Source organism: Haliotis rubra, unplaced genomic scaffold (genome assembly GCF_003918875.1).
Source record: "Haliotis rubra isolate DU_JTF1 unplaced genomic scaffold, ASM391887v1 Scf531, whole genome shotgun sequence".
NCBI lineage: Eukaryota > Metazoa > Mollusca > Gastropoda > Lepetellida > Haliotidae > Haliotis > Haliotis rubra.
Window position 1 is genome coordinate 736,220 of NW_025767226.1, and position 52,951 is coordinate 789,170.

Below are 52,951 nucleotides of genomic sequence, written 5' to 3' on the forward strand. Positions count from 1 at the left end.
TGCATTGTTTATTTTTCATTTCCACCAAAATAGGAGACAGTTACAAGTCTAAGGAATTTCTCTATAGAGTTCCAAAGAACACCATCAGCAAGCTAGTTCCTGAAGTTTGCAAGGCCATATACAGCACATGAAAGGAAGATTACACGAAGGTATGTTGATTACTTAAATTGGAAATGCTACAATTAGTTTCCTTTATGAAAGAGATGTCTGACAGTTTGTCAACTTTAACGAACTGTTTGATTGGCATTTAGAAGTTGGTGACTAATACCATTGCCCCAGCCGACAACGGCAAGGCCACAATCATCCTAAACACACAACATGGTCAACAAGATCCTCCAAGACCCCACCACATACCGCCAGATCAAGAAAGACCCCACCGCAAAACTCAACACGAACATAAAGCAAGTCTCAAACAACTGAAAGAGAGGTACGAAATCAGCCAGCAACTATATTACAAGCTAACTACATCCAACCCACAGCCACCGTATGCCAGAGCCACGATAAAAATCCACAAGACCCACCCAAGGCCAGACTGCTCGTGTGCTCTAGGGACACTGTGTTCTACAGCACCGCCCAACACCTAACGGAAACCCTTGCCCCACTCGGAAAAACAGCAGACTCCTTCATCTCTGACTCCATGGATTTCTGTACCAAACTCCGGAAAATAACCGAAGCAGACCAGATCCTGAGTTACGATGTTCTTGACCTCTTCAACAAGTGTCCCCGTAGATGAAACTCTCCAAATCCTCCGCCGACGCATCTCTGAATTAGAAATCCCCCTTAACACCAACCTCACCACTGACTCCATCATTGCCCTGACCTCTGCCTGCATCACCTCCACTTACTTCACCTGGGGAGACGACTACTATGAACAAATCCACGGCCTGCCCATGGGCTCCCCCCTGTCCCCAATACTCACAGAAATCTACATGACCTCCTTCGAACAGCAAGCACTTAGCACCTCAACCATCCAACCAACCTGCTGGTACAGGAAGGTCAATGACATGTTTGTCATTCTTCGTCAAGACCAAGACCCAGCAGCCCTCCTGCAACACCTCAACCAACAGCACCCCCGGGTCCAGTTCACCGTAGAAACAGAATCCAAAGGTCAACTTCCCTTCCTTGATGTCCTCGTAACCAGAACCCCAGCTAACAAAATCCTAACCAGTGTCTATAGAAAGCCAACCCACTCTGACCAATACATTCATTTTGACTCCAACCACCCCTTGAGAACCAAAACTGGCATTATCTCCACCCTCACCAGACGAGCCATCAACCTCTCCTCCTCCAGTCCCACTACAGAAATACAGCACCTCCGCCATGTCTTCACCAAGTTCAACCACTACCCGTCAAAGCTAGTCGATGAAATTATCAGCTCCACACTCCACCCAACAAGAAAACCGGCCTCCAACAAACCTGAACCAGCACCTATTCGTATCTCTCTCCCCTTCATAGGGAAGACCTCCCACCACATCTCCTGAAGCGACAAGCAGGCATCGAAACCTACTTTACCACCTCTACACCACTACATAACCCTACTGAAAGCTAATGGCAGGAACACCTCTAAACGACAACATCAACCCAAAGGTGTTGTCTACAAAATCATCTGTGACTGTGGCGAGGCCTATGTAGGCGAAACCTCCCGGCCCAAGAACACTTATCATCTACCACTAAATCAGACAGAAAATCAGCAATATCAGACCACATCATCAACTGTCCCAATCACAACATAATTTGAAACAATGTAGAGATATTATCGAAAAACCACCAGGACTTCACCAACAGAAAACTTGCAGAGGCAGTTCAAATCCGGAGACACAAGCCCTCAATCAACAGAGACCAGGGATATCTCATCCCTTCTGCATACAATGAACTGATAAAAACAACAGATTAGAGCACTACAGCTATCATTGCTAATTAATCTCATCAGCCATGTATATTTTGTTTCTGCCTCTAGGACCATTAGCTTCCTCCTATTGTCAGACATTATTACCACCGTGCCTTGTTGTTGTAAATCCCCTTGATTCATACCTACATGTTGTTATTACTTAATCCCTGTTGATGTATATAAGTCTGTTCTGTGCTGTAGTACTTCACTCTTGCTTGACAACGGTATAAGAATCCATACCGAAACGTCGCATCATATATAATAAAAGAAGTTGTTATCTTTAAAGAATCTTACTTTCTAACTTTAACAAAAAAATTATAGTGGAGAAGAAAGACATTGGGTAATGAAATTTTTATTAGTTAAAGATATGTAGACAAAACAATGATACATCAATGATTATGAACAATAATTAAAAGAAGGAAATATGATAACAAATAAAAAGTATTGTCCTTGCCTCATTTATTTGTAAAAATATATTATAATTATAAACAACTGTAATATATTTCAACATGATAATAATATGAATTAAAACATAAGTCATTCAAATACAGGTAAAAAATAATATTGGGGAACAGAACTTTATTACTCTCGGACCGATACCATCGGCATATGAGGTACAAAGGACAATAAATATTGTAGCGGAATAGTAGTTTGCCGGAAGTTTAAACAATTTGCATGATATATTTACAGAATTTACTGAGATTGGGTTTTTTCATAACAGATACATTTTCATATGTAAATGACAATGGAATTTTCCACCTCTGAGCCTCTGAGTATGAAGATCACATACAATAGAATAAAAGATTGAAGGTAACTTAGATGAATTGTTTGTAAACAATTTAGACGAAAAAACATACGAGTTTTAACATCAACAGAAAGTTGGACTCTACCTAATTCACCATAGAGCATATACAGTGGTGTACATTTCTTTACAGGTAATAATTTTCTCATAAAACATATATGTACATTTTCAATTTGTTTTAAATTAACATATCCCCACATTTCAAGACCGTACAGCAAGATTGGTTTCACCATCGAATCAAAGAGATATAGTTGACATTGTAGTGATCGACTTCTGCGTAAAACAAAATACATGACTTTAGTAGCTTATTGACCGAGATTTGATGAAGACAATTTGAAAACACATTTTCTATCAAAAACAACTCCAAGATATTTATACACAATAACAGTTTTCCTTAGGTTCAACTAACTTGTTGAAATATCCAATTGGGAGATTCCCATTTATATATGGTTGTTGCCCTAATTAATGCCTAGTCCAGTGTCTGACAATTGGGATGTCTAACTAATCATATAAAATCTTATTACTTTTCCTGGGTTCAATACAGGATTTACTTTGGTATTCAGTCAATGATAATCAGAGTTCGTCATTATTCTTCATTTTGATATTCAAATATCAATTGTTGAAGTTTGAATTTTAATTCATGCCTTTTGCGGACATCACTGATGTTGGAAACCTCACTGGCAATGTACTTCCCCAAAAGCAACTCATTACATGACTCTCTCTGTTCTCTCCTTCGTTCTATGCTGTTGATTGTATTAAGTAAGATGAAGATGACACAATTTTCTTTCTTTTTGGTGCACGAGTGGGGCTGATTGGTGGGGAAGCCCGTTCTACATGTTCCGCGGCAACAGCTTCAGTAGCAGCAACGGTTGTTGTCAGTGCTGCAGCCTCTTCACTTGTAACTTCAGCTTCCTGTAAAGAAATATTATATTTTATTTTTATTTTTCAGATCCAACAGACAGAAACAGAGTGGAAGATCATCATTGATGCATTGGAGGACAAGTGGCAGTTTCCTCACTGTATCGGGGCTATGGACGGGAAGCACATATCTATCAGTTTCCCCACTGTATCGGGGCTATGGACGGGAAGCACATATCTATCAGTTTCCCCACTGTATCGGGGCTATGGACGGGAAGCTCATATCTATCAGTTTCCCCACTGTATCGGGGCTATGGACGGGAAGCACATATCTATCAGTTTCCCCACTGTATCGGGGCTATGGACGGGAAGCACATATCTATCAGTTTCCCCACTGTATCGGGGCTATGGACGGGAAGCTCATATCTATCAGTTTCCCCACTGTATCGGGGCTATGGACGGGAAGCTCATATCTATCAGTTTCCCACTGTATCGGGCTATGGACGGGAAGCACATATCATATCTATCAGTTTCCATATCTATCACTGTATCGGGCTATGGACGGGAAGCTCATATCTATCAGTTTCCCCACTGTATATGGACGGAAGCTATGGGCCCGGGAAGCACATATCTATCAGTTTCCTCACTGTATCAGGGCTATGGGACGGGAAGCATCATATCTATCAGTTTCCTCACTGTATCAGGGGCTATGGGACGGGAAGCACATATCTATCAGTTTCCCACTGTATCGGGGCTATGGCCGGGGGCATATCTATCATGTATCGGGGCTATGGGAAGCACATATCTATCAGTTTCCCACTGTATCGGGCACACATATCAGTTTCCTATGTATCGGGGACGGGAAGCTCATATCTATCAGTTTCCCACTGTATCGGGCTATGGACGGGGCTTTCACTGTATCGGGGCTGTGGACCCTGTACATATCTATCAGTATCCGGGGAAGCACATATCTATCAGTTTCCTCACTGTATCGGGGCTATGGGCCGGGAAGCACATATCTATCAGTTTCCCCACTGTATCGGGGCTATGGACGGGGAAGCACATATCTATCAGTTTCACCCCACTGAAGCACATATCTATAGTTTCCCCCGAGGGGCTATGGACGGAAGCTCATATCTATCAGTTTCCCCACTGTATCGGGGCTATGGACGGGAAGCACATATCTATCAGTTTCCTCACTGTATCGGGGCTATGGATGGGAAGCACATATCTATCAGTTTCCCTCACTGTATCGGGGCTATGGACGGGAAGCACATATCTATCAGTATTTCGGAAGCACATATCATCAGTTTCCCTCTGTATCGGCTATGGGCTATGGGGGCTATGGGCGCACTGTATCATGGACGGAAGCACATATCTATCAGGGCTCCTAAAAGATCTAGATTCGCTTTCTTTAATTACAAGAACTATTTTAGCTTTGTTTTGCTTGCCCTAGTAGACGCAAATTATAAATTTACTTATGTAGATGTTGGCTCAAATGGGAGAGTTAGTGATGCAGGAACATTTGCCAATTCTACATTACACCATGCTCTTGAATCAAACACTTTAAATGTGTCCATCCCCCTTAGAGGGAAGATATGAGTCAGTTCCCTACGTCATTGTTGGGTTGATACATTCCCAATTAAACCATATATCATGAAGCCTTTCCCTTTCAGGGATCTGAGTGATGATAAAAAAATATTCAATGTCAGGTTATCACGAGCACGAAGGGTCTCTGAAAATGCCTTTGGTATTCTGACAAGTAGATTTGGTGTGTTTCAGAGAAGTCTGGTGCAGACAATAACAGGCAAACTGATTGTTCTTGCATGTGTGGAGCTCCATAACTTCCTTCACACAAGATGTGATGTGAAGTATGTTAGTACACCTGCAGAAGGTGTTAGCTCAGATTTGGGATCAAACAGGGATACACCTTTTGTTCAGCAGGTGGGAATAGAAGCACCCAGTTTGCAAAGGATATCAAGGATGAATTTGCTGACTACTTCATCACCAATGGGCAAGTTGAATGGCAGTGGGATCATGTGCTCTAGATCGTCAGTAAACATGTCAATTAATGACGAAGTCATCTTCCTATGCAAGGCAAAACCATGAAAAACAGAAATACATAGTCAGTATTTGGTGTTTTCAATAGGGCTTGATTTAAGGGATGTTTACCTACTTGCACCAAGTGCAACCTGAGGTAAAAAACAAGTTGCACCACCCACATTCCAGTTGCAATATTACATACAATGGAAAGGATTTATGCAATTTATTTTTTAGATGTTGAATTCATTTCTCAAACATTGACTAAACCAAGCCCTGTTTCTACCTTGCTATTTGCCAAGATATTTCTTTTTAATTGATCATATTAGTATTATGTAAAATAAAATTCATTTTTTAACAAATTTTGTCCATTACCAAAAAAACAAAAATTGTTAAAAATGGCTTATTTACCATGTTACTGATACTGGGTTTGGGGGTGACCTGACTTCGCAGGAATGGGTCCAGCATGGAGAACCACTCCCAGGACTGACTGACTGAGATTGGTTTTACGCCGCTTTTAGCAATATTCCAGCAACATCACGGCGGGGGACACCAGAAATGGGCTTCACACATTGTACCCATGTGGGGATTCGAACCCAGGTCTTCGGCATGATGAGCAAACGCTTTAACCACTAGGCTACCCCACCGCCCCCCACTCCCAGGAGGATTTACGGACATCATCTCTCCCTGCCCCCCTTGATTGGACCTCTTTCCTTAGCTCCTTTGAGTGGTGTCCTCTCACTTAGCCAGATTCTGCCAAAACAGGTCTCTCACATAGCCAGAGTGGGATTTGGCTGACTAGCATTAGTGTTTTGATAACGCTTCGTCAATATAAGTCGTAGTCTGTATCAACAAAATGCTCAGTTAGTGACATTAGTGAAATTTGTATTAAAGTGGGATATATTTATATGGTATTATTTGAATTGTTCATATAGGTGTTGAGCCAGTCTGTATCAACAGAATGATCATGATTAGGAAATGCTCAATTAGACTGCTAGTGAGAGTGAGAGTATAATGTTCATTAGAAAAACAAAAAACTATGTCAGACCGAGCTTACTAATGAATGCCGAAACTATTCAAGAAGTTGATAACCAGCTACGATATAATATACAGGGTAACCAATTATAGCACGCTGAAAGAAATACGATATCACTCTAAACTCATAACTTTCTATAAAATGTATCATCATCTGACTCCTTATTATGTGAACGATAACTAACTAACTAATAGTAATACCGTTATACCGATTCATAAAAAGGCTTGATGCTAAAAGAGTAAATACTAGTATATATTATTATACCAATGGTTTTTCATTAGCAACAATCTTATATGGAGCGTCTTCCATGAACCCACAAACTCAATCCGATATCTTAAAATCAGTCGATCAATTTATAATTGAAACTAGACGTTTTAACTGAGAAAAACATATACTATAGCCTATAATTCTCATAACTATACTACTACTGAACCAGACTGCAAATGCCATGAATGTATTACAACATGTCATCAGGGCTCTAGATAATTTTTCAACATCAGGAGTACTTACTCCATATTATTTCACTACAGGAGTACTGGAAAACCTTAAGAGTACATTATTGTTTCGTTTCATATACTCATGCCAATAATGGTTGTCTTCAATCGTGTCGCATTGTATATATAGACTATAGCCTTAGAACAAAGGCTCATGCTTCAGTGGCTCTTGCTAATTTCCTGACTCTCATCTCTCACCTATCCATAGTGCAATGTTGTCTTAACAAGACCTTTTTGGGTAGTGAGAGTGAACCCTTTGAGTAGCAACTTCTCAAGGCAGAATATCTTCAGTGGAGTGAGTGAGTGAATGAGTATGGTTTTACACCGCTTTTAGCAATATTCCAGCAATAACACGGCAGGGGACACCAGAAAGGGCTTAACACATTGTACCCATGTGGGGAATCAAACCCGGGTCTTCGGCATGACGAGCAAACGCTTTAACCACTAGGCTACCCCACCGGTCTATCTTCAGTGGAACTTGATCAGCTTAAACATAAAGACAATGTTTGTGCAAGTTTGACTTTGACTTGTTTCATAATTATAATTTTAATAAATTTGATGTGTGTTAATAAACATTTATTTTCAATCCAGGTATTAACCTTGTAGTCTTTAAACTGTTACACAGTCTGCAATACATAGCTTTGTCACATTTATGCACATTTCATTTCTGCCTAATTCATTACCTATTTCATTTATCATCCAATACTGTTGATTGACTGATTCTTTGAGACCTACTTTCACATCCCTGAGACAAGTTGCTAAAGTTGCTTTGCTGGTATTTTCCAATGAGTTAATGACATTATTAATAAGGACACACGCTTCAAAATATTGACAGGTTACTTTTCTCCTACTTTCCCTAATGATATGATAAATAGTTACATGTCTGCACTGCCTGATAACATTGAATTATTATATCCTCGTGTTGATATAAATGACATCTGAAAACACTCAGATGAGATTCTTTATAGCTCCATCTGAACCCATCAATTCTGAAAAATATCAATTTGTTGTTAAACAACACTGTGATAATATTCTTAACATGTCATTCAAAATATATGTGTTCAAATACCCATAATTTTATGTACATTATATCAGGGCTCCAGATAAGGGCCGGATCGGCGTATGTACGGATATAAAATATGCACGATAGTCGATACGGTTGGAAATAATTTAGAAAACGTAGCAGATACACACCGCAGAAATGGTGTACGGTCTTAGAATTATTTACAGACGTATTTATCTGAAAAGATATTGTTCTTTGGTTTTTTACCTGTTTACACAAGAGTAGCAATGTTGTGGTGCATATATGAAACGAAACACAAGCTAACTGATACTCCATTAAATTCCATTCAGTACTCTAAATGTACACTTAAGGTTTTCCAGTACTCCAATATTGAAAATATAAGGAGTACGTACTCCTGATGTTGAAAACTTATCTGGAGCCCTGTTATATGGTTTCTCTCAACAAACACTATGCAAAACAATAAATGTTTGATCAATTTTCAGATGCTGTTTTGTTGTTGGTGTATATTACATGGGATATTTCATAAAATATTTCCCTATGGTAGTTTGGTCAGTAACTTGGTCACAAATTGTACAAATGAGTAAATATTTAATATACAAACATTGTCACTTATTAACATGGCTGTTGACAAGTTTCAATTACCAAATGTCAATACACTTAAAATGCCAGCATTGACAACTATATTCAGAGTTTTCAACGAATTACAATAGCTCGTTTTTACCACTCATTGGGGATTGAGTGAGTTTAGTTTTACGCCGCACTCAGCAATATTCCAGCTATATGGCAACGGTCTGTAAATAATCGAGTCTGGACCAGACAATCCAGCGATCAACATCATGAACATCGATCTGCGTAATTGGGAACCGATGACATGTGTCAACCAAGTCAGCGAGCCTGACCACCCAATCCTGTTAGTTGCCTCTTACGACAAGCATAGTCGCCTTTTGTGGCAAGCATGGGTTGCTGAAGACCTATATACACCGGATCTTCATGGGTCACCACTCATTGGGACCCTCATTGAAATGTAGGTCACAATTTGACAGTATGTCAACAAAGGCATGTGCCCTCGCGTTTGCTGTGTAAAGTGAAAATAAAAACTATAAAGCACACAAATTCAATTTCCCAATACCTACTTTACACAGTATGTGCTATTTGAATTCTAGACTTAGAAAATGAATAAAAGATTCACTTTACAAGCTTGAGATGGCCGAAGTTTCAGTCAACAAGAGCACACGCCCTTCAGTCAGCAGTCAGATTTTAAATGTGAAATGCCGCTTGGGGTTATGCATTTTAATAATTCAGTAAATACTAAATGTGTATTATAAAGGGTATTCATTTGTCAACTGTATAAACATCACATTACATTTGGATAATTTTCTGATAAGCATATGCAAGGGAAATGCTCGTAAATGAAGTCTGCGGAAACTCACCTGTCATGCAGTCACCCATCAACTGTGCTATTGAAGTGTAGGCCGCCTGTCGGTGCTCCCTCCTGGAGTAAAATGGGCTACTCACATGCCACGAGCAATCGTGAGACTGGTAATATGAAATAAACTTTTCTGTCTCTGCCCTCGTCAACTCAATCTACTTTGACCAAACTGGCGTTGCCATTGTTTACGAATTTCGCAAAAGGCAGGGAAAACGTCACGTGATAAGGAAACGCGCTCTGATTGGCTACAAGTATCCAATTTGTCGCATGAAAATAGAGAAAGTACTAGTTCTATTGCTTGCAACTCGCTTCCCACAAGTTGGATGCAAAGAAAGTCTGTCCAACTCGGGAGTTCACATTTTGAAATTCGTTGCAATCCACAAATTTTATACAACAAATTGCAACGTGGAAACCCACCTTAACCCGCTCAACCACCGCAACTTCAACAAAAGTGGAAGTCGGACAACTGGTACTCTAGACTGCGGACTTTGTGTACCCCTCTGATAAGTGTAAATTGGCAACGCTGCCATGGCCGAAAGCTATGATTACACGGTGGCATTTAGAAAGTGGTCAAATGTGGGTGATGATGATTTTTATGGGGAAACATGTACATAGTGAATGATGCCCAATAAATTTTATGCACCAAGTAAATGACACCCCCTGCATGTCATGTATAAAGTTGCTGCCCCCCATTAGTGTACATGTGTACAAACTTGATGACACCCAACCACCACCACCCACCACCCTCCCCACCCACACACACCTCCCCAGAACAAACTGGATGAACACACACGCACGCACACACACACACCAAAATAAGGTTAGGGACCTCATCCAGTGTGGCATGTAGGTATCTTTAAGGTTAGAATTAAAAATTTAAGCAATATTTTCTCCCATAAAATATGAATAACAGACCTGCCTCTTTAAAACATAGAATTACTATACATGCATGGGCTTAGCACTCAGTACAGGCTTGGAGCAAGGCTGGTGTCCAGTGAAATGCAAGTGTATCACCCCTCAAAATAATCCTAAAAATAACAACTTGACCGTAGCTGCAACTAAAAGAATATGGCGGAAGGGGTCCAGTGTAATGCATTCCTACCGAAGTGCTTATCTCTGTTTATTTAGCCCATGTAATTACTTCCCTCCACAGTAAACTGATGTTTTCCTTCACTGAAGGCAACAATCGGCGTTATTCCCGTGGATGTATAACCACCTGTGTGTTTTGTGTCTACTGTATAGTTCTTTTCTATAGTAACACATGACTGATACAGCATCAACACAGGCTTGCAGTGTGCGAAATTTACGCTGGTCCTGTGGACCTTGGCTAGTAAAAATTCATCAGGACCAAGTGATAAGTTTGCAGTGGTCCTGGTGGCCAGTGAAGTTTGCATAATTTTTAAGTAAATCTACAAATGTTATTTTGGAAAGATTTGTGCCCATAACCCCCTTTTTATTTTTATCATTCTATGCCTAAGAACAAATAGTTTTATCAAAAAACCTTAACACTAACCCTTACCCTAACCCTAATCATAAAACCCTACACCTAACCCTAACACCTCGAAATAATCATAATAAATAGAATACATTTCAAGCGGGGGTTACGGGCGGAACTCTTATCCCACTTATTATTGTCCACCCACTGGTCTTGTGGTCTACAGGGAAATTTTGAAAGGATTCTTTCCCTGACTTGTATTGTTGTGGCCGAGAGCCGCAATGCGGTCCTATACAGTCAATACATGACCCTGCGGAGTATACCCACATCACCTAAGTTTCCTGCCTAACCTTCTCCCACAACACCTAATTAGCAGAGAGCCCAGAACACCTAATACCTGTAACCACTGAGCTGTGGCGTCTCACCGGAGCAGGCTAAGTTCCCAAGTGGGGATGTCCTTCTCCCCGTTCTCCATTAATTCTTACAACAAAATCTAACAATGATAATGATAATTCAGTTTATATAACACATGAAGTCATGTTACGGCAAAACATTTGTTGTAGTATTTCCCGGACAGGATAGTGATGAAAATATTTTGGAATGAATTTATTTCTATGATTATTACTATTATAGTAAGGACAACCCAAAATAAAATGAAGCTCATCATCCACAGCCATAGCGTCATACATATCACATATTAGGTCAGATCGGTCAATGCTTTCTTTACTTTTCCTTCTCTTAATATTTTACTGTCAGACATTTTAGTAACTGTTTTAAGTGACATGTCGGAATATTTACTGATTATACTAGATATAGGAAAAAATGCTTTCTTGACTTGCAAAGCAATAGTTTCACATGAACGTTACCATCTTAGTCTAGAAGTGAATGTCATACCAAGGTATTTACAGGGTTCCAGATAACTTTTGGGGGTGCGAGTGTACTTACACATCATATTGCAAGTGGAGGTGTACTGAGAATTTTGAAGGAGTACTGACATGTTTTTGTGTGAGCGAGTTGGTGATGTGGTTTGTCTGGACGATGCATCGATCACTATTTCCAACCATGTATTTGTATTTGAAGACGCGTGAGAAATAACTGAGTGACTGTGTGATGCCAATCGAAAAATAGTGACGCATATCGTTGCATGGCAATGCAATGCAAGTGATTCCTACTGTTCGGTTTAAGAAATAAATGTGTCAAAATCGTGTTAAATGTTAGATGATACAAAGGTATTTATGTGCGTACACGATACGTTTGAAATCTTATATTATGTCGTACTTAATTGATTTTGAGGAATACATTACGCCTGTACGCCCCTTATCTGTAGCCCTGTATTTATATTGAGTAATTACTGACATCTGCATACCTCTGTAGAACCATTTTCCAACCTTTTTAAGATAAACACCATTGCGATAAACAATGATTTTTAACTTATCTAAATTTACTTCCATGCCCTTTACACAAGCACAAACGTTTTCATACATGTTTCTGTTTACTTGAAAAATTGACCATTGTTTCGCAGAGGAAAAACAGATCATAGTTACTGACAAATTTGATTAACTCGGGATCATTCAACTTTGAAAAAAGTTTGTTAATGTTCCATGGACATAGTTTTACAATCTAGTGTGATTTTTTGTGTCTCTATACCACTGATACTATGAACCGCCAATGGACCACGGCCGAGTTAATTTATCAACTCAATATATAAAATATATATAAGATATACAAAATATATCCATTAATTCTATCACTGCGTTTTGTCATTCTTTTACTGTGACATGGTTGCTAAACCCCTAATGTTCACAATATGGACTCTCCCATATCCTCTTCACCTAATCCAGAGTAATCACCAACCAGACATGACGTACCGAAATCACCTATCGGTAATTAATTTTCCGTACCTAACAGGTAAAAATTAGGTCAAGCGGGAGGACACCGACCCCGCACTCCACATGTCTTGACTACATAGGACGGCATCGCGGCTCTCGGCTAGAATTGCTGAAAATGATACGTCCCAGGTTCAACACTCGTTCACTGATAGCCATCTACACACGTACTTATCTATTTGAGTGTTGGACCAAGGACGTATTATTTTCAGCAATACAAGCCCCCGTGACAACATCGTTGTAAGGTGGGACAAATGCCTTGGATAGAGAAGCGCATGTGAGTTATGTGATGACAACAACCACAGTGGAGATAGCGAACGGTAACATATCTGACACCGACGAATACGAACTTGTAAACGAGACACAACTCCAAGAGTAGATGATACTGAAGGCTCCACCTTCGAATTGTAATCTGTTGCATTTACTTACGTTTGAGTGCCACGTTGTATCACTGTGTACGACCTCTCCGCTTCGGGGTGAAGGTAAAACCTTTAGCGACTTTCCGTTGCGAGCGCGCCTTTAGCTATTTTTAGAAAAGACTGGGTTGTATGCCTCTCTCCTCTACGAAGCTGGTAACATGGAGCCTCCCTTATAGTAGCCTAGGTAGACTAGGCTTACTTCTCTGAATATATATAATTTTGATAGTAACAAACAAGCCCATTTAAATTGAAAAGGAGCCCCAGAGATTCAGAACCTGAGGAAATCTAGACTTGCTTTATTGAGATCTTTGGCACTGCAGAGAGGCTTTGCAGTAGGGAAAATAATGTGGTTCAGGGACTGTGAGACAGACTATAGCAAAGGCAGTGTTGCGCCATCGCAGAATAGCCAGGGAATCGGGCTGACAATTCAACAGAGGCCAGGGCCAGTCTGTTTTTACTGTGACCCTGCAGGTTGCCACACCACTGGGTTCAGAGATCACTCTTCACCAAATCAATACTATGATGTTAACTATGCACAATGTAGATTTAAAAGTTAACATATATATTTTATATATTATTACTGTTTTTGAATCTTGCAATGTTGTTTTACGTTACTTCGAGCAACAGTCGAGCTCTACACTATGGGACACTTTACACAATACGTTTTAAGGCTGTTTGGAACAGCACTATATCATCACATGACGGAGTGCGCGTGTGAACGTAATGTTGGAAGAAAGCCCTTTGTCTATTGGTCCCAGACCTTTACAGCTTTGGTCAAACCCACGAGTTTAGTTTTGGCGCTGACAAACCTAGACACCAGATCGAATCTGTGATCTGAACCTACAGGATCCGAACCCACAACTACAAGGCCTAAGGACCGCGACTCATTGGTCAACGCCCTGAACTGCCATTAAATATATGCTCACGATCACAAAATATGGTAGAAAAATAGTACCCCACCCCCTCCTCCCCGACTACTGACGTCACTAGGGAGTTTTAGGATCGGCATGTAAGTCTGTACTACAGAAGTTAGGTATATACCTACGTCAACACAAAATCACGCAAATGGCGTTCATTCATACATGCAAAGTTAGGTGCATTAGTTTAAAGAAGTAGATGTCTAAAATATATGAACACATATGTTTATCTACACAATAAGCCAGATGACATCCTCGTAGGAATGCTATTCAAGGTCACAACACTTACATATGTAAAGTATTGCTAATACCTAGTTATGCTGCCTATTTCAAAAAGTTAATTTGGTTTATATACTATTTTTTATAAAAATCCGTTGCGAAAATGTTGTATTTTCAAACATGCACAATTCGTCCAGAAATAGACTTTAGTACATGTATATTTACATCAGTTTAGAAGAAGGAAATGTCAATACAACCAAGTGGATTATTTTAGATAACGGACACGTTGAGCGCGATGGTGACGACGTGGCACGGTCCCGGCGTCGAGGCTCCTGGCTCTCAGTCTAATCTTTCTCAACCTGTTCCGTACAGTTTGACCGGATATCCTCCGAAGTCCAGGCACCCTGGCTGCAGTGCTTTCACCGGTGGCAGTACGATCACGCAAATGTAGTACCCGGATGTACCTATCTTGGGCTGCAGTGGTGCCTCAAGTCTTCCTGTACGGGGACGGTCATTTGTTATACCTGTTTGGTAGTAAGAGCTACAAATCGTGATATCATGCTCAGACTAACATTCAAACGCCTGGCAACAGAAGATTATTAATCTCCAGCGTTGATTCTTTCAACGGCGATGTTCCGTGTCGCAGCGTCAAGACGCAGCGTTGCCATTTGACCTTGAAACTCCTTCAAACGAATGCCGATTTCTGAAAGTAATCTGGATTATTATAGCCAGACAGTGCATGCTCTTTGCTGCACAATTTCAACTGGAAGGTGATTGCTGTTGCGTTGTGGCGATGCCTGTTTAATCCGTGTAAGAAATCTTCATTTTCAGGTAAAGTCCATTTTTTACTTGTGCAGTAGCCTGTTTAATCCGTGTGTAAAACCATCTTGTGCAGTTGTGTAAAACCATCTTAGCAACACTTTTGTTAAATATTTTGTCGATTGTCTGAACACAATAGGTAATTAATAGATAATTAAAAATACAAAACGCCTATGTGTTTCCTTTTTGGGATAATATATTCACAAGTACCAGCCCTGTAAAATGCACCCCAGACCTGGTTGAAACATTCACATTACAACGTCAGCAGGACGCCGTGACTCACGACAGCTCAGAGGAACCAGGCGCTAGGAAGACTTGCAGCTGGCCACACTGTACAAGCCGTTGCCAATCACTTCCAGGTCAACGTTCGGACCATCTACAGGCTGCAGCAACACTACAAATGATCGCAACTGGCAGACCAAGGGTGACCACAAGACGACAAGACCGCCATGTTGTGCGACAGCATGTACAGAATCCTTTCATGCAGACATCCGAAACAGCACGCCAGACAGTGGGAACACACGGAAGACCAATACGTACTGATACAGCACGCGATGTCTTAACAGCGGGAACCTCCATTGCCGTACACCTTACCGTGGACCTATCCTCACCCCTTGTCATCGGCGTGAACATCTACTGTTTGCCCTACAACACCAAAACTGGCGATACAGGCAATGGAGAACTGTTCTGTTCACAGATGAGAGTCGGTACTGCGTATCAACTGCAGATGGCAGAACAAGAATATGGCGACGACGTCGCCAGCGTTACTCAGACCAATGTGTTATGGAAAGAGACTCATGGGGAGATGCAAGCATCATGGTATGGGGTGGAATAGGCCTGAACCAGAGAGTGGGTCCTGTGTTGCTCCAGAACCTTGGTCCAGGGAGAGGAGGCGGCATCACATTCCCACGTCATACCACATTTCGCACGTCACCGGAACAACATTTTCCAGCTTGATAACGCCCAGGCCCATACTGCCAAGAGCTACACGGGACTTCCTACAGCAGAACGGTGTCAACATTATGCAGTGGTCAGCCTTTAGTCCTGATTTAAACCCAACTGAACATCTTTGGGATGAAAATCGGAGGAGACTGAATAATGTCATACCAAGGCCAAACACAACCGATTTATTGTGCCAGGCCTTTCTAAGAATGTGGTTCCAGGTGCCAATGGCCTCGATTGGTGCACTCCATGCATAGACGCTGTGCTGCAGTTATTGCCGCTCGCGGAGGTCACACTAGATACTGAAGTCAAGAGTCCGAATGGACTGCAAACGTTAGCGTAATGTCTTGAAATTGTGCTGAGTTATTCATTGATGTGTCAAGATATTTACACAAAAAAGGTTTTGATCCGCTTACTATGGCCATTTCTGTAATGATTTGATTACAGTGCATATCACATTTTGAATTCGTACTGACGTTTTTTTTTTTTGCTGCTGAGTATAGTTCCACTACAATGTGTTTTGTCTGGGTGTTGTGTGTGAGAGGAGGGTCGTGGGGGTGGGGGTGGTGGTGATGATCGACAGTTGGTGGAACTGTTACATGCGCTAACACTTATTTGAAGTGAGAACACGGGTAATTGAATAAGGACAATTACCGTCCTGCTTTGATTGTCTATCTATGCACATCCTGTGAGCAAACTATCAAGCTGCAATATGGAGCAAGTGTCTGGAAGCTGAATATCCAACTCCACGGACAGCAGATGATCAGGGATAGGTGGAGTAAAATGGTCACGTAGCGATTTGCTGGATGACAGGACCTCTTGCTCCAGATGCTGTTATTGAGTTCATTTCTTGCAAGTACACAACAGTGTGAAAACTCACTGGTTGCCAGTGCCTTACCAATGGACTGAAATGCACTGTGACATGTCGGAACCAGACGTGTGACAATATATGCGAGGTCCATAGCATGCCGAAGAGTGACACTGATAAAGATGATGTTTATGAAGCAGAACAGTGACTATCACTACAGAAATTAAAGAACTTGCTCTCATTCTCTAAAGATCTGTCTTCAGAATTTATAGAAATCTAAGTTCGTAAAGTTCTTTGTCTGATTTACTCTTTCAAAATCAGGAATTCATACGATTTAAAGGTATTAAGTAACACAACTTAATATACTTAAATATTTTCAATCATGTCAGCAACCACTTTTAGCTCCTTCTTTAATTTACTCCATTTGCTGACCCTCATGAAAAAGCTTGGAATTGACTTTTGGAAAAAAATTGGGGGAGAGGGGCGGCATCTTGGATTTAGTCTCGTTCTGGGTCCCTACCCGAGGCCATCATACATTTTTAGGGACCATTACCACTTCAAAAACATTGTTCAGTCCCTCCGAGTGGTACCGAAAAATTGTCTGGGTCATGGCCTAAACTGCTACATGATGACAGTGGGTGGAACATCTGGGTGATGATCGACAGTGGGGGAAACTACTGGGTGATGATTGACAGTGGCGGAAACTACTGGGTGATGATTGACATTGGGGGAAACTACTGGCTGATGATTGACAGTGGGGGAAACTACTGGGTGATGATTGACAGTGACGGAAACTACTGGGTGATGATCGACAGTTGGTGGAACATCTGGGTGATGATTGACAGTGGGGGAAACTACTGGGTGATGATTGACAGTGGGGGAAACTACTGACTGATGATCTACAGTTGGTGGAGCGTCTGGGTGATGATTTACCATGTGGGGGAACTACTGGTTGATGATCGACAGTTGGTGCAACATCTGGGTGATGATCAACAGTGGGGGAAACTACTGGGTGATGATTGACAGTGGCGGAAACTACTGGGTGATGATTGACAGTGGGGGAAACTACTGGGTGATGATTGACACTGCGGAAACTACTGGGGGTGATGATTGACAGTGGGGAAACTACTGGGTGATGATTGACACTTGCGGAAACTACTGGGTGATGATTGACACTGCGGAAACTACTGGGTGATGATTGACAGTGGGGGGGAAACTACTGGGTGATGATTGACAGTGGCGGAAACTACTGGGTGATGATTGACAGTGGGGGAAACTACTGGGTGATGATTGACACTGCGGAAACTACTGGGTGATGATTGACAGTGGGGGGGAAACTACTGGCTGATGATTGACAGTGGGGGAAACTACTGGCTGATGATCGACAGTTGGTGCAACATCTGGGTGATCAACAGTGGATGAAACTACTGGGTGATGATTGACACTGCGGAAAACTACTGGGTGATGAACGACAGTTGGTGCAACATCTGGGTGATGATCGACAGTGGTGGAAACTACTGGGTGATGATTGACAGTGGGGGAAACTTATGGGTGATGAACGACAGTTGGTGCAACATCTGGGTGATGATCGACAGTGGTGGAAACATCTGGGTGATGATCGACAGTGGTGGAAACTACTGGGTGATGATTGACAGTGGGTGAAACTACTGGGTGATGATTGACACTGCGGAAAACTACTGGGTGATGATCGACAGTGGTGGAAACATCTGGGTGATGATTGACAGTGGTGGAAACTACTGGGTGATGATTGACAGTGGGGGAAACTTATGGGTGATGATTGACACTGCGGAAAACTACTGGCTGATGATAGACAGTTGGTGCAACATCTGGGTGATGATTGACAGTGGTGGAAACTACTGGGTGATGATTGACAATGGGGAAAACTTCTGCCTGATTTTTGACAGTGGGGGAAACTACTGGCTGATGATTGACAGTGGGGGAAACTACTGGCTGATGATCGACAGTTGGTTGAACATCTGGGTGATGATTGACACTGCGGAAAACTACTGGGTGATGATCGACAGTTGGTGGAACATCTCTGTGATGATTGACAGTTTGGGGGAACTACTGGGTGATGATCGACAGTTGGTGGAACATCTGGGTGATGATTGACAGTGTGGGGGAACTACTGGGTGATGATCGACAGTTGGTGGAACATCTGGGTGATGATTGACAGTGTGGGGGAACTACTGGGTGATGATCGACAGTTGGTGGAACATCTGGGTGATGATAGACGACGAAAATAGTAATAAATAAATTTTGTGGGTAAAGATTTCAAAAGATTTATTCAATATTGACCAAGATATGTATATGGGTATTGTATATCTACCGCCCGAAGGGTCTAAATACGTCAATGACGATGCTTTTATCGAATTAGAACACTCAATTCTGCATTACTTTTCAATAAGTGACTTTATTAAAATTATCGGAGACTTTAATGCGAGAACCAAGAACTTAAGTGATTATGTCATTATTGATGAACATATTGTAGAGGAGTTTGATATAGACGTAGTCAATATGAATTGTGAAGTGAACCCAGAGATTATTTTAGATTCCCTTAATCTGCCTATTATTAGAACATCACAAGATAAAAACCGTGTAAATAAGTTTGGCTCTAGATTGATAGAAATATGCAAGAATCTGAATTTGTTTATATGTAATGGCAGATTTGGAAAAGACAAACACGTAGGCAAAACAACATGTAAAAATAAGTCCGCTGTTGATTATGTGATATCATCGCCGAAGTGTTTATCACTTTTGAAACAGTTTGAAATACTCGACTTCACCTCTATATTCAGATGTTCACTGTCCGCTTCATTTCACGCTGTCGTGTGCAGGTGGTAATCCCGTAATAGATGAACAAGCTCATTATACGAAAGATCAAACCTCATAATAACACAATGCCTACGAGACCAAAGCGTTATGATATTAGCAAATCTGGTGATTTCTGTAATAACTTGGACATAAAAAACTAGAATATCCTCAATCAACAGGATTACTCAGTTAACGCTTGCGCTGATGAAATTAACAACTTTGCCTCAGACATCGCGCACGTGCTCGCACAGGCTGCTCGTGATACATTCGGAGTTCAAAGTCGCCGTGACAAGAAACAAACACAGATAAAACCCAAGCAGAATAAACCGTGGTTCAATAATGAGTGTAAAATCATGAGAAAAATTCCAACAAGGCTAAGAAGAAATACAATAAATACAAAACATCTGCAAATCGATCAAACTTGGTAACCAATATCTCCAAATCCTACAAATGTGTCTGAATAAACATATGAAATTATATGAAGGGATATGAATAGGAAATTTAGAGACGCCAGGAGATATTCACCTAAAGAGTACTGGAAGTTATTGAATAATCGGAATAAGTCATCTGACACATCCCCCGATCTCGATACGTTTTACGAGTTTTATAAATCCATTAATGAAAATTACTGTGCTGAAGTAATAAATGAAGACCCGCAATTGAACGATGAGCTTTATGACACTGAAATTTTGAATAGGAATATAACAGAGGAAGAAACTGTCACTGCCGTCAATAACTTGAAGCGCAATAAATCCTCAGGTGTCGATCTTGTCGAGAATGACTATCTTATAGATGCCTACAATATCTTCTCCCATCGTTTCTGAAACTTTTTAATTTGATTCTTAATTCTGGCTCTGTTCCAGAAAGCTGGCTTAAGGGCATGATAAAACCGTTGTACAAAGGTAAAGGAAACACCATGGATCCGAATTCGTACCGCCCAATTACAATATTGTCATGTTTCGGAAAGTTGTTCACGTCTATTCTGAATAACAGATTAGCCAATTTTCTTAATATTAACAATATTCAAAGTCCTGCCAATGCAGGATTAAGGAAAGATTTTTCGGTATCAGACAATCTCTTTGTCATACATATACTTACAGAACTATTAAAATTAAACAAAAAGAAGTTATACTGTGTCTTCATCGATTTTACAAAGGCGTTTGACACTGTTTGGCGTATTGGCCTGTGGCATAAGATGGTCAGAAACGGAATAAATGGAAAATTTCTAAATCTAATAAAGAACATGTATCATGACATCAAGTCCGCCGTTATGCTTGACAATAATATATAAATACATTTCAGTGTTACTCCGGTGTTAGACAGGGAGAAAATTTATCGCCATTATTGTTCTCTATATTCATAAACGACATAGAAAGTTTTCTACATGCAAACAACTGTAAAGGTGTTGATCTCCAATGTAATGAAGATATAGATACATTGTCTCTGCTAAAACTGATAATATTATTATACGCTGATGATGCTGTTCTTTTTAGTGAAGACCAAGTTGAATTGCAAAAATCATAAGATACATTTCAGCAATATGGAAATTACAAGTAAATCTCGCAAAAACAAAAGTGCTCATTTTTGGTAGCGGACCTGCGACCAAATCCAAAAATATATTCATGTATCAAAACCAAAACATAGAAATAGTCGACGTGTACAATTATCTTGGAATCAAACTTCATAGGAATGGTAGATATATAATTACAATCAAATCACTAGTTGAGAGTGCAACAAAAGCCATGTATGCTTTATTGAAAAAAGCCCGGAATATAAATTTACCACTAGATTGTATTTTAACAGCTTTTGACACCATGATCGTACCTATTATGATATATGGATCCGAAATTTGGGGATTCGAAAACTTACTGACTATTGAAAGAATACACCTTAAATTCCTTAAACTAATTTCGTCCTTAAGAAACTCAACTCCAAACTTTGCTCTCTATGGTGAATTTGGTAGAGAGCCAATATATATCAAAATATACAAACGAGTAATAACCTTTTGGCATAAGATCGCTACTTGTACCAGTACTTTGAAAATCTCCAGTAAACTGTACAATTATATCCAAGTTAATGTCCCAGATATGCTAGATCGACTGAGATGGTTTTCATTTGATAAAAAAATTCTTAATGCTTGCGGGTTAAACGAAATATATGATAACCCTTCCACTTGCACCACCACGTGGCTAGCCTCAACAGTAGAACAGATACTCAAGGACCAAAATTTACAAAATTGGAGAAGTTCCGTCGAACAAAGTTCCAAGGGATTCTATTACCAATATTATAAACAGGATTTATCTTTTGAACCGTACCTTTATATGCCAAAATCAATTTACATGCCTATTCTCAAATTTAGAACTAGTAACCATTATCTACCTGTTGAAACTGGCCGGTGGACAAATGGTCCGAGAAATGATCATTTATGTAAATTATGTAACTCACCCGCTGTCGGTGATGAGTTTCACTATCTTTTCAGGTGCCAAACTCTTCACCAACAGCGGCAGCTGTACATACCTCAGTATGTCAATGCCTGGCCCAATCTTTATACACTCAAAATATTACTTTGTTCAAAGAAAGCTAAATATGTTAAAGACTTGTCAAAATTTATTAAATGTATCAATAGAAGTTTAGATATAAATACATGTAATTAAATGTTTGTATCATTCTCCAATGATACCCTTGTATATATGAATGTGTATGTACATGTATATTGTATTGTACATTATCCTGCCTCAATTATATCTCTCCGATGCCATCTTGGTGTATATGTGTATATAATGTTTTTCCAGCTCACTCATGTACCACCGTTGGTGGAAGTTGAGAAAATAAAAACCTTCGAAACCTTCTTCCTTCGACAGTGGGGGAAACTACTGCCTGATGATTGACAGTAGGGGAAACCGCTGGGTGATGATTGACAATGGGGGAAACTACTGGCTGATGATCGACAGTTGGTGGAACATCTGGGTGATGATTGACAGTGTGGGGAAACTACTGGGTGATGATCGACAGTTGGTGCAACATCTGGGTGATGACTGACAGTGGGGGAAACTACTGGGTGATGATTGACAGTGGGGAAAACTACTGGGTGATGATTGACAGTGGGGGAAACTACTGGGTGATGATCCACAGTTTGTGCAACATCTGGGTGATGATTGACACTGCGGAAAACTACTGGGTGATGATCGACAGTTGGTGCAACATCTGGGTGATGAATGACAGTGCGGAAAACTACTGGGTGATGATCGACAGTTGGTGGAACATCTGGGTGATGATTGATAGGGGGGAAACTACTGGGTGATGATCGACAGTGCGGAAAACTACTGGCTGATGATCGACAGTTGGTGGAACATCTGGCTGATGATTGACAGTGTGGGGGAACTACTGGGTGATGATCCACAGTTGGTGGAACATCTGGCTGATGGTTGACAGTGTGGGGGAACTACTGGGTGATGATCCACAGTTGGTGGAACATCTGTGTGATGACTGACACTGCGGAAAACTACTGGGTGATGATCGACAGTTGGTGGAACATCTGGTTGATGACTGACACTGCGGAAAACTACTGGGTGATGATCGATAGTTGGTGGAACATCTGGCTGATGATTGAAGGTGCGGAAAACTACTGGCTGATGATCGACAGTTTGTCAATCGACAGTGTGGAGAACCAGTGCATCATGGAACTACTGGGTGACGACTGACGATCTCCTCAAGGAAATCTGTCCGGAGATGGTCGTCTTTCTTGAAATCTTTTGTTTCGTAAATGTCGTGTTGCATTTACCTACAAGCATAACCTAAATAATACAGAAATACAGACACACTCATACCTACGCACATTTACATAAAGACACAAACACATCCACAAACAAACGCACATGCATACAGACAGACACACACGAATACATACACACCACATCTCATTATTATGAAAATGAAAAACGTAGATGAAAATATGTCCTCTCTCCACTCATTCTGTCCATTTCCTTCCATGTAAAATTTATGAGACAATATTAATTTGTATACTAGCCACATAAAGAAACTGTGCATTGTCAAAATATTATCCCAGTTGATAAGTACGATAACAATGTCAAAGGTACATATAAACTTTAATGTTTAATGGAGGGATCATGAGACAATAACAAGTCGGGAGAATTTCAATTGAAAAGTTAATCATAATGACGTCACGAGTCCACAAGCGGCACGGGTCAAACGACCATGTCACAAACTCAAGTTAACTCAAGTTAACATGGAGAGATACTACAGTGTTCATTGTTTTTTCTCTGTGAGGTGGCCACATTGTGTATATCGATGCTCATGCTGTTGATCACTGGGTTGTCTGGTTCAGACTCGATTATTTACAGACCACCGTCATATAGCTGGACTATTGCTGAGTGTGGCGTAAAACAAAACTCATTCACTCTATGAGGTGAATCTTGCCACGTTATGTCACAGCCTGATAGAGGGAAATTTCAGGTAAGAAAATGTAATATGTCTAGCCTGCTCCTGGATCCTTGATCCATGTGTTTTCTACATTGATGTGTAGTTATGTACAGAGCAAACCTAAGAAAGTTCTCAACAGCCTCAAAGTTAAACACATATTCATATACTTCATGTTTGGTATTGCTTAGGTTTAACAAAACTAAATGCAACAGCCATTCCTATTATTCTTTAAAATGTCCATGGTTTGTAACACTGACTGACTGAGTTTGGTTTTACGCCGCTTTTAGCAATATTCCATCAACATCATGGCGAGGGACACCAGAAATGGGCTTCACACATTGTGCCCATGTGGGGAATGGAACCCGGGTCTTCGGCGTGACGAGCCAACGCTTTAACCATTAGGCTACCCCACCGCCCTGGTTTGTAACAAATGAGGTAGTGCGTCTATTAGGTTGGTGGGTAGTGGTCAACGTTTCTTCAAACTCACCAATGTATGTCCAACTAAAAATGTACTCTCCCTACAGTGGCGACTTAGAATGGGCGAGGACAGAGTCACTCAGTGTTTCTTCAGAGAAGTAAAGGCAGGATTTGCATCCTGTTACTTAAAGGTCACATGCAACGTAAAACACAACTTTGCAGAATCTGATACCTTCGGTATGGACATACCGTAACAAATCGTCAAAAATGCAAATTCATCTTATAAAGTTGAAAAATAACGCGATGAAAAAAATCGCGCGAAATCGGAGTTCAAACGTTTCACTAATTTTCCCCAGACTTTTCTGGGGAAAACGGGTTTCAACAGCTGGGCTGCGCTCATAGCACGTGCGCAAGTAAATAGGTTCGCGCAGCTTGGAAGCGGGTTGTCGGGTGAATACTCGGTGAAGGCTTTGGTGTGAGCTATTTTTCTAATGTTTTGTTGATATCTCACAGGCGCGAGCTTTTTATATGTTATGACAGTAAATTAACTGTTTATATAATTTCATTTGTCTATTTCACCACACGTTCTTCTTACCGAGTCACTTTCTCAGTTCGATACTTAAAAGCATTGTCATTATTTAGCGTTGACAGAATTTCTAACTGTGATATAGATATGTCGTTGTCACTGACAAAAACTCAATGTCTTGTTTTATTGACACCTGTGTGTCTGCCTGCCTGTCTGCTAATGACAATATTCAATACACAGCTGCTATGCAATTTGAACTTAACACCAATCAGGCTATACACCATAAACAAAATGCACTGATTTATGGCCCGAGTTTGGTCTCTGTCACATTATGTAATTACACAGACAGGCAGTTGTGCTACTTGAACACATGACATGTTATGATGTCTGTTGATTGCAAAATGTTATACACAAAAAATGAGCGTGTATTTACAAAACCCAACATCTCTATATATATACACACAATTAGCCGTGAAGGCATCTGCAAATGAACCAGCCGTTACACTTGAGTGCACACCCACCCGCTGTGACTTGGTTCGGTATCCCGGTTGCTTCGTTTCTTGGGAAGTAAACCGAAGTACACAATTTTGCACTTTCGATTTGCGATTGTACGCTTATAATTTTGTTTATATATTTTTTCGTAACCAGCAATGTATATTATATGTCATGAATAAGTGATAATTGTGTTTTAATTATGTTTGATTTTTTGGTTCCATGTGACCTTTACGAAATACACTTCGCTCTACCACCATGTATAGTGTAATAAAACACACTTTTGCCCTGAACTATTATAGTTAACAACTGACATGCATCGTGACGTCGCTTACATTGTGACGTAATGTAAAATGGTTCGATTACGAGGGGGCACACTAGAATGGCGCAGTGACGGGATAACGTCATTCAATTGTTACGTCATCAAAAAACTATACCTTTATTGTCTGATAATGTTGTTTTTTTCAATTGTTCTAACCGCTAGGCATCTTAGAAATACCTGTAAAGGTAACTGAATTAGTAAATGATAAGATACAGTGCTCAAGTGAAGATGTTTAGTTTGTTTGACTCACTAACTTCTCCACTCTGGAGCGGTGAGGTAGCCTAGTGGTTAAAGCGTCCGCTCGTGACACTGAAGACATGGGTACAATGTGTGAAGCCCATTTCTGGTGTCCCCCGCCGTGATGTTGCTGGAATATTGCTAAAGGCGGCGTAAAACTAAACTCAGTCAGTCAGTCTCCACTCCACTTACTCCACCCACTCAACTCCAGTCACTCCAAACCGCTCCACTCCATTCCAGTAACCTCTGCTTAACTCCATTCTACTCACTCCGCTCCACTAGACTTTACTCTGCTCAACTTGACTCGACTGCACTCCACTACACTCAGTCCTCTCCGCTCCGCTGAAATCACTTGCTAAACCGTCTCCACTCCCTACACTCCGCTCCACTCATCTCACTCCCCTTCTCTAACTCAGCCCTCTATGCCCACTCAGCTCAAACCCGCTCCACTCCTCTCCCTCCGCTCTGCTCCATACAACTTCGCTCGTCTCACACCATCCGCTCCAATCACCCCATCAATCAGCTCAACACCATTCCTCTCTGCTCCTCTCCCTTCCGCTCTGTTCACTCGTTCTTGTGTGCTCCACTTCATCCGCTCACTTACTCTGCTGTGCTCCGCTCTCCCGACTCATTCGCTCTGCTCCTCTCCACTAAATACCATTCCTCTATGCTCTGCTTGACTCCGCCCAACATTACTGCCTCTGCTCCGCTCTACTTAACTTATATCCTCTCCTGGGGCGGTGGGGTAGCCTAGAGGTTAAAGCGTTGGCTCGTCACGCCGAAGACCCGGGTTCGAGTCCCCACATGGGCACAATTTGTTAAGCCAATTTCTGGTGTCTCCCGCCGTGATATTGCTGGAATATTGCTAAAAGCGGAGTAAAACTATACTCAGTCAGTCAGTCTGATCCTCTCCACTTACTCCACTCCTCCCCACTCACTAAGCTCCTCTCCTGCTCTACTTCCACTGTTCCACTCATTTTCACTCACTTTGCTCCTCTCCACCACTCCACATCACTCATGTACTTGCTTTTCTCCACTAAACTCAGCTCACACCACGTCACTCCACTCCACTCCACTCATTCCTCTCCATTCAGCTATACTCCTCTCACCACCAACTCTGCTCCCCTCCACTTATTCCTCTCCAGTCAGCTCCACTCCTCTTGCACCACTCCACCAGCTCCGCTCCCTCTGGTCCGCTCCAAACACCTCACTTAACTCCAGGCACTCCAAACCATTCCCGTCCACCCAATCAATTCTGCTCCCTCCGCTGCAGCAGAGACCATATATGGTCTCTGGCTGCAGCCACGCCAATTCTCTCTGCTCCACTCACACCACCCACCCACTCTGCTCTCACAGGGAGTTCCGTTTTACCCGACAATTTTGTTCCAGAAAAAAATTCACTGTCCTCCTTTAAGCTCCTCCTGCATCACCCGCTTCACTCACTCACTCCCGACACACCCAATCACTCATTCCTATTTATCCAAAATACTTTCCATGGTTTTTAAGCATGTTGGAGGTATTTCTTGGGAATGTTTTTGATGTAGTTAGTTAATGCGAAAATGGTACATTGACTTTCTTTCAGGTTTTCTTTTACTGTGCAACAAGACACCACAATTTGTATGTAGCAGTGAAAGAAGCAAGTCATTTTCTGATTGAGAAATTCAAGAACCTGAATTACAAGCATTTCAACAATGTAAGTTCAGATATCGAGTCCTTTTCAAGTGTTGTGACTTTGATACAGAGGGGAAGAATAAGGCTTATTATGTTAATTTCCAACTTTGTGTAAATGAAAACTGCAACAGGAGGAATGACTGACAAAATGACTTTTAAAGTTTTGCAGATGCCATATCTCCATTACATTTCATAGTTACCATGTAAGGTGTTTCATGTAACAATAGGTGCATACATTAAGCCGAATTTGTTTTTAGTCACTGTATATCTTGTAAACATTTCACATGAATTTCAAGATTTACTCTGGGCTGTTGATACTAAATAACATTTTAAACTATTATAACTTTTATTATGATATGATCTTCGTATAGAATATTAATATATTATGATAGTAAATAGCATTTCAAACTTATAAGCAGTTTCTGACTGTACTGGGTCAATAGTTCTAATTTTCTAATTAATTATTATTAGTCACATGCCCTTGACCAGAAATGGGATAATGCCTTTAAAACCTACAGTTTATGCAATTTCAAGATTTCCTTTGGGCTGAAGACAGTAAATAGCATTCCAAACTCTTTTAAACCCTAGAGTTTATGCAATTTAAAGACATTCTCAGGGCTGATGATAAAAAATAACATTTCAAGCTTGTGAGCAAATTCTGAATGAAATGAGCTGACAGTAATAATTTTATCCCTAGATATTACTTGCATGAACATGGTCTGGAGACCTCCATTCTTCATGAATAAAGATCTATCAGTGTCGATCGCATGCCCTGGATGCATTGTATGAGGTAGGTAGAGTGTTAGTATACTATTAATGTAGTAGTGAGGCTGTATGTGAATTCATAGACCAGACAGGTTCGTACACGAGGAAATCTGGTGGATTGAGCGGTGGATTCGTACACGTTAGTGAAATGGGGAAACTACAACATCATTGATGATGAAAATCGATAAAATGATTTTAGTGTAAACAAAAAGTGTGTGAGTTTTGAGAAATAAATAAAATATATTAGGTAAGTATGATCGGTATTGAAAACTAAAAAAGCTTCGCAGCGGGCCATCTGCTGGTATCTGTTGTTACTGTTCAGAAATATATTAAATTATCTCTCTTGCCATATCACTGTTGTCTGTCTTTTTATATTTTACGACGCGTCATTTTATTACACCATTGAACCAAAGTCACACAGTGACAATATTTTCATATCACTGAAAAGGAAAGAACAACACAAACCCTACATTATCACATGATTATTATCAAAACAATTAAATAGACAAATATATTCATAAAAATACACGAGTGTAGACAAGATATGGGAAAATATTCGTTCACTCTTCTGAAAATAAAGCTTAACAATTTTGTTTTAACAATAAGTGATTATCAAAACTAATATGTTTACAAAATACTATTGTTCAATTATTTATACACGTCTATGAAATCACCATCTAGGAGCCAGTCTGGGCTATGAATCCACCGTGTCTAAGAACTGGTTGAGCCTACGAAAACACCATTTCCCAAATGAAGTATTCTTTTTGAGGGAAACAGTGATAGTGAATTGTGTGATGTGTGTGCAGTGTGTTAACTGTGTGCTGTGTGTAATAATTACTGACTCCAGCTCAACAGGTGTGAGAGTGTAAACTGATATTTCTTGTATTTATCTGAGAAACCTATTTCTAATCCATACTTGTGTTGTGTTCTTACTTCAATTACACACAAAAAAGGTAAATATGAAGGCATCATTCATTTACCTAGACAGTTTCATCTCAGGAACAATATTCAAAGAAACTTCAGTTGCTTGGCCTTCAACACAAGGAGCAGACGACCATTTCGAGCAAATTGTGAAGGGAGACAACTCTAAGTACTAGTTAGTCCACCAAATATTAATGATATTGACGACAGAGCGTGGAATAACAAGTTCGAGCTGCTATGAAGGGCTCAGTGAATTTCCCATTTATTTCAAGCTGACCAGGAATGAGATTTTTAAGGTTTTCACGGAACATTAAAGAAAAATTATTCAACAATATCTTCAAAGTTAGAACTGTAGCCTTCTGAGATGACTGGCAGTAGTTTCGACACAACATTACTTGGAGGCTAGAAATGTTATAGAATAGAAAAGGAAGCCACTAACTGCTGCGGGGCCAGGAACGTTAGTGATGAGACCGAAAGTAGACCCAAAGACGTATATCTTTAGACTGTGATCATGGTGATGGGCATTTTGGGCATTTTGAGCAATTGGAATTTTTCGTAAGGCTATTTTGACAAAAGTAAGGCCAGAAATGCTTAGAACATGCTTTTTGGCTTCAATATCAATATGTTGAATTTGACACTAGATAAAACACAAATATGATACATGTACGACTCTACCTAGTTGAATATTAAAGCTCAGGTGAAAAAATGCACTCGAGGGGTGACTTCACAGGAGGAAATTTTGTCGTTTTAACAACATTCGCAAATATTTTTAGTACATTGTACAAACTGTAGTTTTGAAATACAGATTATAATTATTCATATAGCCTCAACTAATTAAATTATATAAATGATTGTAAAAGGTTTTGTTTTTTTAACATCTATATGTGAAGAAGATGGAACTCTTGAAGTAGTTATATTCAAAATATTTACTTAAAAAAGCCTTAATTCAAATCGCATTGATAATCTTGTTCACCCATAGAAGTTTCACTTTGTGTATGAGCACTGAACTGGCAAGATCCAACTTGATATCTCTACAGAACAATTAATTTCTAACTTACCAGTATTTCATACTGGAGAAACAAAGCTATGGCAGGGTTTACTATAGAATGTGTAAAGCCCTTAATTTGACATATAGTCAGGTTTAAAAAGTTGCAAACAAATCAGTTACCTCAGGGGTCATGTCAAAATCAAAACCAGATAGGAAACACAAACTGGATAACTTTGATAAGGGTGTCATACGGGGTGCAGTTTATAAACTGTATGAACGCAAAATTCCACAGATGTGTGCTAAAATACAAGATGAGATCAAAGATACTGTGGTGTTTTCAGAGAACTTCACAGAACCTCCGGAGAGAGTAATTTACTGTAAGAAACAAAAAATAAACATTAGAATGACTAGCAGCTCAAATTGTGAAAAATATGGTTTTGTGGTAAAATAACAGATAATCTCACATGATTTAGGCTTTAAATGATAGAAAATAACATTACATTGATGAGGTGGGAAGAATAATTACTTACATGATAGTGATTGACTTGGCTATAACCAGATTGATGGCCATGAAGAATTTCAGATGTTTTTACATGTGTTTTTGTAAAGGGAGATAACTCTAAAACTACCACCTTGAGCTAATAGCTTGCTAAAAAAAAGGCAGGAGTGTGGGTTCAAAACCGCTGAACCGCTAACTAGGAAAATATAGTTTTCTTTTCATTTGTTAAACTTTTTGGGTTTTTTAGAGTTCCTTCACAGATACAATAAATGTCCTGTTCCGCTAGTGTCCTCCACCAGCAGTGATACTGACACTTGATATTTTGAGACGGTCCCTGACATGCACTGCCCGTTCTTTACATAACTCTGTCACCCTGTCTGCCTGCTAGGTGGGTCACAATATAGTTTATTAGAAATGTTTCTACCATGGAATGTTTTTCTAAGTTTTTCGATATTTTACGAGTAATCGTTATGATTAGGAAATGGTACATCGTGATTACTCATATGCCAGATTAGGTCGAGGTGGTATAAATGATTATATATGAGTTTTGAATCTGAAATATCAACCATTATCAAATAATTGCCAAAAAGCATTTTCCAAGTATTTCTGGCCTTGCTTTAGGGTCAGTGTGGCCATTTTTCGTGTGGCCATTTTGACCTGTTCCCGTACAAAATGGGTGTGAATATTGTAACATGTGACAAATGACACTCAAAGGTTGATTGTTGTGGGGGAGGCCCATAAAATCACTCTAAGGGGTGATAACTCTAACGGTAATGTTAATGTTAGACATCTACGGGGTTTACACATCCCACCTCAGGAGCCTCGCCATGTCAGAATACATATCTTCTTCTTGTGAACAAGTCTTGGATGTGTTCTTTGTTCTTTCAGAAACTATCTGGTATCAATGAACCTGAGGTGTGCAACATTTTGGGGGCTCGTCCGGGATATCAGAAGATAAGAGAGTGAGATGGCTTGACTGCTGACAGCAACAACTGGTCCTGCTGACGGAAGACTCATCAACACCATGGCGGATGAAGCAATCTACAAATGCAAGGGAGTACTCTACAACCTACCAGTTGAACGACTGAGATTTCTCATTAAGGCGTTACAATTTAACGTCCCAGACCTGAGGGAAAAGTCAAGAAATGAGCTGTTTGTTATCTAAGAGGATTGCATTGCTGATGCGATTAAGGAAGAAGACAAACGCAGAGCTGTGGGTAGTAGGATCCTAGAAGAGGTTTCAAGATTCCAAGATGAAGTGAGTCAGAGCACTGTACCACGACAGAAAGATGACCAAGTCACAGTAGGACCATACAGGCAAGCATGGAGAAGAGATTTCAAGATTGAGGGAGGGCAAATGTCAGAAAAGGGAACAAGGTTAAGTTTTACCAGTCTCCAGAGACAGATCACAGCAGGCCTTGAGAAGGGCTATACAGAAAGGGAGGTGATCGATGGGGTTATCAGGGTAGTAGAACACACCAATTCCCTCAGACACTACCTTGATGGACGAGGTGATATGACTCTTGCCAACCTACAATGCATACTCAGGTCCCACTACAAAGAGAGTAGCATTTCCAATTGTATGCAGAATTAGGACGGTTAGTGCAGAAACCAAACGAAAATCCCAAGACTTACCTGCTGAGGGCCTTGGAACTGAAACAGAAGGCAACTGTGGCTGCCAGCGATAATGCACACAGTGGAAATTCCCTTGTACAAGGAATGTTCATCCAGTCTTTGATCTCCAGATTCACAGATGAAGCACTTCACTTGGAGATGAGACGCTTTACTGAATGCAAGGAGGAAGCCACTGACGAGGAACTTATTGAGACTACAAGTTGATAGAAGCGAAAGAAGTCACAAGACATCCAAGAAAACAAACCAGGGCAAGGTGAACAAGGTCCAAACCTCCTCCAATGGTGCTGGTGAGGATGAAGTTGACAAGTTAAGAGTGGAAATAGCCGCTTTAAGGGAGAAGCTGAAACAGAGTGAAGCGGGAGACTCATCAACTAAACGTCGACCAAGATGGTGTCCAAACTGCAAGGAGGGGGGAGAAATGCATTCACTGCTTCAAGTGTAGTAGTGAGAACCATTTCGCCATTGGTTGCAGCGCCGGACAGGGAAACGGACGAAGGTCACTCCAGACGAGGGACCTGGAGTGACCAAGCCAGTGCGAGACAAGATCCCGCGTTGTGTAGCATGTGCACAGGAAGTGAAGAAGTTGTCTGTTTGTTCAGGTTGTCATACTACCTTTTACTGCTCTACCAAGTGCCAGGAGAGACACTGGAAACAACATAGGTACGTTTGTAAAGCAATCAGGAAAGTTGCATCTCGGTGCTCTGATGACAGATCACAGAACTTGACCTAGCAGGGAAGAGACGTGGGAAGGTTGCAAGGGGATGGGCACTTTCTCCCACCTAAGCACAGGAAAACAATGGTTGACCTCGTAGGCCAAGTTTGTGAGATGGACGTTTCCTCAATGACTCCACTACAAAAGTCCTATGGGACACGTGTGCACAGGTTAGCCTCGTTAAAGACTCATGGCTGAAGGACAATTTTCCAAACATTCCGTTTAAACCTATATCTGATCTAGTTAATTGTGATTTGAATGTGTCAGGACTTGGTAGCAGTACGGTTCCATACTCAGGGTATGCAGCTATTGATTTTAAGATGAAGTTAGATGATACCCATGTGCTAACCATACCCTTTCTAGTTACAGATGCAGATGATGTGACACAACCATTGATTGGATTAAACATAATTAAGGTTTACCTTTCAGATATTAGACAATCTGACTCAGTTGAAATGGTGAAGTCTACCATCCCTTGCGTTACTGCCACAGGTGCATCCACTGTTGTACGATTGTTAAAGGGGGATTATTCACCAGTATGTTCTATAAAGACTGGTAAAAAGAATGTTATTGTGCCAAAGAGAAGTTGGACTGAAGAACAGTTCATGGAATGTCCGAAACACTGCGACCGCGGACACCAGATGAGCATGTTCTCGGATGAGGTTATAGAACAGTTGCGTTTTGGGACGTTCAGTTATCCTATGGATGTTTTGTTTTGTTCTCGGACAATGTGTTGTAAATGCGCCGAACACAACGCACTTCGCATGAAAGCTACTGCTGCAGATTTCCATGAATGAATGTTTGTTATATAAACGTATTTCGTGATACTTCGGACAGTGTGTTAAAGGAGTGTGTTAGAGACTGTGGGTTACGGTATTAGTGTTAGAATGTTAGATGGTTGCATTCGAAGCGAACATCTGTGTGTTGGATGTTGACGCCGTTTGAGATGATTTTGGTCATAATCGGACCTCAGCAAGGTATTGAAGCTTTCGTACAGTATATCTTGCATTCGTGAGCGTGTATATATAAATTCACAATTGTGGGGAAAATAAAATTTGGATTAAATAATTAGAATTTTGTTTTCATTCCACTGCAAAACAAAATGGTAGCAGAGCGTGGTTATGTTATGTTGGGAGTTTAGGTTAGTTGCAGGTGAGAGTTTAGTTGCGTGTCAAGATTAGATACAGGTTAGATTAGTGGAAGGCTAGGTTACATGCAGGTTAGGTTAGTTGCAAGTCAAGATTAGTTTGTCATGATGTCGGAGAAATCGATGAAGCAAAATAGCTTCAAACGTTGAGGTAAAGGTTCCTAAAACAGGCGTTGGTGACAAAATTATCAGATTAAAAAGAAACAAAGCAGCAGCTAAAACTGCATTTACAAAATGTAAGAACAAGTTGTATAACTTGATAGAACAAGTTGATGTTCCTTCCGTCGGGGAGGTTAGAGATGAAATTGACAAAGGTAAGTTCACTTCACCTAAAGGCAGTGAATATCATGGTTGATTTGATTCAGGCATATTCGAATGGCGAGGGACACTGAAAACAAAAGTCAAGTCTACAAAGAACTTGCGTCTGTAGAAGGGATTAATGAAGATGTTGTTAGAATGGCACAAGCATACTTGAATGACAGATCAGATGCTACTTCTGTAAGCAGCATAAGAACCGGTTTATCAATGCTATTCCATTCTCAAGATCAGACAAAGCAAAAAGTACAATCTGATAAGAATACAAAATGCAAGCAGAACAGTGACAATGAACAAGACATAAATAAGAACGTGGTCACAGGAAAACATGAGAAGAAAGTCGAATGTTTAGATGACAAGTTGAATGTGGTTGAAAGTTCTGGAGCACATTATGATGTTCGCAGAAGAACGAACCCTGTCACAAAACAAAATGAGCTTGGTGTAGATATGTGGAAACAACTCAAAAGGGTGTCGATACCCACATTTAATGGTGACATTAAAATGTATGAGAATTGGAAAGCAGCATTTGTAGCTTGTGTGGACATGGCGCCAGCCACCCCCGAATACAAACTGTTACAGTTAAGACAATGTCTTACCAGAGAAGCATTGAAAGTGATAGCGAGTTTAGGTCATAGTGCGACTGCATATGACATCGCATTAGAACGTCTTGAACGCAAATATGGTGGCAAAGACGTAACATTGCTTTGAAGTTAGAAGAGATTACAAAGTTCAAACCAATTAGGGCAGGTAATGCCAGGGACTTAGAAGTTTGCAGACTTGCTTGATATTTTAGTGGCAAACCTTAGAGAATCAGACAAGTTAGAAAGAGTTGGGTGATGGGACCTATATTCACAATTACTAAAGAAATTAACAGAATCATGGTAATACAATATCAGAGGTGGATATTTGAAGACCAGAGACAGGAATCTGTTGAAGCCCTTAGGGAATGGATTCTGCGAGAATCAGAGTTTCAGGTCATTGCCAGTGAAGTCATAAATGGGGTTGCTGAAAAGCAGAGGTCATGAACGTAAAACATCGGGTAAAAATGGGACTTTCTTTGGCAATAAGAGAATAAAAGTCAAACGGGTCCATGTCAAATGTGTCCAGGGGCAGTCATGAGATGTGGAAGTGCACAAAGTTCAAAGCATTGAGCGTTAGTCGGAGGTGGGAGGTTGCAAGAGGGTTGAATCTTTGCTTCCGTTGTCTAAGCTCCAACCACTGTGGTAGGAGTTGCACTAGGTTTAGTGAATGTGGGATAGGTGGTTGTTTAGCAAATCACAATCGCTTACTTCACACTGATAGGAAAGTAAAGGGATTGGACAGATGGTGCAAAAGTAAGTCGCCCCCTAAATCCAGTAGATGAAACACAAACAACCACAATGTCTACTTGTAGGTGTGACATGTCATACACAGCATTGAGAACTGTCCCAGTAGTTATCACAAATGGACATCGCAGGATTACAGTCAATGCTCTCTTAGATGATGCAAAGAATGCAGACATACATAAATGAAGATATAGCTGCAGAACTTGGGTTTCAAGGACATTATCAGAAAGTGTCAGTGAATGTTCTAAATGGCAGAAAGGAGAGTTTTGACTCAATGACTGTTAATTTTGGGTTAGAAAGCATTGATGGTTCAGTTGATGTATCAATGTCAGCTCTTACAACAACAAAAGTTACAGGCAAAATGCAAGTAGTAGACTGGGAGAAACATGGACATAAATGGAAACATTTGAATCACATCAAATTTCCAAAACTTAGTTCTCGTACTGTGGTTGATGTCCTCATAGGCATTGACTACATTGACCTTCATCGGTCATATGAAGAGGTAATTGGTGGTCAGGGAGAACCTGTTGCAAGACTTACACCTCTTGGGTGGACATGCATAGGACGTGTTCATGGTGAAAATGAAACACATTTTGCAAGTAGTTTTCTCATTGATAACAATAGGACAGAATTGCAGAATCTAAACGCATTAGTGCACAGGTTCTGGGAAGTAGAGAACATTTCGTGTAGCACCATGAATGACTACAATGATGATGAATTGTGTGCAGTTGAAAATGTTAAACAGACACTTCAGTACAACAATGGTCACTACCAAGTAGGTATACCTTGGAGATATGACACACAGATGTTACCAGATAACTATAAGATGGCTGTCAATCGTCTTCTTAGCACTGAGAAGAAACTGTCGAAGGACAAAGAAATGGCTGAAGCTTATTGCTCAGTTCTAGATCAATATGTGCAAAAGGGATACATTCGTAAGGTATCGTCATTGGAAAATGAGAGTAAATGGTTTCTACCTCATTTTCCAGTAGTTCGTCCAGGCAGAGCTACAACCAAAGTACGCATTGTATTCGATGCTTCTGCAAAGTGTCAGGGTGTTTCACTCAATGACATAATACATCCAGGACCGAAGTTGCAGAATGATCTTTTTGAAATCTTGCTTCGATTTAGGAAGCAGCCCATAGCACTTGTTTGTGACATCTCGGAGATGTACCTGCAAATTGAGGTGAAACCTGAAGATCGTAAATACCTCAGGTTTCTGTGGCGATCCATGAATTCAAATGACGAACCACAGGTGTATGAGTTTAACAGGGTGTTGTTCGGTTTGAATTGTTCACCATTCTTAGCGCAATACATTTCACAAGAACATGCAAAAGCACATCAAAGTGAATTTCCACTTGCTGTTGAGACTGTAGTAAGCTTCACCTATATGAACGATAGTATGGATTCGGTAGAAGATGACATGACTGGGATAGAGCTGTACAATCAGCTGAGTGAGCTATGGCGCACAGCAGGTATGAACATGAAAATGGCTTTCAAATTCGTTGGATGTCCTTGATGGAATTCCGTTTAGAATCTAGGGCACAGAAGGTAAACATAAACAAAATGAATTGCCTTCGAGTGAAAACACTAGGTCTTATGTGGATTGCAAATGATGATGAGTTCAGTTTCTGTATGAATGTTCCTGAAGACACTGTGAGAATGACCAAACGAATGTTTTCTCAGTGAAATTACGGGATCTTTGATCGCTTGGACTCTTGACACCTTTCACCATTGTTGGGAAAATGATGATTCAAGAGATGTGGATATCAGGTTTCGGATGGGATGAAGAGCTTGATCCAGATCTGAATCTTAGAAGTTTGAAATGGGTAAATGAGGTTAAAGAGTTATGCAATATCAGAGTACCACGGTGCTTGAGAATCAAATCTGAAATAGAAAACAAAACATTTCATGTATTTGCAGATGCATCACAAGATGCATATGAGGGGCTTAATATATGCAGTCTATACTTACCAGAGTGGGGAAGTGGTCGGTCGTTTAGTTACCTCCAAAAGCAGGGTTGCTCCTCTTCAATCTGTAAGCATTCCAAGAATGGAACTGATGGCGGCAGTCCTTGGGGTGAAATTGTTTGTTGCTTCAGCAAAGGTGTTAGAAATGTCCACTGTCAACACCTATTTTTGGTGTGACAGTATGAATGTGTTATGTTGGATAAAAAGCCAGAGTAGAAATTACAAGTCTTTTGTGGCAAATCGCATTGGTTACATCCAGGAACACACCAGTCCATATCAGTGGAAATATATTCCATCTCGGTTAAATCCTGCAGACATACTTACCAGGGGTACATCAGTGAAGAACCTAGCCAGTAGTACATGGCTGACAGGACCAGCATTTCTGACACTCACAGAAAGTGAATGGCCAGAACAAATAGTTGGATTTCAAAGTGATGGTACTTTAGAAATGAAGAAAGTGTCCAGAAAAAGGGAAGTTGTTACACTTATGTCTGAAGGTGAGGATGATACATGGCGTCTTCATCCTTCCAGATACTCTGACTGGAAGAGGTTGACTAAGAATATATTCTTGGGTATGCAGATTTGTTACCAATGCGTATTGCACCAAAATTACGACACATGGGTAATTTGGAGGTTGATGAAATCGAGGATGCTGAAATGAGAATCATCAGTCAGACACAACAACAGGAGTTTCTTGAAAAAGTTTTCTGCACTACAAAAGAAAACAGCTTCCAAAGACAGCAAACTCATTGGACTTCAGCCAATAATCGATGAAGAGGGACTAATTAGATGCAGTGGCAGACTGAAATATGCTGACTGCTTGTCTTGGAGGAGCACGAGTTCCAATAATCTTGCCTCGTAAGAACTGGGTCACAAGGCTTCTTGTGAAACATTACCACTGAAGCTGGTAAAATGCAGTAGGTACTAATCAAACTTTAGCTGCTCTATCCTCAAAATACTGGGTCATTGCTGCTCGTGAAGAGATTCGAGCATGGGGAGACAGAATGTGCCTTTTGTCGGAGACAAAAGCTCAACCGAGACCTCAGATTATGGCTCCACTTCCAAAGCTGAGAGTTAGCTATTCACTGAGAGCATTTACTCATGTTGGAGTGGACTATGCAGGGCCTTTTCTTACTATCCAAGGAGGTCAAAGAAGAGACAAAAACGATATTTGTGTCTTTTCACGTGTTTGTATCCACTAGGGCTGTACATTTGGAAATGTCATATGGTCTGATAGTGACTCGTTTTTTGAATGCTTTCTTCCGCTGACAAATAGACGAGGGAATGCCAAAAAGTGCGTATCCGATAACGGAATTAACTTTGTAGGCTGTGAAGGAAATTGAGAGATCTGGTTGAACAACTTGATGTCGACTGCGAGGATCATCCTTGACTAATAAGGAGTCGTCTGGAGATTCAACCCTCCTCATGCACCACATTTGGTGGTGTATTTGAATGCATGATTAAGTCAGCTAAAAGAGCTATCTTTGTCATTCTGGGTAAAAGCGTATGTCACGGATGAAGAGCTAACAGCATTTAGTGCCGCAGAAGCACTCATAAATTCTCGTCCCCTCACTTATCAAAGTGCTAACTGCCAAGATGATGTACCGTTAACCCCAAATCATCTTATGCACGGGCAAGTCGGTGGGACATTTGCTCCAGCTAGTGTTGATACTACGCCATACAACCCCAGAAAACGATGGCGACGAATACAGGAACTGGTTAGACACTTCTGGAGGAGGTGGTTGAGAGAGCTATCTGAAGGTAAATGATGTCATTATCGTAGTTTCACCAGATTCTCCACGTGGAAGCTGGCCGTTGGGGAGAATCATCAACACATATCCAGGCAAGGATGGACATGTTCGAGTGGTACAAGTAAAGATGGGGAAAACTACGCTGATGAGACCTGTGACGAAGGTGTGTCCACTCGAGTGGAATTCGGAGGATGACTTGAGAGAACATTAAGCAGATCAGTCATGTGGAGGTTCAGGCGAGATATGTTCATGCAAGCAGTGGGAGCAGGATCATCGACGTCTGGAGGATGGATCGTTCGTCGTCTGGAAGATGGATGCGTTAATTAAGTCTGGAGCATGGATCGATGCGGCATCAGGAGAGTTGAATTCGAATGATGCGTTGTGTAAAGGATTGACTTTTGAAGATTCGAATTAGGATACCAAATGACTATTTTAGAGGATCAAGAAGCAGGATGTGCTGTTTATTGAAATGTGCATTTTCATTTTAGAGTGATTCATGATTCATGGATATCAGCAGAACATATGATAGACAGGAGTCTATCATGGAGGAGAATGGACTGAAGAACAGTTCATGGAATGTCCGAAGAACACACTGACGCGCAGACACACCAGATGAGCATGTTCTCGGATGAGGTTATAGAACAGTTGCGTTTTGGGACGTTCAGTTATCCTATGGATGTTTTGTTTTGTTCTCGGACAATGTATTGTAAATGCGCGAACACAGCGCCTCGCGGAAACGCTACTGCACGAGATTTCCATGAATGAATGTTTGTTATATAAACGTATTTCGTGATACTTCGGACAGTGTGTTAAAGGAGTGTGTTAGAGACTGTGGGTTACGGTATTAGTGTTAGAATGTTAGATGGTTGCGTCGAACGAACATCTGTGTGTTGGATGTTGACGCGTTTGAGATGATTTGGTCATAATCGGACCTCAGCAAGGTATTGAAGCTTTCGTACAGTATCTTGCATTCGTAAGTGTATATATAAATTCACAATTGTGGGGAAAATAAAATTTGGATTAAATAATTAGAATTTTTGTTTCATTCCACTGCAAAACTAAGTAATGTGATCCTCCTTGAAATGTAGAGAGTTAGATTGTGCAGCGACTGATCAAGGACTCTTTGTACCATATCCTGCATCATTACACAAGATTCATGGAAACTTTGTGAAACTTTAGTGTTGTTGCCAAGACATTAGCTGGTAATGTAGTGAGCAACCAAAGTGAAAAGGATGGTGATTATTTGCTGGAGAACTACCCTTGGAGAAATCCAGCCCATACGAAGTCTTTAAGTACACACTCTGATGCACTAGGATGAACATCTGGATGAGGTTGAGCAGTGTTCAGTGTCATCAATTTGGGAAACAGAATTGTAGGATCCACCAGTCAGCCTAGACCATTTAGATGAGAGTCAGCAGGAGCAAGTCAAGTGTTCTCCATGAAAACTGTAAGGTATTTTCAAAATCAGATGATGATGTTGGAAATGTTCCTGACCTGAGTTAGAGATTAATCACCAAATCCACCACTTCTACACTAGGAAGTGAAAAGACTATGTGACTGGATTTCATCAGAAAGGATGGATTTCAAAGTCGTCATCTTCTTATTCCAGTCCAGTGGTGGTGTGTGCGGAAACGGGATGGCAGCCTAAACTTATGTGTAGATTACAGGCAGATTAATCGTCAAAGTTTTGAGGGCGAGGCAACCAATACCCAGGATTCAAAGATTCCCTCAACACTCTGAGAGGAAAAGAATGGTTCGCCCCTTCTGGATTAGGGAAAAGCATACCATCAGGGTTATGTCCGGAAAAGGATCATCATTTGACAGCATTCATTACACCTTAGGGATTGTACGAGTGGAATCGAATACCTTTTGGTATAGTCAAGCACCTGGATGTTTTCAGCGCTTCATGGAAGAGTGCCTTGATGGCCTGAGAGACGAAATATGTCTACCCTACTTAGATGATATTCTGGTGTTCAGCAAAGTTTGAAGACCATGTACAGCATCTCAGATCAGTGTTGAAGAGACTCGTTTCAAGGATATGAAGCTGAAACCATGGAAATGTGAGTTCTTCAAAAGGAAGTCTGTTACCTTGGACATCTGGTTTCTGCGAGGGAAACAAAATGGATCCTGCAGACAAAGAAGCAGTCCTGAACCTGAAGAGCAAGGAACCGCGTACTGTTGGAGATGTAAGGCAGTTACTGGGAGTCTTGGGCTACTATAGGAAATACATCCCTGACTTTGCACGTTGTGCCAAGCCTGTGTATGACCTTCTGAAAATTGACAAAGGACTGCGTAATTCTAGAGACAATAACAAAGGGACACATGGACAAGCTCTGAGTAATAATCAACATATTCGTTGGGAGCCAGTTCATCAAACAACAGTTAGTGAACTTGTGGATTTTCTGGTTACAGAAAATAATGGCTTTACCCTGACAGTAATCAACCTGTTCATCCTTCATGTTGATGCTTTGCAAGAAGGGTTAGAAGGCGATACTGTACCAACAGCAAGGACAAACAGAGGCAGTCTTTGCATATGGATTCTAGGACATTAGCCAGCAGAGAAGAATTATCAGCTGTATTCTGGGAAGTTGGAGTTCCTCACTTTGAAATGGGCCATAACAGACAAGTTTCGAGATTACCTTTACTATGCTCTTTCTTTCAAAGTTTTACGGTTAACAACCCATTAACATACATACTGACATCAGCAAGACTTGACTGCACTCGGCACAGATGGGTATCAGAAGTTAGCCGAATACAACTTCTTACTATTCACTACAAGACCAGGACCAATAAATGGAGATGCAGATGGGTTATCTCGTATGCCTCTGGATATCGATCCAAGTGATCCGTGACAGCACTGAAGAACTATCTCCTAACATCTTAGAGACTGTATGCAAAACCCATCCAAGCGCTTCTTTTTGTAGCTGACTGTGAGTGGAGCCTCTAGTTTTGGTACTAGTGTAAGAACTGTAGAAAAGGAGTTGAGCGAAGTATCGCAGTGGTAAACCCTATTGACATTGATGAGGTAAAAAGGGCATAAAAGGAGGATTTTGGTATCCGGAAGAGTTAGGGAGTATGTCAAGGAAAACAGAAAACCTATGAGATTTGAGAGAAGGGATGAATCACCAGAGGCAAGAGCCTTAGTACATGAATGGAGAAAGTTGTACTTAAATGAAGATGACATTTTATGCAGAAAAACTCATCAGTCAGGAGGCGAATCCAAATCACAGAATGTTATGCCAAAGAAGTATAAGAAGCTAGTGCTTAGGGAACTTCACAGCAACATGGGTCAATTGGGCACTGATCGTGTTGTGGCACTGGCCAGAGATCGCTTCTTTGGCCAAAAACATAGGACATTGAGCATTTATGTTCCAGAAGAGATACACTTGTCTAAGACAACGAGACCAGTGAAACAAATCTCTGCACCTCCTGAAACCTATTGTGACTACCTCACCTTTTGAACTCATCTCCATTGATTTCCTGCATCTAGAGGAGCAATCAAAGGGTGGATATGAACTTACATCACTGTTGGTAATGGACCATTATTACCTTCTAGATACGCACAGGCATATGCAACCACAAGAAAAACAAATCTCGCGAGAACTGCTGCAGATAAGCTGTTCAATGACTTCTTCCTGAAAATTTGCGGTTCCCATCCGCCTTCACCATGACCAAAGGTGAGAGTTTGAAAACAAACTTTTCAATCAACTCAGAAGTTTGCTGGTATTGCCCAATCTAGGAAATGGACAAGTGGAAAGGGTTCAATGGTACCTTGCTCTCAATGTTAAAAACGCTGCCAGACCAACACAAGCATGATTGGAAGAGTCACCTGAACAAAAGTACTTCATGCTTATAATTGTACCCTGCGACGACACGACGGCTACTCACCATTTGCCCTTACTCTTTGGAAGGCACCCCACAACTTCGTATCCACTTGATCAAAGACTGGAACAAACCGTGTCTGATGCCAGCCACGAAAACTATGTGCAAAGGTGGAAGAAGTGCATGACTGAAGTCTACAGAAATGTGTCTGAGAAGACTAAAAGCAAAATCTATAAAAGCTAAACAGGCGCGCTGATAAGGAGGGTGTTAGTGCCATAGCTGAAGCCCAGGCGATGAGACCTGGTAAGAAACTATATAAGGGCGGGGAGGTCCAGGAAAGCTCACGGTCCCTACTGGGAGGAAGATATCTACCAAGTTGTCAAGAGGTTGGGTGGCGATCTTCTGGTATATGAGGTAAAGCCTGTACAAGGATCCGGAAACTCACGAACACTACACTGCCAAAATATGTTGATGCCTACAGCAGCCTACCAGTTCAGTTAGAACCAGTACATCGGAGGAACAGAAGACAAACAAACTACGAAATAGAAGACAGAGATAGAAAGTAGGCTGAGTTTGAACCAAATGGACTCTGAAAGTGAGGATGGCGATGAACTCCTACCAACCTGTGTGGTCAGTGGTGTCCAGGACAGTCGGGAAATAGTAGTGATGCCTGGAAGTGAACAATGGTGCTACTACTACTACGTAGATTTGTCAAATGGCGAAGAATGCGAACAGTTTGACCATGATGAACAATCATGGGAAACTTACTGGTAGCTGGCGAGGCTATTGAGCTATTTAGGAAAGACTGGTTTCCTCATCCACCTGGTCCCCTGTTGGCTGATTCATTATAGCAGAGGCAGTGTAGCGCGCGCATAGAATACCAGGGAACCAGGCTGACACCTCACCATGGACCGGGGGCCAGTCTGTTTATATTGTTATGAATACAGAAACACCCAGATGTATGTACTGTGCAATGTTCTTGTTTAGGTGTTTTATGCCCGTTGAGCAACAGCAGCTACACCACGGGAGACTTTACACAACGTGCGTTTCAGACAGAACTAACATAGCACATGACGAAGTACGCAGAGTGAACTTGATGTTGGAAGAGCACTTTGTCTACTGCTTTTTCGTTTGTTTCCATACAGATTTGATGAACTGCCACGGTCGAGGTCAGGCTGCTAGCTTCTACATTTGGTAAGCATAAAGGCATGAGTATGTACAAAATTGTTAAAGTCATCATTTTCAGTCAAACTTCCTCCAGTTAATGTTACGTAAAAGTTTCAAGAAATGGGATCGTGTCATCAGGTACGGGAGAACAACTTCATGTTATTGGGTGAGACCTGTGACCTCGGGTCGCTTGATGTACTCGTCCACATTATAGATTCACTGATATAACAGCTGAGACGGATAAGACTGGGACGGTGGAGGTCAGCCTTGTGGTTAAAGTGTTTGCTTCGTCACGCTGAAGACCCGGGTTCGATTCCCACATGGATACAATGTGTGAAACCCATTTCTGGTTTCCCCAGCCGTGACATTGTTGGGATATTGGTAAAAACTATAGGTTAAACAAACTAACTGACAAACTACATGAAGTAGTATAAGAGTAAAGACAGTCCGGGACAGGGTAGCTAAAGCTTCATTACCATAGATAGCTTTGAAAGAACGGATACCTTATTCTTACTGTCATTACCTGCAGAAAACTATTTCCCAAATAATGCTTTAGTTGGATCAAGCTATGAAAACGTTTATTTGATCTATGTCGTGTTGACACGGAGTAGCATTGTGCCGTCGCGGTACGATCAATAATTCTTCTTTACAAACCCTCTACCGGGGCCATCCTCAAGTAGTACAAAGGTAGGTTCGTCGGCTTTGATGTCAACTTTTATCTATGACACTATGCCATGTTTACCTCGGCGAAACAGTTTAAACGTGAATCGCCTATGATCTCTTTGGTGTTGGTAATACAAAAGGCTTTGCGGGCTTTTTGTACCCCCTGTTCTATGTACTTTTTCTCATCCTCGCTGATAGCAGTACTTTTCAGACTTGGACCCGAATATCTTGTTTCATTTTCGTTATATTTTTGTGAGTTCAGAGAGGAGGATCCAAACAGAAACTCCTCCTCGGAGATCTTACTATCAGCGGCAGTGCAGTGGAAATACGCTCCCCTCACCGTGTTTAGCTTTGCTTCGGCCAGAACCCTGATCTCGTGCGTAGTGTTTTAATGCCATGTCTACGATACGGTCTAAGTGATGTGTATTTAAGTATCAACCCTAACACTCCTGTCACTCCAGCCGTTATTTCAGGTCAGCATCACTATATAGGTACAGCCACGATGGTGGTTAATAACCCAACACCTGTCACCCCCTAGACCCATGCTGGTTGTCATAAGGGCAGTGTCAGCCCGATCCTGACATTGAAAACTCTGTATGGTATTTCTTATATAATGCTTTAAACTTGCAATGCGGTCTTGTTCTGAATTGGTTGGCGTCTTACATCCACATAATTGCCTCAAGCCGGAACCCAAAGTCTCACGGTTTCAGAGTCTCCGCTTCTTCATCTATGCCTGGGTACAGTCCATCCTATAATATATGTTGCAAAGATATTTTAGTTGGGTTTCCATTTAACAACCTTTGATCAACGTACTTGAGGCTTATAAAGTGTAAATCCTCATGTAGGGAAAATAGATGAGAGTTTAATAGGTAACTTTGCATCACGATCCCCATAGTAGGGGTTTATTGAGGAGGTTATATGAACCGTTACGTTGGAGTCCGTTTGTATATGATGATGGTGTAGTAACGTTCATCAACTTTCTGGGGATTCCAGTGTACTGCTATCACCCAAGGTACAAGTTGTTGTTCTAGATTTTACTATTAACAACTCTACTGAGATAGACTTCTATGATGAGTGTGGAGCCTGGTGACACAACTGGAGTATCAAATAGGTGTTTGTAGCATTCTGTAATTTAACTCACCCCGATGGAATGACTGTAACATATTGGGTAAAACCGGTCTTAGTGTTATAATTCTTGTATTAGGCCGGAGCGAAACACCGGAGTCTGGTACCACTATTCTTGAAGAATTTCAGAGATAAAAGCGATGTTCCTTAAATATGAAATATAAAGGTGAAGATTGAGGGTTATGTTGAACACCCATTTTGGGTTCTTTAAAATCTGATAACGACACCCACGCCTATACGTTGTCTTTGAAGTGCAGGATGTATAAGGTGTCTTCCTCACCAGGTTGATCGAATCCCTCCGTGTCACCTAGGTCGTAGATTGTCGTCCAGTGTTGAAGTGAAGCCAAGACATTGCCTATAATACTATTACGAGATAATTTCCAGCTGGTTTTCTGATAATAGTTCAGGGTGCGCTTCCCACCCCCATGAAGTGTATGTTGTCGGGGTAGGAATATCTTGGTTAGTGATATATAGTGTCTTCCGCGATACGTGACACCCTGGGGCTGGTTTTATGAGTCGACACCCACCCACTGCGTAAACGTTGCAAACGTTATACTGTTGTTGTTTCCCCACGGAGTTGACCCCGCCCGATCTCTACATCACATCCGCGATGGTTTCCCCTAGGGTAGACTTGGATGACCAGTGTTGAGTTCGCCCGGTAGACTCAGGATCCTGACCACGCGCCGCCAATTCAGACACCAACTGCAATACCGATTTTGCATGCCCGCTTTACTCGATAGCATGTGGGCTGCCATACTGGCGCGTGGGCTGATGACTTCGCTACGTCTCTGGTGAGTCGGGCGTAAGCCACGAAGCAGGATTCCGTTGTTTACGACTTTGTTTAGGTGAAGTTGTCTTTGTTATCCGTGAACACATAGGGAGCCGAGCCTAATGTTGAAACGCCAGTCGAGCTTTATCGGGTAATAACACCCACTGTCATCATCGGTGATTAACTAGCGTATTATATAGCTTGTTTCGGGCGACGGTAGTGCTCTCACACATCGTCTAAGTCGAACAGTTTGCCCCGAGCGATGGGTATATCATCCAGTTATCATCACGGTGTTGACAAGATTGTACCAAGTGTTGGCGACGCTCTGGGGGTATCTACCATATCACTTAGATTGCTAGTACCATTGGAGAGGGACTTCAACGCGTTGTAAATGCTGTTTTTCAGTTGCAAAGTACAATTTACCATCTACTCGGGGTCGTCAGATCGCGATTGTGTCCCCGAGGTCAGAATCCCCACATTGGTGCATTTTCAACTTCGGTGTTCAGGACCTTGTGCGCTGGTCCGGCTTTATGTATGCAGCGTTACGCTGCAGTATCCTATATTCACGAGATTATGATTTATATCTAACACCCGATATTATCAGCTCAGGGATGTTGCCCTGGGTTAACCTCTTATACTGCGGCGAGTGCGAAACGACTCCGGTTCTACCGTCGTTGTATTCTCGTTTCACCCGATGCGGCTCTCAGTATATAGTGGAAGGGTGACCCTTGGATGTTGTCGTTGTACTAACAACCTGACTGAGATGAATGCACACACGCAGCTCGATGCGGTACTAGGTCGGGTAACCCGGCCTGTATTTGCTAGTGCAGTTGGTTTTACCTCGTCAGGCTGCATGCGAGTGTCCCTCGCCAGTGGTGCGACCCCGGTGACGCCTCAAGGAGTTTCTTCGTTGTTGATTAACACTGCTGCTACCGTTGAGTCGTTCGTATCTTGGGTTCGGCTCCCAGGGGTTTGAAGACCTAAATTAAACTAGAAATTTTACTTTGCTAGTAACCGTCAAATTATCTTGTTGCTAAGTATGCCACCTCTGGACACCGAACAGTTTATTGTTGCTTTAGCGTTGATGTTAGTCCATGCGTGGTAGGTAGGTGATACTCGCTGATGCGACTTGAGTTGACCCGGCGTGTTGCTCGATGCGTCTCGTCGTCCCACTGAGCGACCTACCATATCGTTATTCCATAGAAGTGTTATGTACATGTTAGAGTATATAAACTCATTATATAATAGTTTTAAAATGTACTCCCCTGGAGGTGTTTTACCTAAACTGGACGTAGATTTCCCCACATGAAGATCGTGGTCGTTGATGGGTTGTATTTCGACACGCAGTTCATAGATGTGTTCGGTCAGTATAAGTTTTCGGTGACTAACGCTAAGGTAGTTCACGGCTTGGTTCCAACAACCCGATGCAGTTCTGGCGAATCAGCTCAACTTCGCCGTGGTGCTTCTATGTAGCGGGTGTGGTGTGGCATTGACCGACACTTTCGGCGTGTGGACGCTGAGTCAGTCTGTGTTCCGTTTCGCGTGTACTACCGGAGGTCGAGCATTAATACTCAAAGATCAGCGTCCGCTCCCACAAAAAAGGCGTGGAATGCGAAGTAAACAACCAGTGCGATAGAACGAATTCTACGAACGTATTTGCAATGAATTAGAACTAAACCGAAGCCGGATTGGTAGTTTGCGGGACCCGAACCCGCGGGTTAAGGTATCCCCATCTCGTTCACAATATGCTTATCGGCGGAAGCCAGCGAGAAGTTGAAGAATGGGGATACAAGTCATATCATATCACAACAAACGAATTATGGGATGACCGTTACATGGCTTTCACGATAACAGTAAGGATTACAAAGTCTGGAGGTTAGAGCAGGGGAAGATGGCTGGAAAAAGTTTATGTTGGATACGTCGAAAGAGTTTTCTGTGTAGGGGTAATCAGGTTGAACGACTCGATTCCGAACGTACGTGGTGAAAGGCTGTTGGGTTGCGCAGACGCAAAAGCTGGCGTTCAATATTATCCTAGGTAAAGGGGACTTGCTTTACGACGCTCGAAAACAGTCCAGTTGTCAACGTTAGGGATGCTATCAATGCTCGAAGTTGAATACTCTCGAAGTGCCATCAAACGCTTCTGAGCGTGTTAGAATCGTAGGTCAGAAGATCGATAGTCAGTACGTACGACGTGGGACTGTACATAGCTCGAGTGATATGCAACTGAGAGTAAAAAGTGGTGGGCTACAACAACGAAATAGTTATAGCCCGCAGCGGAGGTCAAAAGTTGGGCGTCAACCTCGTTGTCAACGTCCCCGTCCACCACCCGACCAGTGAAACAGGTATATGTAGCATACCACCCAGGCCTAGGGTTCAACACACACACACCTACAAGCTGAAGCCTGCACCCCACGTTCAGCAGCACATCGATCGTAAAACAGCCATGGTGGTTTGGTGGGAGTAATACGGAGACTCATTTGATTAAAATTCGCTTAGCCGCTACGTACACCAGACCACGCCACGGCGACGATGGCTGCCCACAGGTTTTATTAAACCCGCGTAGCGGTTTAGCATGGTAGCTCAGCAACCACGAGACGATGCTGCAGGATTCCAGGCAGAACTTCGGCGGCCTTACCAATATTATGCCAGGGCTTCCCCGAGGTTTTTATCTCGGTTACCAGCTAAGCGTGGTGTCTTCATTTAGAACTCGATCGATGGTTTCACGTTACTTTCGGCTGATCTCGCGATCGGAGGGCTTCCCGGTTTGAGGAAGCGGATTCCAAATCCTCGAGTCCGTCTCTACTCGTCTTCCAAGTTTTATTCTCTCCTCGATACGGCGTTTCCATATCATCGTCTTCAGGTTCGGTGAGTTTTATTTTCTCGCGAGCGATGCGCTCGTCGACTTCTGTCTTCAGTTTCCCCATGTTGTTAACGAGTTCTCCACGTACATGTTTCAAGGCTTCGTCTAAACCTCGCAGTTCCTCAGGGAAATTCGAGCCCAGGCAGGGTTTGTCATGGTACGTAGCCAATATTACTTTCGATACTGTCCGATGTTTCTTTAGCATCCCCAGTATTGGTCCTGGCTACTTGCAGATCTTGGCCGACCTTTGGGGAAGCTTAGACCGTGCGCGCCAACGTAATCTATGAAGCCTAGTTCCCCACGGAGCAGTTGACTCCACCAGGGGCGACTTGGTGAGTGTTGACAAACATATGGTTTCCCGTCTTTTTTATGATATCAGCCCACGGGTAAGCCTTCAATCGCAGCGTGCCCCTTCTTATCGACCATAAACTTGGAATAGTCCCTCCCCAACGGCTTGATGTTGTCTTTTATTTTTTCAACTGCGTCGTAATAATCATCGTCGACGGCCGACTGTACAAGTTCAGTACTTAAGGGGAATGAGGTTTCATCGAATGCCTGAGGTATTATCATCCCACATATCCTCCATAGGTATTTCCTCATAACCACCTTCGGCCATTATTTAGTATTAAAACTTATATATTTCATTTATATAACAATGTACGGTAGAAAACTAGATCCTTTCAGAAGATCGAGAGAGCCACTAGGTGTCAAAGCCGTGCGTCAGTCGGTGACCATCACCAACAATCCCAGCAAGATAGACCAGAATCAAACGCTGCTGGTTAGATTTCCAAACCTTGGCGCGAATGACCTCATTGTACCAGGCACTGTTCGACTGGCGTTCAACCTCACGTTGACCTCCGACAGCGACAAACGCGAGCTAGTGCGGGCGTGGAGGTCGAGCTATCATCAAGAAAACCACCATCAAGATCACCGGTAACGAGGTGCTGAGTATCGACGACAGCGACGTGTTTCACTGCTACAGGGACCTCTGGAAAAGCGAGGAGAACGCGTCAATGACGTGTACAGGGGGGCATCAACCAAATCGACCAGGTCGCGCATTGGGTATGCCTTCACGGCAGACCAGTTATCTAAGATCACGGACGGTGAAAAGGCCATCGCTCAAGCGTCACGGAAACAGGTTCTGCGTGCCGCTCGACTTCGAGTTGCTCCTCACGGAACACGCGCCGCCTTTACCAGGCCGCGCGCTGGGTGATAGGTTTGAATACGAAGCTCCACGTTTAATATCGACTACTGCAAAAGTAGCGTGCGCCGAACGGCGATAAAGGCTTAGTTATACCATGGAGCAACATCTCTCTGGAGTTCGACGCACGGTCACTAACCCGGAGCTAGCCAGGAAGGTTTCGAAACCAGTAATTTCGAGGGAATGTGGCCATCACTGTACGATCGCATACTGAGGCATAGATCTATCGTGCGGGATAAGAGCGACACTGTGTGGAGATATCAACCTGAACATGCGGCGCGCGATCGATGAAAGGCATCCTGGTCGTCCCGTGGAGGGATTGAAACCGTTCGGAGGAGGGACAGCGAGGGAGTTTTCAACCCGAGATTGAAAAGGTGGAAGTGACCATCGAGGGCGTGCCCAACCAACTGTTCAGTCATGGTATGAGGGGCGTACCAGCGGTGGGATGAGATAAAAAGCTGCCGAGCAAACATCCATACATAGCCAAAGACCTGGACCTGTCATCCGTGCAAATCGGTGAATACCTGACCAACAAATACGCGTGGTTGGACATCTCGCGATCCACGGATGGCGATAAACTTCTGCGGTGGCGGCCGCCCTGCGTACTTATAGACAACGGTGGTGGGGATTACTATCAGATTACCAAGAAGGCTCAACCGCTGGCAAGTTATGAAATTATATCTGTACGTTATTATGGACGCGCAACTTAATATAGACAATGGGAGATTGCAAGCCATCTACTGAAGTTGCAAGCCGAATGTTTATCAATTTTGCCCCGCGACCCACACTGCCGCCATATGGTGTGCGGGCGGAACTGGCTGTGGGAAGACCGTTTTCGTGTTAGCGGATATGTTGGAGGGTACTACAGGGGATGTGTTCGACCACATCGTTATCGTATAACCTACTCACCAGCATGAGAATAAAACCTTATACGGAAAGACTGCTTGGGTGATGACGGACCCGGACGTACACAGAGTCGACCCAGGAGGACACGTCTGCAGGACTGGTTGAAAGCTCTTCACCATATGGAAATTTAAAGGGAAATTCGTTGTTTTCATACTGGACGGCACTGCAGCGTATCGCCTGATATAACAAAAGAGAGATTATGCTATCGTACCTGGCCTTCTCCGGCCGACACGCAAAGCACAGCGTCTGGGTGCTAACGCAGAAGTTCAACTCGGTGTTGAAGAAGAGACCTAAGGGGAGCAGACGCGATGGGTGTAGCCTTATTTCACTGCAAGGACAGGGAGTTCGTTCGAGGAGTGTGTTTGAGAACGATGTGATGAGTAAATTAGAGACGGGAACGGGTGAAGAAACAGCTCTCTAGAACTAAAACACTTTAGCTCGTGCTCCAAGACCG

The 52,951-nt window shown here is 41.9% G+C and overlaps 1 long non-coding RNA gene across 1 annotated transcript; it reads right to left on the reverse strand.

The window, feature by feature from the left end:
- Nucleotides 1-36,221: 36,221 nt before the first annotated feature.
- LOC124253096 lies at nucleotides 36,222-50,714 on the reverse strand. The gene is made up of 3 exons (XR_006892096.1): nucleotides 50,618-50,714; nucleotides 43,860-43,867; nucleotides 36,222-36,233 (listed from the first exon to the last, which is right to left on the reverse strand). It is a non-coding gene; the product is annotated as an uncharacterized LOC124253096 (long non-coding RNA).
- Between the last annotated feature and the right edge of the window lie 2,237 nt (nucleotides 50,715-52,951).